Source organism: Phaseolus vulgaris, chromosome 3 (genome assembly GCF_051622355.1).
Source record: "Phaseolus vulgaris cultivar YP4 chromosome 3, ASM5162235v1, whole genome shotgun sequence".
NCBI classification, from domain to species: domain Eukaryota; kingdom Viridiplantae; phylum Streptophyta; class Magnoliopsida; order Fabales; family Fabaceae; genus Phaseolus; species Phaseolus vulgaris.
This window is the reverse complement of record NC_143500.1, coordinates 34,135,555-34,207,643: the sequence shown is the minus strand read 5'-3', so window position 1 is coordinate 34,207,643 and position 72,089 is coordinate 34,135,555. Positions and strand designations below refer to the sequence as shown.

Below are 72,089 nucleotides of genomic sequence, written 5' to 3'. Positions count from 1 at the left end.
TTTAAGTCTAAGACAATGCACGAGTCTTCTGAAAGTAAAGTCAAGTGTTTGAATACGTGGGTCAATATAAGTCTGACATGAGAAATGTGAATAATGAATTATAAGAGACACTTGATGATTTTGTGAAAATGTATGAAAATTTATGATTTTATGTTTGTTAATTGATGTTAAAATTATATAGATTTTTTTTAATAGCTAGCTTACTCTATTTTTTGTTGTGTTTTGTTTTTTTATTTATTTATGATGATCGTGTATTTACACGAAAACAAATGAGATTACGGGTGTTAATAATTCATGTATATATTAGTTTTTAGATATTACAATATATGTTTGTGATGGAAGATAAGTCACCTATTATGACATATTTTATGATAATTTTTCAATAAATATATTTTTTTACATATTTTATGACAATTTTTTTTTTTTAAAGAAAAAACTTCACAAGATAAGAAATGTGTCAATGGAGTTTTTGACAGAAAAAAAATCATCTTTAGAACTGTAATGTCAAAAATTCAATTTAAAATAATTAGTAACATGTGATGAATTTGTTATCTGCTGCAAACTTTTCATCACAAAGTACATCACAATATCATAAAAACTCATGTTTAAGCAAGTGTGTTTGTGCTTCAAGCAAAATAATTATTTTCAACACTTAAATAAGCACTTGACTGGTAAAAAAAAATAATATTTATGACAGAATTTTACAATAAAATTTTTGTATCAGAGTTTTATGAGGGAAAACTCAATATTAACGATGAAAACAAATTGAGAATATAATTGATACAAATTTAAGAACTCATAAAAGAATCAGAATTACCATTTTTAAAAATAATATCAAATTAGAAAACAAATCATTAAAATGTTTAAGTTTCAACTTTTCACATCCAAAACATAAATCGCACAATTTTTAATGTTATTTCTAAAAAAATAATTACTATGTATACTTTTTTTTACTTACTAAAACATCCTTTTATAAAACTAATATAAAACCTTTATTTTACTCTTCTTTTTTTGTTAACTATAATACTAATGAAGAGGAATGGTCTAATAAAGCTCACTTGTAAAATTAGTGATGGAATAACATCAAAGATTAAGAGTAATAATTCGCTAACATTTATTAAAATTCAAGGGTAATACTTAAAATTGTGAAAGACCATAAGAGTGATGATTAAGTAACATTTAACCTTGATATTAATGATTAGTCAAGACTTATATTTCAAGGATCTAATGAAAATATTATGTTATTTTGTTAATTTCAGATCTAACAAATGATTATTGATGAATTAGAATCACATGAATTTATGATTTTTTTGAACAAGTAGAGTTCCTCCAAATAAAGAATGGTCTTAACTTAATTAAAATATCTTACACAAAGATTGAGATTTAAAATAACAAGAAAAATTCTCGCTATTAGTGGAGACACTGATATATGTCAAAAAAAAATATTAAGCTTTAAATTTCCATACTTTTTCTCTAGCATACATTAGTTAAAAAAGAATGTTTTACGAAATTTATAAACATCAATTCAAATGGAACATTATCTAAAAAAATTAATGACATTTCTATAAATAATGTGAATGTATAGACGATGATTGTGGGAAGAAACATCGTCTATACACAAGAGAGGAAATAGACGACGATTATATAAGGAACCATCGCTTATTTTAAGATACATAAGCGATACTTATAGGAAGACTTATCATCTATTATTGAGTTTGACAACATAGACAACAATTTGAGTGAACATTTGTCGTCTATGGATTTTTTTAAAGCGTCTAAAAAATATTTTTACGATAGTGAAAATTAACATTAAAAAAATTATCAACAAAAGGAATAAATAAATAAATATGAACTACTTAAGAGATGATCCAACTCATATAACTCCTCTAGAGATAGACCCTCTAAACTTGCTAGAACTTACAAGCTCAAAACCAACACAGATAAAAAAAAACCAGCATCATCAAACTAATAAATTATCAAAAAAATTTGATGATAAGCAAACAAGTCAATGGATCAAGATATCAATAAAAAAAGAAAAATAAGCAAAAACAAAATCAAGTTGAGAGTGATTAAGAATTCATTAATAAGTTGAAGTTATTATATAAATTAGTATTTTAGGAATTGTTTTCTAAATAACAATATCTCTCTCTAAATAATTTGGAAGAGATGTTGATAGTACGAGGATGTGTGTCGCTGATATTAATAATAATTTATAAAGTATATATTTTATACAAACAGATTTTCAATTTTATTATATACCTATTTAATTCATATTTTACTCTTGCGACATTATTTCAAGTTTTTAGTTATAATATTAATTAGACTGAATTTATTTAAACTATTATTTCGGGAAAAAAAAATATTATTGAATAACTGGAAATTTTGGCTTCAAATATTATTTCGATTTTTCTTATTCTTTAGGCAACAAAGTCCAGTAATATCATAACGTATTATTTACAATATTATTTAATTGCATGATATAATACTGCATATAAAATAAAATACTACAAAATTCAAAAAAGTGTATTATAATTTAAATAATAAATTTAAAATTTAAAAATATATTTTTTAATGATAATATAATATTGGTTTTGATTATTTTATTTTTTATTGAATAATATTATTTTAATAATAATAATATTAGTTATTTTTATAAAAAACGTCACTTATTTATCATAGTAGTCTTAACAAAATAATAAAAGCAAAAATTTTCTAGTTTTTTTTATCATAAAATAGGATAATTCTAAAATCATTTTAATATTTTTCTCTAAATATTAAAAAATTCACTGAAATGTTTGTATCATTCTGTAAATGAAAATATCAATTTGTAAATGTTCTTACATGGATTATTTTAAGATAACAACAATCAGTTCTCTTTCATATTCTTAATTATTGTTCACCATACTTCACGAGTTTTCAATGTTTAGGTTTACTTCAACTTAGACTCATGATCTCACGACTTCAGGAATGAGAAGGATGTGTACATGCAAATGCTTTCCGATAATTAAGTTAGTTTTAATATTAAATGTATTATAAATTATCTTACCAACTTGTTCATAAGGTTTCCTATTTATACGGTTAGATATTGGATGTTTTTGGTGTTATTGGGTCTATTGTTTATAGTATTTAGCAAAATCTCCTTGCATCTCCATATTTTCTCCTTCTCCATACCTTCTCCTTGTACTTTATTACCGGACAAAATCATTATTAGACTTAATTACAGGAATATAATCACTATTAATGAGTCTATAATTAGACTTAATTATAGGAATATAATCACTATTAATAGGTCTATAATTAGTCTTAATTACAGATGTTATGGGAGAAAAAGAATCTGTACGGTTCTGTACGGTTCTAATGCTATGGTTATATATATATGTATCATTGCTATAGATGAGAGAAGGATTGAATAAAACAGAGAATATTCTTTCATGGTATCAGAGCACAAAACTCTGATACCCGACAAACACAAAGCAAAGGCAACGGTGCACAACCATGGCAGATGCACCAGAAAAGAATAATGCCAACAAAGCAGAGCACGAAGGAGGAGGTGCTAAGAAGACCTACTCGTCATATGATCTCAACGCGAGTGACAATCCCGGAAACATAATCACGCAAGTCCAATTGCGCGGAGAAAATTACGACGAATGGGCAAGAGCAGTAAAGATCTCGCTTCGTGCCCGGAGAAAATGGGGCTTCATTGATGGAACACATATCCAACCAGAGGATGAGGCACCCGACCTTGAAGATTGGTGGACCGTGCAGTCCATGATTGTATCTTGGATTCTAAACACCATTGAACCAAGCTTACGATCCACAGTAGCATATGCTGAGACTGCACATAACTTGTGGGAAGACATTAAAGAAAGATTATCGGTCGTGAATGGACCTAGAATTCAACAACTAAGGTCGGACTTGTCAAGATGCAAGCAGGAGGGAATGGTGGTGGCAACTTACTTTGGAAAATTGAAGGTCCTTTGGGATTAGCTTGCTAACAGTGACAAAATTCCATCTTGTACGTGTGGTGGATGCAAGTGTGGGATTGGTGCTCAGTTGGAAAAACGAAGGGAGGAGGAGAAGGTTCATCAACTCCTTATGAGGTTGGATGACGCAAGCTACGGGACAGTAAGATCAAACATTCTGGCCTCAGATCCATTGTCGTCTCTGAACCGCGTATATGCTATGTTGGTACAAGAAGAAAGTGTGAGAATGATGGCCAAATCAACGGAAGAAAGGGGGTTGGTCGTTGGTCTCGCGATGCAGGCCAACTACAAAGAAAAAGGGCGTGGAGATATGGTAGAAAAATTAATGACGTGCAGTCATTGCGGTAAAAATGGTCATGACATGAAGGGATGCTTCCAATTGATCGGATATCCCGAATGGTGGGGTGACAGACCAAAAAGTGAAGGCAAATGGAACGGCAGGGGACGCCAAGGGATGCGAAACAAAGGTAACCCGACACGTGCAAATGTGGCACACGCTAGTGGAAGCAACAGTCAAGCCAACAATGACGACAAGAAACTTGAGATGGCAGGTCTGACCAATGAACAATGGAAGGTACTGGTTGATATGATCAGCAAACAAAAATCAAATGAATCAGAGAAAATGACTGGTAAGAGCATTTGGGATTTGTGGATTATTGACAGTGGGGCATCAAACCATATGACCGGGTCACTGGAAAATTTGAGTGAAAAGGAAACTATACAAAGGTGCCCCGTAGGGTTACCCGATGGTGAACGTGTTCTAGCTTGCGAACAGGGAACAGTGACTCTTGAAGAAGGACTTGAATTGAAAAATGTCCTTTATGTTCCCAAATTAAAATGCAATTTACTTTCAGTACCTCAATTGACGGATGAAGAAAATTGTGTTGTAACATTCACTGATAAATTGTGTATTATACAGGATCGCACTTCGAGGACGCTGATTGGAGCAGGTGAACGGAAAGATGGGCTTTATTGGTATCGTGGGGTACGGAAGACTCAAGCATGTCATGTCAAGATGGAAAATCAACTAGCACTTTGGCACCAAAGATTAGGACATCCGTCATTTCAGATTGTGCAAATGCTTCCTGATATAAGTGGGAAATGTACTCGTGATGAGTTGAATACAGTTTGTGAAAAATCGAAACAAACGAGAGATAAGTTTTTCTTAAGTGCGCATCAAGCTTTGAATATTTTTGATTTAATTCATTGTGACTTATGGGGTCCTTATAAAACTCCTTCATCCTGTGGTGCTTCATATTTTTTGACAATTGTGGATGATTATTCACGGGCAGTTTGGATCTATTTGTTAAAAGAAAAAACAGAGGTATCAGTGACTTTGAAAAAAAATTTCACACTCGTTGAGAGGCAATACAACAAATGTGTTAAAATGGTTCGCTCTGACAATGGAACCGAATTCATGTGTCTAAAACACTATTTCATTCAACAAGGTATCCTTCACCAAACTTCCTGTGTCAGGACCCCGCAACAAAATGGACGCGTCGAACGCAAGCATCGGCATATTCTGAATGTTGCTCGGTCATTACGGTTTCAAGGCAATCTTCCCATTAAATTTTGGGGGGAATGCGTTTTGACTGCAGGCTACTTAATCAATCTCACACCATCCTCCATTCTAAAAGGAAAAACCCCTTATGAAGTGATCCATGGATGTGTACCCAGCCACGCGCACTTACGAGTATTTGGTTCATTATGTTATGCTCATAATCAAAATAGACAGCGGGATAAATTTGATAGTCGTAGCCGAAAATGTGTGTTTGTCGGGTATCCATATGGCCAAAAAGGATGGAAATTATTTGATTTGGAAACAGAAACTTTCTTTGTCTCTCGTGATGTACATTTTTTCGAAAATAAATTTCCATATTTTGAAGCCAAAAAGATGGACACTGCACCACCATTGCAAAACCCAATTATTGCCAACTCTTTAGAAACTGGAACGGACCCACATTTTCTTCATGAAGTTGCCTCCTCAAACCTAGATGAATGCATCGTCAACCAACCCATTGCATCTCCCATCCCAGCCAAGGAGGATGTTACCCTCACAGATGACTTCGACCACACTATCAACGACTCCGATCCGTGTATAGAAGCCTCGACGCTACCCGCGGATCCACCGCCGCGTCCGATGGAGACGGCGCCGTCGGTTTCTTCACCACCGCTGACGACCGCGGTTCCCCTTGGGCGAGGGCATCGCACGAAGCTGCCTTCCGTACGGTTACGCGATTTTGTCGCAGCCACCACGATACCGTCAAGCCCCTCTGTTCCGTCACCTCCTTCAACAGAATCCTCAGGTGTTTCGTATCCTATACATGATTTTGTGAATTGTGATTCCTTTTCTAACCATCATCAAAGTTTTCTTGCCTCTTTACACACCGAGCAGGAACCCCTGTTCTTTTCTCAAGTGGTCCGAGAACCCCGGTGGCGTGATGCTATGGCACAGGAGATTCATGCTCTCGAACTCAATGACACCTGGAAACTCACCGCTCTCCCTCTTGGAAAGAAGGCACTTGGGTGTAAATGGATCTACAAAATCAAATACAACTCGGATGGAACAATTGAAAGATTCAAGGCTCGATTGGTAATTCTTGGCAATCATCAAGTGGAGGGTTTGGATTACAACGAGACGTTTTCTCCTGTCGTAAAGACGGTAACCATTCGCACAACTCTAGCAGTAGCAGCCGCAAAAGATTGGGAGCCTCATCAGATGGACGTTCACAATGCGTTTCTCCATGGTGATCTTGATGATGAGGTTTATATGAAACTCCCTCCTGGCTTCCAAGAATCTCAACCAGGGGCAGTGTGCAAGCTTCAAAAGTCTCTATATGGCCTCCGACAGGCCCCCAGGTGTTGGTTTGCTAAACTATCTTCTTCTCTCACTCGTTACGGCTTCCAACAATCCCCGAAGGATCATTCCCTGTTTACTCTCAATAATAATGACATACAGTTGGTTGTGCTAGTCTACGTTGATGATCTTGTGATTGCAGGGAATAATGGTACTGCCATCCAATGTTTTAAAGGCTACTTAAATCAATGCTTTCATATGAAAGATTTTGGCCGCCTCAAGTACTTTCTGGGGGTTGAAGTTGCTCGCTCCCTCAACGGAATCTTCCTTTTTCAGAGGAAATATGCCTTAGATATCATTACTGAAGTTGGATTGTTGGGTGCGAAGCCCGCCACTACACCATGTGAAATTGAGCTCTGCTACTGGTTCTTTTCTTTCTGACCCAGCTACTTATCGTAGACTTGTTGGGAGGTTAATTTATCTGTGTTTCACTCGACCTGACCTTGCCTACAGTGTCCAAGCTTTATCTCAATTTATGCAAAATCCACGCTCCGAGCATTGGCAAGCTGCTCTTCGTGTTGTTCGATATTTAAAGGGGCATCCTGGACAAGGAATACTCCTACCTCGAGAGAACAACTTACAACTCTTTGGGTGGTGTGATTCTGATTGGGCAAGTTGTCCACTGACACGGAAATCTCTCACCGGATGGTTTATTCAACTCGGCACTTCCCCAATCTCTTGGAAAACCCAGAAACAACAAACGGTTTCTGCCTCCTCTGCCGAGGCTGAATATCGATCAATGGCTAAGACCACCCGAGAATTAAAGTGGATTAAAGACATTCTCGCTTCTCTACATGTTCCTCATCCTGACCCAATTCGTCTTTATTGTGATAGTCAAGCAACACTTCACATTGCTAAAAACCCGGTCTTCCACGAACGCACCAAACACATTGAAGTTGACTGCCACTTTGTTCGAGATGAAATCATTCACAAGCGCCTTCTTCCATCCTATGTGCCCACACATACACAACTAGCTGACCTTTTCACCAAAGCTCTCGGTGCTAAAAAGTTTGGAGCCATCTTGGTCAAGTTGGGCATTCAAGATTTACATGCTCCAACTTGAGGGGATATTACCGGACAAAATCATTATTAGACTTAATTAGACTTAATTACAGGAATATAATCACTATTAATGAGTCTATAATTAGACTTAATTATAGGAATATAATCACTATTAATAGGTCTATAATTAGTCTTAATTACAGATGTTATGGGAGAAAAAGAATCTGTACGGTTCTGTACGGTTCTAATGCTATGGTTATATATATGTATCATTGCTATAGATGAGAGACAGATTGAATAAAACAGAGAATATTCTTTCATACTTCCATATTTTTTTTAATTCCAATGATACCCTTCTAAGTATAGTGAAAAGTGTGATGTCTTCTTTTTTTTCAAGTGGTGATGGTTGTTGTTGGTGGCTGATGGTGAATGTTACTGGTTGAGGTAAGTTTTGTCGTTTATTTTTTTTTCATTTTTTTGGAAGCAACAAAACCCAGAAAAAAAAATCAACGAGGTGCAAAAATGGAGTACAAAACTAAAAACAAATATTATCTTCGCACCGAGTAATACCTCGAATACAACGAATTTTCTCACTAACCCTCTCACACACATTCAAATAATGAAGTTGCTCCCTCAAACGTTGTGATTGGAAAAGAATGAAAGTGTTGTGGTTGAAAGGGAGATATGGAGTGCAGAGGTACAACTAGAATTATTTAAAAATGTGAGATTATATTTTATTTATAATTATTTAAAATTTTTATAATGTTAAAATCGACTTTTCAAAATTAATATGAAGCTGGAGTATGAGGTAGAGAAAGAATTTACCATAATATTTTTATTACAAGCCCAAACCTTATCAATGCAATTTATTAGTGATTAACACCAATAATCCATATTTGATTTTGACTTTATGAAACTAATCTAAACTATTTCTGGTCAACATCATGAAAACTGTTATGGTTAAGGTGTGATAAGTTGGCAAGTCAAAATCTTAAGTTTAACTTTAGGTGGATATCCAATATAAAAAAAAAAATCAAGATGTTAAACTAATTTAAATAGCATTAGTTGATTCACTTGCTACTTGAACATATGTAATTTAAATAGCGTAATGAGTAGTTCATTTAATAATTGTATAATATTTTATTATATTATATTAATATTTCTATTTTTACTATAAAAAGGGAGAAATATATTAATTTTCTAAAAATTCAAACTTATTGTATAAATTTTTATTATGACTATAAAACTAAAGAACAAATCTTTTTGAACCAGTTATGAGAAACATTTTTTTGCTAAGAAAAACGTAAACATACTGTGGACATAAATCTCTACTATCAATTTATATAATTCATAATTATATAATATATAGATTTGTGTCCCTGTATCCTACATTTTAGAGATTAGACATATCTTTGTGTCCGTGTCGTATCAGTGTTTGTGTCAATATTTATACCATCAGAAAAAAACCATAAAAGTGTTCGGTTTATAGACATATAAGAAGGATACTTCAAAAAATATATCAAAATTAAAAAAAATATATTTACATATATATGTTCGGTTTGAATCCAGTGAGCTCTGAGTAGTCTTTCTCCAAGCTCTAGTGATTCAACCTCTAGAGAATGAGGGGGATCCACCTGCATAAAATACTCTGACGTTCAAGTTAATAAGAGCATAAATTTATGTGTATATAGTGAATATAGTGCTAAAATTTGAGTTGAGAGTACTCCTTGTGAATGGTCATGTATTTATAAGCCTTCATGGGCTTGGATATCTGACTTTGGTTTCTCCTGGTTTTAATGTGGCATGTTAGAGTATCATTTCATAAAATCTGAATATCATATATATAAATCAGAGTATTATGTAATATAATCAAATCATTTTATGTAATATAATAAGGGGTATTGAACAAGTAAATTAGAACATTTATGTAATACAATCAGGGATATTGTGCAGGTAAAATCATGTTAATTATGCATTTATAAGACTGTTTCCCACAATATTTACTAAATTAATATATTACACTAACATAATTATGTGGGGTTCTATAATCCAAAAACTCATGGTGATCTAGGCCTTGGGCCACCTGGCAGGTCGGGCCAATCGGTGTATGACTGGCTAAATCTGGGACGGTACACAACCCTTCAGCCTTGAGCCGAGCGAGCGAGGCGAAAAGGCTTGTTAAAAACATTTGCAGCTAACTCTGATCTACCTTTGGCGAGGGTGTAGATTCGGTCGGACAGTTTGGCTGAATCTGAGTTGCTTCGAAGTTAATGCTGATCGCATACTCCCTAAATCCGATGTAGATTTAGAGGCAACTGGTTTTTGTTCCAAGTTGCTTTTGATCAGACTGCTCGAATTCGAGTATTGTTCCATCCTGTTCCACAAAAAAACACAAATTTTGTATGAATTGGACCAACCCCAGGTTCTTCACCCGAGTGAGGTTTTTAAATTGGACTGATTGTTGTCGGCACCCCCTAGGCTCTTCACCTGACTGAGTGAGAATTTTTAAATTGGATCGATAATTGTCAGCACCCTTCAGGCTCTTCACCTGAGTGAGGATTTTTAAATTGGACTGACCGTTGTTGGCACTCCAGGCTCTTCACCTGAGTGAGGATTTTTAAATTGGACCGATCATCGTCGACACCCCTTAGGCTCTTCACCTGAGTGAGGATTTTTAAATTGGACCGATCATCGTCGACTCCCCTTAGACTCTTCACCTGAGTGAGGATTCTTTTTAAATTTGATCGATCGTTTTCAGCACCCCTCTTCACCTAAGTGAGGATTTTTAAATTGGACCGATCGTTGTCGACACCCCCCAAGCTCTTCACCTGAGTGGGGATTTTTAAATTCGACTGATCGTTGTTGACAGTCACATTTTTTAAACTGATCGTTGTCGGCACCCCACGCTCTTCACCTGAGTGAGGATTTTTAAATTGGATCGATCGTTGTCGGAACCCCAGACTCTTCACCTGAGTGAGGTTTTTTAAATTGGACCGATCGTTGTAGCACCCTAGGCTCTTCACCTAAGTGAGGATTTTTAAATTGGATTGATCGTGGTCGGCACCCCAGACTCTTCACCCGAGTGAGGATTTTTAAATTGGTTTGGACCGAGGTCGTGCTCCTACAAATTTGAAACTTGTACACCATGTAGTATACTGAATAAACAATCTTAATTTCAATCAACATCAATTTCAAATAAATCAAATTGTACCAAATACAAATCAACAAAAAATTCACAAATATTTAATTAATATTTATATTGTTTCAATCAACATAATAAGTAAAATAGGACACTTATAAATCATTGTCACAATAATATTCATTAATGACATAAACTCATAACAATTATTTATTTCTTTGATATTTTGTGACATGAATGTGAAACATCATCATCTTTATATTTTGTTGTTTTATAAAATTAAAGTATCTTTTATTTTTTTCACCTAAAAATAGTAATGATTTATTTTACCAAAATATCTAATTCTTTCTCATGTATTGAATTACTAATCATATTAAAAATCATATCCACATTGAAATTGACTTTTCTAATATTTTTCCTTAATTATCTTTTAAACATAGATTAAAATGTTGAAATAATATTTTATTTTTATAAAATATATAATGGGAGGAAAGTAAATAATAATTTGATAGTGCATGAATATAATATACATAGAATGAATTTAAGACATAATAAAAATGCATACGTCTTTGTAATTTTTTTTTTTTTCTAAATGGATTTTTTATACTTTAAAATATACGATTTTCATTGATATAAAAAAAAATTAAAAAAATATTATTTTATTTAATTAGTTTAACATTATGTGTCTTCACTTTTTTTAAACATTTCATGAATTACATCAAGATGTCATTTACTATTGTCTGAATCTAGAGAATTTAGCAGAGAAAAATACTTTTCATTGATAATTGCAGCTTGTGGGTTATGACTCACCTTTTCAGTTTTCTTGTAATAATGAGAAAGTTACTTACCGTTGACAATTAATTGAAATTATTGGGAGGTTACTTACCGTTCACAATTAATTGTTTTTATTATTATTGTCTCCTAGAACCATTATATATAGTAGTTTCCTTCCAGCAATGTAACACACAACAAATAGCAACATACACTTGCTTTCTCTCTCTTTTCATATACTCTCTATTTCTTCTCTTGGGTGTAAGTGTTTAAACCCATATAGAGAGCATTTGTTTTGGGGCTATTTATCTATTAGCCTTAGAGTAATTCATTGTACTCCCTATGCCATTATAGTGGAAGTTTTGACTCTCTTGTCTATGGTTTTTTACCTCTATTTTAAAGGGGTTTTCCACCTAAAAAATTCTGGTATCTCTCATTTGTCCTGTTACTTTAAGTTCTCATAATCATAATCTTTGGTTGAAAGTATCATGCTTCCACACACGATATGATATCCCTACACAACTTCCTTTTTTTTTCAAAATTAATAGTTAAAAATTGTAATAAAAATTATATCTTATTAAAAGTAAAATCAATATTAAAATAATTATTCTAAGTAAGTTGGTAGTAAGAACAGTTTTACCTGCTCCACGGTAGACGTCAAATGTTCTCGCAATCAGATGTGGTGATTAATACTCTTTCTTCCTCCAACTCACTAAAGTGCCTTTTAAGAACAAACTCGTGACGAAAAGCCGACCTTCAAAACGAACAATCCCTCAAATGCAACAATTGACTCTAATGATATTATCTCTCGAACTTGAAATCAGAACCATAAAAATATATATATATATATATATATATATATATATATATATATATATAATTAAAGACAACGAAAAGTCCTTCAGCGTGTGTTTGCTTCCCACGGAAGATTTCCGCAAGCAAAAATATTAAAAAAAAATACAAAAATCAATTAAAAAAAAGTGATGAAAAAAAATCGATTTTCCTTCTTCATATAATTGCGAACATTTGCAAAGAAAATAAAAGGTTATATAATAAAATATATGTATATATGTATTCGTTACAGTGTATCACATCATTATTACTGGAACACATAAATGAATACATATTTCATTATATACATACGATTATAAATATTATATTAAATATATATTATATTTTTATATTATTAATTTATTAATATTAATATTTATATTATAATAAAATAAATAAAATTCATTATGTAATATAATATATAATAATAATTATTATTATTATTATTATTAAAATAATCAAAAATATTAAAAACATATAAAACCATAATTAAAATAAATTTATTAAATAACAACTATAATAAATAATTAATTATAAATAATAAATAAAATTAAATAATAATAATAATAAAATTTAAATTGTTAATTAATTATAAAAAATGTATTTTTATTTAGTTAAAATTAATTTATAAATAAATAAATTATTATTATTATATTTATATATTATTTTATAATTTTTTAAATTTATTATATCTACCAAATCATTCACAAATTTTTATAATTTTTTTTACTTCCACTTTATTTATCTTAATCTAAACCACCTTCATTTTCCTTATATATATTTTTTAAAATTTACTATATTAAATTTATTTCCTAATCCAAAGAAAGTATCAATGCCAACAAAGCTCCACCACTGTTCTAAAGTATATTTATAACTAAAGCAATTAATTTCCTACTTCGATATTTTTGGAAGTAAAATATATTATAAGTAAAAAAATTATACTTGCTTATGAATTTTACATAGCCAAATGCATACCGATTGCTTTTAAGTACTTATAGTATAACATAAAAAAAGGTAATGAAAGAGAGAGCGAGAGTAATTTGGTCTTATGAGTGGTTCTAATTATATCAAGTATAGATAAAGTTAAACAAATTAATTATTGAATTTCATTTCATAAATTTTATCATCTTTTTAAAGTTAATTTTTGTTTATATTTTCTCTAAGATTTTGGACTCATTGTTCGAGTTTTCCAAGATTTGAGTTTGTCCTAGTGTTAGCACAAAAGAAAAGATAAGTTATTAATCCGATCTTATTTAGAGTAAGTTTCTCTTTGTTTCTTTTCTTGATATGATTTTTTGTTGAGTTGTTTTCATGCTTAGGGTATATTCTCATGGATAAAGATGAATATCTGATGGTCTAGAGTCGTGGTGATATATTTAATTTGATGATCAGAGTGTTTTTGTGAGCAAATTTGAGCTTCTTGTGTTAAAATGAGAATAATTGGGTTTTGGCTTAGAGTAGTTGAATTTTCTTGGTAGGGAAACTACCTTAGAAGACCTACTTGATGATTTTGATATAAAGTTTATTTCGTTTGTGAAGGTTTCAATAGAATAGTGTTATGTTGCATGATTACGCTTGAACTTATTTGGTTGCATGTGAGTTTAAAGTCCTTTGGTTGGATGCTAGTCTAACTTCTTTGGCGCATGTAAGTACATAGTTCATTTGATGCACATTGATTCTCTATTTTTTAATTGGCATGTTGAGTCAAACGTTTCTTTAGTTGTGTGAAGTTTGATGATTTTCAACTGTATGTCGGGTTGTGCATTTCTCAATTACACATTAAGTTTGATGTTCTTAAACTACATGATGAGTCAAAAGTTTTTGCACTGTATGTTGAATTATAATTCTTTCTTATTTGTTTAATCAGAGTCTTCATTCTACTTAAAAAGTCTTGAAGTTAATTTCTTTGTTGTAACATCCCTATATTTTTCCATATCTAATAAACAAAATCTACATATCAAAATAAATATATAAACACAATACAAATATGTTTACAACACTTTTATATAGTATTTTAAAATATATCCCTTTTCATATGACTTTAAATATTTACATAAAATTAAAACAAATATTTAAAAAAAATAAACATTTTTATTATCCAGCTTCTCTATGAGGAGTTCTATCACTTGTAACATCATCCACTCCCATGTAAATACACAATCATCACAAATTAAAGAAAACAACCACAAAATAAAGCAAAAGGTAAGCTAGCCATTTTTAAAACTTTTAATATAATTATAACTTTAAATATCCGCATAAAGCCATCAATTTTCATGCATTTCCACGTAACTATCAAGTGTTTATCCACATTCAAAGTTCATATTTCTCATGTCAAACTTCTACTGACTCACAGCACATAGACATTTGACTCTACTTTCGGAAGACTCGTGCATTAACTTAGACTCAGAGATATGCACCTCTCATACTATCTCACTGTGAAATCCACACAGCTATGCGCATAAAAAATCTCAATATCATCTATCTCCTAGTATGACAGGGTTAACTCATATAACAGGTCAAGTTAGTTATCTTTCAAACAACTTACCCATTCATATGAACCTCATTCGACTGTCACCACCTGAATAACTTCATCTATATGATTTCATTATCTCAGGAGAGTCAGGATATCTCCTTCTAGACGAATCCCTAGTTATGCACATCCTAAAAAAATCTTACCACGATATTTTCTTTCCTGAAAATACTATGTTTTGATTAAGATTCATATTCCACATCTCACAATATCCAAAATCACACAATTAAATCATACCAAAACTTATAATTTCAAACCATACAAAAATTCATCCATTAATCACATAAATATCTAATCAAAGGATTTTTCAATTAATTATACATAATTTATTTTTTTTTTACATAATTTATAAGTAAAACTACAGAATAGAAATAAACTAACCTTTTTAAACCAAAGATAAAAAAATTCAGTTCTAGGTGTTTTTTTTACATAGAGTCTAACTTAAGCGAAAATCATCTTGCTTGAGCGAGAAAGAGTATCGCTAAAGTGAAAAGTCTCTTGCTTGAGCGATATTGAACCCAAGAACACCCAAAATTTCATCTCAGGTCTTGCCTGGACGAGATTTCTTCTCACTTAAGTGAAAACGGACTCGAGAGCACCTCATCTTTTCATTTTGTTCTCGTTTGAGCAAGAATTATCTCGTATGAGCGGATAATTCTCGCCTGAGCGAGATATGTAGTAAAATATGCAAAAACCTATTCTGAACTAATAAAATTTCATTCAACTTATAATTTTATAAATCTACACATTCAATTGACAGTTCGCCCTCATATATGCACTCTAAATCAATAATCATCTAAAACCAAACAATCAATTCTCTTCAAACATCACATTTTATGTAATTCAACAAATTATTCAAACTCAATTCAACTAATTTATATTACCATTCTAACACTTTCAATTCTCAATCACAAACACTTTCAATAATATATTCACTTTAAAATCAATATATAATATTTAAATTAACCATTTCAGTCAATATATTAATTTACTCTTAAAAAAAATCCTGCAAGCAAAATTGGAATTGGTGACCACGTCACCTTCACATCCAGATCTTTTAACTTAGGGCTATTGAAAAGAATAAGACTAGCTTCCCTTACTTGAACTTGAGCAAATGCTCACTAAGAGCTTCAAACCTACTAAAAACTCAAGGGTAGCTTAACCTGCACCACAGAGTCTATAAAAAATCTAATTGTATCACTAGGACGTTGAGCTAACAGATACTACTTCTGAAGAAAAAATCATCACGTGCAAGCTTAAATTAAAGGCAAACCTAACCAGATCAAAACTAACTCAAGAAAAATGAGCCAAAAATGAACTTTCTTTATCTAAGTTTTTGATCGGGCAATCTTGTAGAGTTCATTGTCAGGAGTCCAATGAAGAACTTTGATTGTCAAACTGATAAGCAAGAAGGTCAAAATCTTAGAAAGAATGCAGAGGAAAGGAAAAATGACTTTTAAGAGAGATGATGGTTCTTTTAAAATGAAACCTGAATAACTGAATTTCAATTTATATAGTCTTCTCACTTTAATAATAAAATATTCAGGTGTCATTTTAAATTGTACCACTTCTACTCTAAGACTAATTTTCTCGATCCTTGCAATTGTATTTAGGGAGGAATAATCTTATGAAACTAGAGAGGGGATTCGATTCAAAGTTCAAGAGATAAATATTTTATTTTCTAGAAGGATCTATGTGCTAGTGCAAAAGGTTCGTCTAAGTTGCCAAGTGAGACTATCCATTGAGACACTCTAGTGAAGGTTTCATTTGATACCATTGCTCAACAAAAGCAAACACACCCAAACGAATGTTTGTCTAAGTTGTTAAGTTAAAGTATTGCCTAAGTTGCTAAGTTAGAGTATTGTCTAAGTCACTCTAGTGAGTACTTCGTCTTATACCTTCACTTGTGAAAGTAGTTGTGTTTAAGTGGAAGAATAATCTAGGTCACTCTAATGAGTGCTTATTTGATATCATCGCTCAATGAAAGCAGATACGTTAAGCGAAATATCATTTGAGTCACTCCAGTGAATTTATCATCTGATACCCTTATCTATCAGAACTATTTTTGTTTAAGTTAAAGTATTGTCTGATGTTATAATATAGCAAAATCACATGTAGAACACGAGAGAATAAAATATGAACTAATATTTCAAAAATGATATAACATAATTAAATACATAAATAATGTTAACAATTATTTATCATAAATCAAACCAAACATAACATTGAATAAAGATAACTTCTTCAAGAATATCAATATTAAGGGTGGATATAAAAACTAACACATCTAAATACCTCTCGAAAAATCCAACAATATATTTAGCTTCTTACAACCTTGAATGACAAAGTAATTTTTACCAATGAACATCTCATTTTAGTTCGTACATCACATCTCAACCATATTGGTAACTAGTGACTATGCAAAACATCACATTATTATCACATATTCATATACACAACGTATCATTACATTATAAGAAAATCATTAAATAAAAACTAATTTTAGAGACTAAAAATAATTAATCACTATATTGACTAAATTAGATACGATTTTAGAGATTAATTTTTTTTTGGTATCTAAAGTAGTTTTTATTATTAATAAAATTTATAAATTATTTTCTAAATTGATATCTAATTAGCTACCCAATTAACTAATTTGATACTAATTTATAAACTAGTTTATTAATTTAAAAACTAATTTATATATCAATATTGTTCTAGTCTATAAAATAATATATAATTTAGTAAATATAACAACTAATTATTTTTGTTTTTATAATTGATTTTTATTTAATGATTTTTTTAGTAGTGTTAATCGAATTTCATGCTTCATAACCTATCATCATTAAAACATATCATATATGACATCAATAATAAAATAACATCTTTAAATAACAATCAATAATAAAATAACATCTTTAAATATCTTCATATGTTATGTAAATATGCAAATATAATTTATCAAATTAAAAAATATCAATTTCATAATATAAATGTAGTTTGAGTGATACAATTCTCACTTAAGTAAAATTTAACCAAAAAAGAAGAATTAGTTTCTATAAGAATCTCTTGCTTGAACAAGAATCTTTAGTCTGAGCAATAATCCCTAGCTTTAGTGAAAATGCATCATAGAAAAGTTTGTTCTCTTTTATTCTTTCTCGAAGTTTCGCTTAAACGATAGTTATCTCTTAAAAAAAACACTAAAAAAATATTGTCTTTTTTATTTATTTTTCTTGAGTAGTAAAATGCCAAAAATAAAATTAGGTAACAACTAAAAAATCAACAAAAACATATTCTAACAATTCAAACAATATGAGGAAGTTGAAAACCTTATTTAACTTTACAATATTAATTTAAAACTCATATATCACTATATTAATTCAAAATTACTACTTCAAATCAAAAGACAACATAACTTTCTCATAATCTAAATTAATCAAATTGTATATAATTCAAGTCACTTACCACTAATTAATATATATATATATATATATATATATTATTTATTTATTTATTTTTTAAATCAAAAATCAAAAGTTTTCATATCCTTGCATTATTTCATACAACTAACAAATTTGTACATTTGGGACCAATGCTATTTTTTCTCATATACATCACTCATCAATCCAAAATTCAACTCAACTTTAAAAGTTAGGGGAGTCATAACTTCCTCTCAAAATATCTGATTAATCAAATGTATAATTACAAATCTTGTTTAACATAAATTTCAAAAATTAATTTATTTAACTTTAATTTTACATACGGCAACAAAAACCTCCTGCATGCAACTAAAATAAAATAAAAATGAAGAAAACTTAATATTTAAGAAAGAAGATAACAGATTACTCTAATTAAAATTTTAATAATGAATAAGAACTGATTCACACTCTATCATCATATTATTGGCACTCTCTGATACAATCATTCAGTGGAAAAACGAACTGAAAATTTAAAGATTTGATTTGTGATTAGGCCTTGCAGCCTGGGATAGGAAAGTGTGGAATGAGTTCATTAATATAGTCTGCTTGTTTAGGTTGTTTCCATAAGTGTTATACGAAATATTACGGGTTAACTCGTTGATAATTTTGGGTTAACTCGTTCATCTGTATAAATAAATAAAAAATTAAATCATAATTCACTAATCTATTATTACAGTGTTATCTTTATTTTATTTTAAAAATTAAATTTAATATAAAAAATAAATATTTTATTTTAATCATCTAAAGGAATTAATATTAAAAATGAAAGTGAATTTAGTTTTAAGTAAAGTCTTATATTTAAAATTTATTAATAAAAAAAATAATATAAAATACTTTGTATCAAAACTTTTATAAGATACTCTAATATATTTAGATACATATATATAGAAAAAATAGATGTAAAATAAAACTTTAATTATTTTTAATCAAATATTCTAACAGAATTTATATTTTTATCTTAATTAGATTAATTGAAACAGGAATAAATTTTTAATTTTTCAACAACCAAAATATGTTTTTATATAATAAAATTTTATTTTTTTATGCAGATTGTTCCCCAAGCCCACAAGCTACCTTTTTATGTGAGACGTGTCAGTGAAAGGAGGCTGCACTCTTTGCACAGGACGAACCAACCCAACCCATATTTTACAAGTCAAATGCGGAATGGGCCTATACAAGGTGGAGTAGCCCGCATTACCATCCTTATTTGTGGTTATCAAAGAGAAAATGTATTTAGTTATAAAATATTATTTTACTCTATCAAATAATATTTACTTACTTTGAAATCAAATATAAAAAAATAATAATTTATTTTTATATGAATTAAAAAATCAGTTAATAAAATATAGATTTAATAAAAAATCAAAATATTATGAATGTTGTCCTTTTTATTTTATTAATCTTAAAAGGTAGTACTTTTTTTTACCATTTTAAATTATTAATAAACACACGCATTTAAATTTTAGCATAAAACAAAATAAGATGTCACTATTTTCAACTTTACCGTATTTCCTCTCATTTTTCATAGTATGTTTAGTATGAACAATCGTGATTTCATGAGAAAATTCATGGTAAGACAAATTCATAATGTCTATATACACACAAATGTAGAATATTTATATAATAGGAGACTTAGATAATACTTTTATTTATATAATGGGAGACTTTGATAATTTTTGAAAAAAATAGAATAATTATATTAACATTTTTTATGAGCTTTAGTTGAAAAAATTTACATCGATTAAAAAAATTATATGTTATAATTAAATGTAAATTCTACTGATTCTATAAAATTGAATTAAATTTAAGTTTATTTTTTAATAATTTATAAAATTATATTTTTTTATAGTGTAACACTTTTTAAATCTTGAAAAGTTAATATAATGTGTAGAAGTGTTGATATAATATCTTTTAAGATAATTAAAGAAATTAAGGGGAATAGAAAATGAGATAATAAGAGAAAATTGATTGATTTTAATGTGAGTGGAGTATATAGTCAAAGAATTATTGGGCGGTGATTGAAATGCATTCCCAAAAGAATGAGATTGACGGAAGTGGAAAGTAATAGTCGAAGAAAATAAGATGTATAATCTAATGATAAAATTAAAGGAATTTAGAAAATTGAATTCGTTTTATTTATTTTTGTTTCTAAAGGGATGAAAGTTTATACTGAAACCCCTTGCTAGGGACGGTAAAGGAACCCTTCTTTGTTTGGGTCATCAATTTCACTGGACCATGCTCCATACATAATCAGAATAATTATATTAATAATTAAATAAAAAATTAAGGAATCAATTAAGATAGATATTTTAATTATAAAAAATAAAAAATGATTCAAGATAATTTTAAAAAGTAAAACCAAACACAGCCCTTTAAATAAAACAGCAGAAACAAAGTAAATAACGCCACTTCATTGCACTCCCCAGCATATTCGAGACCAAATACGAATCCAAACACAGCATAACCAGCACCAATCACAAAAAAGAAAAATATTGCGTAATTTTATTTTAAATTCACCAAATATACTAACAACATTCTTTTATTATTATTACTTAAAATCGATTGGAAACAATCAATTTTGGCGAGATTCTCTCTACATTTAATAATTATCTATTCAATAAAATTGAAATAAAAATTAGTGAAGAAGAATGTTATTATTAGGGTTTATCAATTTTTATAGTGTGACGGCAGTATATTGTGGTTGTGGATATAATTTCTTTTACTAATTACTTACCTATAAAATTTAAGGTGATTATTTGAATATAGAAATCTTTATGGAAGCAAATAGTGAGAGTAATAAAGTAAAATACAAGCTCTTAAAAAAAGTGATTATTATTATTATTTGTGAGTGACATTAGAGAGAGAAGGAGTATTAGAGGAGGGAGAGGGCGCATTTCAGCAGGAACAACTGAGATTGCAGAAACTCAGCATCGTGTTGGAGAGAGAGTGAGAGAGAGAGAGAGAGAGAGAGAGAGAGAGAGAAAGAGAAAGAGAGAGACGGAAATGCATTTTGTGAACACTGGAGCTTCTCTTCAATCTCAATCTCAATCTCAATAATAACAACTATATTTAACAGTAATAATCCCTTTGGAACCAAAACGACGCGTCACTTGAGTTTGATGTGTATGCGTGTTTCGTCGTTTCTACTCGGTGCTGTTGTTGTTATTGTTGTTGATTAGCCTCACTCGTTCGTTCGTTCTTTCGTTCGCGACCACACATAACCGTTGGATTTCGTTGATGGCTTCGACCACCACCTCCTCCCTCTGCACGTGGCTCGTCGCGGCTTGCATGTCAGTCACGTGCGACGCCGACCGCACCAGAACCCCTCAAGCAATGTTCCGCTCCTCCAAGAAGTCCCGCACTTCCCAATTCTCTCTTTCTGGATCCGCTCATTCTGGTATTTCCTTCTATTCAAATCTCGTCTTTAGATTTTCTCGCGATTTCTCAGATTCTCGATTCTCACCTCAATCTTTAACGTTGAATCTGGCTCTGCTTTCGTGAACTCAACCCTGTCTTGTTAATTTATTTATTTTTATTGTTTGGTGGAGTTTGTGTTTTCATTTTGGATCTTTGTTTTTGTTTTTTAATTAAGTGGGGCTGTTGGCTTATTTGATTCCGGTTGAATTTTCGAAGGGTGTCTGGTACCTGCTATGTTGCTTGAGGGAAATTATTTGGTTAGGTTAGCACTGGATACTCGCGCGTCACTTCACTAATTTGCCTCCAGTGTTTATCGTACGGGCACGGGTGAAAACCATTCCCAAATTTTCTTTACTTATTGATTAATTAATCAATCTTGTAATTATGGTTTTTTGTTGTCATTGCAATATCATGGAGATTGTTCATCGTGTCTTTGTGTGTGTGTACGGAGCATTACTTTAAATATGAAAAGGCAGTTATGGTTTTTCTTCTTTTTTTCTTTTTTCCTGAAATACCAGTTGCGGTGAAGTGTTCATGTGCCAAAAGTTGAAAGTATCGCCCCATGTATGGGCACCTCTTTGGCGTAGTTTTTCTTTGGGCACTTTCCATACATATATGAGTGAAAAAATTGTGACGTGTTTAATTAATGCCTTTATAATATTAGTTGTGGTATGTTAAAACACGAGGGGACAATGAACGAGTCTTTGTTCCTATGGTATGGATGGAAAATAGATGTGGGAGAAACTGCATGGCAAATGGTTTGGCACCTTGTTCTTTTGTATTTTAAACTTTCTCGAGTTTGGACATGTTTATGTCTATGCTGATTCATATAGGGATGGGCTGGTTCAGCCATCTCTTTTATTATTATTATTATAATTATTAATATTTAAAAATTCTAAACACCGGATGGAAATTTAGGCCTGCTTCTATATCATGATGTTTAATAACATTTTTGTAATACAGTTCACTTAAAACTTGAAGAGGTTTTAGTCTTTGCTGGTGGTTGTATTTCCTGCCTAACATTCATATGCACCTTTAGGATTAAGGTTTCTTTACAATTAGAAGATACAATTTTTCAAGTGGTAGGCATCTACTTTCTTGAATGGTAGGCATGTGCTGGTGATTTTGAACTTTGAAGTTGTGGTGATGTAGATAGAAGGAATCCAAATTTTGAGCATTATTTTATGTCCCATGATTCATATGTCATCTTATAATTGTTGAGTGGTGACCTATGCAATTGGAATTGTGAATTTCAAGGTAAAACAATGGCTGTAGCTTTACAACCTACCCAAGAGGTCACGACAATAAAAAAACCTCCTACGAAGCAAAGGCGAGTAGTTGTGACAGGATTGGGAGTGGTTACACCACTTGGGCATGATCCAGATACCTTCTACAATAATTTGCTCAATGGTGTTAGTGGCATAAGCGAGATTGAAACATTTGATTGTGCAGAATATCCAACTGTAGGTTACATTTTACTCAAATTGTATTTTCTGTTGGTTGCTGCTGTAGATTTTGTTCTCAAATATTATCTGTTTGCAGAGGATTGCTGGTGAAATCAAGTCTTTCTCAACTGATGGCTGGGTAGCACCAAAGCTTTCAAAGAGAATGGATAAATTTATGCTCTATATGCTGACAGCTGGCAAAAAAGCCTTGGTTGATGCTGGAATTACTGAAGATTTAATGGATGAGTTAAATAAAGAAAAGTGTGGAGTTCTGATTGGCTCGGCAATGGGTGGCATGAAGGTTGAGATTCAATACCTGATAATAATTTACTTTTGTGACATTCACTAGTATGATTTTTATGTAGAAGCATCATAACATCTTTAACATATTGTGACCCCTGCTGGTGTTGTGTATTAAACAGGTTTTCAATGATGCCATTGAAGCTTTACGAATCTCGTATAAGAAGATGAATCCTTTTTGTGTACCTTTTGCAACAACAAATATGGGTTCTGCCATGCTTGCTATGGATCTGGTCTGTTTAAAAGATCTTTGGACACAGTGTCTTGACTTTTTTTGTCACCAGCTTGTTCTTTTTTATGTCCACATTGTCTGAAGCTTTCAAGGAATGATTTATTTTATGGATTGCAGGGATGGATGGGCCCTAATTATTCTATTTCTACTGCTTGTGCTACAAGTAACTTCTGTATATTGAATGCAGCAAACCATATCATTAGGGGTGAAGCTGTAAGTATTTTGCTATTTTAGATTTCCCATATTTTCCCTTACTGTTTCTTTGTTGGACAAAAAAATTGGTTTAATGATGTTCTCATTATGTCAAAAGGTGTTAACAAATTTAGTAAATATGAAATTTGTCTGCAGGATGTGATGCTTTGTGGTGGCTCAGATGCTGCGATTATACCAATTGGTATTATTTTGTCACTCTTTCTTTCATGGCTTGTGTGGAATTATCTTGCCATGAACACTATTAATCCAGCAATCATTGGTGCAGGTTTGGGAGGCTTTGTGGCCTGCAGAGCACTCTCACAAAGGAATACCGATCCTACCAAAGCTTCACGCCCTTGGGACATTGTAATATTATAACTTTACTAAAACTGTTGTAAATTGCAATGATTCATGAGTTCATCAACCGAACCTTGGATTTTTCAAAATAAAATAAAATGATTAGATTGTGTTCGGCAGCTAAGAAGCACTGACACTTGGCTGAGCTGTTTCAAAGCTTTGTTAGAAACAGCATGGACACTCTAAATTCTTTTAGTTGCACTTTTTTCTTTTATTGTTAAACTTTTATAACAATACAATTGAAATATCATAATAATTTGATAGAGTTTAACATTGTATTATTGTCTATAATGACTTGTTTATTTGAAAACATGAATCATCTTTCGCAAGTTAAGATTTCTAATTTTTGCTATATTATAGCTGTATTATGCCTGATTTTTATTAATGGTCATATTTGTGCTTTCTAGTTCAGCACATGATTTATTTAAGGGAATCACCATTTCGAATATGCTAAAATGATGAGATCAGACAGCCTTTCTACATAATGAGGATTCATTACCCTCTATATTTTTTACCAGCCTACTTTTTTCCAATTATGATATGTAGAGACTGGGTGAATAGCCTTTGCTTTTTTAATAAATTGCAGTGCTTGCAGTTTTGGTTTAAGTGCTTAAGCTTTCCTTCTTGATGTGCGCTTTTGTTACTAACCATCCACTTGTGGTTATGATATTACAGAACCGCGATGGATTTGTCATGGGAGAAGGGGCTGGAGTTTTGCTCTTAGAAGAACTGGAGCATGCTAAGGTACTACTAATTGGATATAATAATTTGAGTACAAAAAATCTATTCCTTATATTAGGATTTACCTTTATACTTCTGTTCCTTTCAACAGTATAAGAACTCTTGATGCATCAGTTCTATCTTTTGTTAGGACTGTTCTTCAAACTTGTCATTACCACTTCCTACAACTAATTCTCTCCCAATCTTTATTTGACGTGTATATTATCACAAAATTAAATGCATACATCACCTTTGGCAATACATATACGTAACTTTTTGTGTATAATTTTTTATTTTACATTGCAGAAAAGAGGTGCAAACATATATGCTGAATTCCTTGGTGGAAGTTTCACCTGTGATGCATATCATGTGACTGAGCCACGTCCTGATGGTAAAATGTTAAATGCTAAAAGCTCTTTGTATTCATATAATATTGGGACAAAACTTTGAAGTAAGACATGCTCACACATGTGTTTTCAAAAAGAGTTCACACAATTTAGATTTTTGTTGATGTTTTCCTCTTGGTTGAAATATTCTTGCTTAACTGTTGTGAGTTATTTTATGATTTAGGCTAGCTTTTATTGATTCATGCTATGTTTCAGCACTTTCACTCGTATGAATGCTAAACTGCTAATTCTGAAGCATTTCAGTTGAATTATTTAAACACTCAAATAGATGCCTAAGCTGCTAATTCTGAAGCATTTCAGTTTGAATGTTTAAAATTAGTGCTTTAAAATTCTCAGTGTGATTGAAACGGTCAATAATCTGTCTTCCTATCATCCCCAAACATTGGAATGTAATTACTCTCTTTTATCATGACAATACCAGAATAGTGAAAGATGAAATATATCCTGCTTCATTTTCTTTATGGTTCTGGAGTTAGATTTAACTTTTTAGGTTCATGTTGATATAGCTTTTTAATATTATGAATTTTTCTTCGAAAAAATGATCCACTTGTGTCCCTGCAGATCATTCGAGAGTTACGATTGCACTTAACGTTTTATTTGTTCCATCTTAAACAGGGGCTGGTGTTATACTTTGCATTGAAAAGGCATTAGCTCAGTCTGGAATATCAAAAGAGGATGTGAATTACATAAATGCACATGCCACATCCACACCAGCTGGAGATCTTAAAGAGTATCAAGCTCTAATACATTGTTTTGGTCAAAACCCTGAGGTAAATTTCGCTTTGGTTTGATAACCCATTTGGTACACTTACACTTTTAATCTGTTTTAGTCCATATAATTTTGTACTATAGGGACGAAAATGAATTGGGTAGAGACTACAACATGTAAAAATGTAAGGTTTGAGCAAGTATACGGACCAAAATAGTTATTGAACATTTCTCTTTACATGATATTATTGCTATTGTTCTCATTCTAGCCAATTAAAAGGTAATTATGGTTTCCTTTTTTCAAAATTGTCTTTATTAATGCTGTTATTTATCATAATACAGTTAAAAGTGAATTCTACAAAATCCATGATTGGTCATCTACTAGGGGCAGCTGGTGGTGTGGAAGCTGTAGCCACAGTACAGGTTAAAACTCGTAATCACTTGTGTAGTAGCTAAATTTTCAACACTAAATATATTTCAAAGCTTTATTTTTGCTCAATGCAGGCAATTAAGAGAGGGTGGGTTCATCCCAATATCAACCTAGAAAACCCAGATAAAGGAGTGGTAAGTGTTACCTATTGCAACAACCCTTTTACTTAAAATTGTGTTGCCACGTTATTTATAACACAATTATCTAATTTGGTCAAATGAAAAACAAAGGATGCTAGAGTGCTTGTTGGCTCAAAGAAAGAGAGACTGGATATCAAGGCAGCCTTATCAAATTCATTTGGTTTTGGGGGTCACAATTCTTCGATCATATTTGCACCCTTCAAGTGAAACAGATTTCATAGGGAACTACTTTCTTATTATTAGGTAAGGTTTATATCTCAGTTATAAAAGGATCTGTCTGTCTCTCTCTCTCTCTCTCTGCTGCAGAGTTAAGTTTGTTTTTTGTGTGGTTGCAGTTACTGAGTACCCAGACAGTTATTGCATACTAACTCCTGCGTTTGGTTGGGTGAGAATATATGCGGTGTGGATTACTTGGTTGGAGGGGAAATCGTTGAGAAAAAATGTTTGTTGTTGGGATGGGTTTGTGTGCCTAAAGAATATGAGAGTTGATAGATTATCCGGTGCTCCTGGTCTGGTCTGGTGGAAGAGAGTGAGTGAGTCGCGGTTAGAGTAGGAGTTGACCCACTTTTGATGTAACCGTTTAACAACCTTTTTTATGGGATACACTCTTCTTTTGTTTCATTCCCATGTACAAACAAATACACCATCATGCCATTCCTCCGTTTTCTCATTTATTTGTTACTTAATCTTTATAATTTTTCAAAATATCAATTACAATTCAAATCAAATCAAAATATTCAAGATACTATTATTTATATTTTGTACAAATTCAAAACATTAATACCATACAAATACGTTGGTTGTAGAGATTAATTATTGACAAGATTGGTGGGTAATCCGTGCAGTAACATTGGAACTGCAGTCGATGAATTAAAAGTTATATATATATAATATTCGTTTTTAACCAGTTTATATAGCTGTGTTGCTTATTTTTATTATGAACTTGTATTGTTATGAATAATTTTATTTACTATGAAATTACATTGTTTACACTTTATTTGTTATTTTGCAATTTCTTCATCCATTTATATGATCCTTTTCATAAATTTCTTTTTTCTGTAAACCTCCTTTAGTAACCGAATGAGTTTTTTCTTTCTAAAATACCTAAATTAATTATTATATTTTTACTAAAAAAATAATAAATACTAAGTTATTAACATAAAGTTTATCTTTTATTTAAAATTATAAATACTTTAGGTGTATCAAAGTCCACTCCCACCTACTTTATAGTAAGATGATGCAAACAAACTGTTAACAAAGATTTAAACAAGTAAAAAATATCCTATGAGCAACTAATCATATTTTATTTTTTTTAATGACGAACTTAAGTGATGAGATTCTTTTAAACAAAATTTTATCGCTTAAACGAAGAATTTTAGTTTTAGAAATCTTAATTTAGTCTTTACTTTACTTAAAAAAGAGAAGAACTTTACTTGAAAATATTATTCAACTAACTTGTTATAAGGAATATATTTAACACCTGATATAAACTCAATCGTTCTTAAGATGAATTTTCACTTATTCCTTAAGTAAGTAAACTTCTATCCATATATGCACTAATACTTCAAAATTTATTAGTTAATACTATCTTCTCATCATCTAAGTAACTTGGTATAATTTTACATACTATAAATTAACACTCAAATTATCTACTAATCTTATATGCATATACCATACAATTATTGTTTTGTACATTTCAAACAAATATCAACTTTACTCTAAAAAATCCTTTAGAATTTGGGGAGAAGAAAACCAAATCACTTAAGAAACCTCTTATATTACTTTAACGAATTTTACCTTAAATATCAACAATTTAATAAACTTAAATCAAATAAACCTAACATGCATTAACAATACCTAAAAGGAGGAAATCATAATTTTAATTGAAGAGATAAAGTATAACTTACCTCAAAGAAAATCCTACATAGAACTTGTACATTGTTCTTAACTAGTTTGAATTTCTCAAGGCTTCCCAAAGAATGGAAGAGAAGGTTGAATTTAAGACAATTGAGAAGTTGGAATAATAATAATAATAATAATTTGATCATTAATAAATGATACCTACTTTAGATTCATTATATTTATTCTTGAGTGGTATTTTGGTAGATGGGTCTTAATTACTAATCTCATTATCTTATTATTTAATTGATGGCGTAACTACTCCATTAGTGATTTTAATGTTACCTGGTCATGAAATAGTACCTAATAGTGTAATTGTTGTGTTGAGATGCTCAATTGTTACCGTGGGAGATTGAAGACAGAACATGGTTGAAGGGTATAGATTAAAGGGAAGTCTCTCTTAACACTATTTGTACCCCTTTCTCTAACTTAACTCTTTTATTCTTTGTTATTATTTCCTTGCTTTCAATACAACAATCTTATTTATTATTTACACCACTCATATAAACACACGTTTTTATCATGGAATATTTAAGTTTAATCAATATTCTTTGAATTAATCCATGCACGTTTTCATTGGACAAAATAATACAAATAAAGGATAGAGGTTCAAAGTGTTATCTCTAACTTTATATTCTTAATATTTCTCTGCAAACACATCCACTATAAAAAGTCCTTATTGAAATAACTCCAGAATTTGAATACCGACAAGATTCCATTTGATATTGCTCCCACTAGAATAGTTCACTACATTTGGCATTGTTTGTTGAAAGAAAATAAATATTGAAAGTATGCAATAGAAACAAAAATTTCACCATCAACTTATATATTATAATTTATAATAGAAGAATAGTTTATGCATACCTTAGTATTTTTTATGTACAAACCATAGATATTCCATCTTTAGAAAAAAATAAATAGAAGAGCAATTTTTCTGAAACAATCATAATATTGATAATCATTTTTAAAAAAATTTACTCTATAACTTCTAATATTACTATTTTAATTATGTTTATATTATTTAATATAAATTTATTTTTTATTATATTTTTTTAAAACTGCCATATACAATTTAATTATCAAAGCATAACTCCTAATACTATTATTAATTATTTAATTTATAAATTTATCTTTTATTATATATATTTTTTTTAAACTAACACATCGTATACAACTATTTGAATTTTCAAAGTATAATTTTTCTTTCTGAAATGGTTAGAGTCTAGGAATAATATACCTAATTTCAAATAGATTCCTATATATATTCATTTCACACAGATTCCCATAACTATTCATTTCACTTTTTTTAACTGAATAGTATCAATAGAATGAAAAACACATTTAGCGCTTTCTGAAAGAACAATGACATGGGAACCAAAAAAGATTAATGTGTTTCTTTAACGCTTTATTGATTATTTTGAAGAAATTTAATTTAATTTTGCAAGTAACAATTGCTTTTACTTAAATTTTTAAATTGACATTTTTCATTATTTATAAAATTTTATTAAGAAACTAAACTTAACGTAAAAAATATTTAGTTCTTGGTGGTTCAGTCGCTGACTTGGGCGTCGGAGCGTGATCGGCCGCAGCGGCGCCGTTTCGTCTTTTGCAGGTTCTTGAGGTGGATCGCGGTGAAGGACGGAGGCTAACACGGAGCAGAAGTCGATCCAAGTTTGACGAGGCAGGGCTCCAGCGTTTCGGTCAACAGGCAGAATCATCAGGCGCTGTGTAAAACATGTTCCCATCCACAGCGTGAGTTCTTGGAGATTTCTGCGGTTTCTGTGTGGTTGTGTGCTGGTGCAACCATTCTCCGCCGTTCGTTTGGGTTTGTTCAGTGTCGGGAGGTTTTCCACCGTTCGTTTGAGCTTTCGTTCGGTTTTCTTGTTGTACGCACGCGTTTAGATTGCTTCTTTACAACTGCAAGAACGAGAGTACGCTGAGAGAGAACTTGTCACGGTTCCTTAGAGTTCTTGAGTTTTTCTCTTAAGTAATTGGTGGTTCAGTCGCTGACTTGAGCGTCGGAGCGTGATCGGCCGCAGCGATGCCATTTCGTCTTTTGCAAGTTCTTGAGGTGGATCACAGTGAAGGACGGAGGCTAACACGACGCAGAAGTCGATCCAAGTTTGACGAGGCAGGGCTCCAGCGTTTCGGTCAACAGACTAAACTTAGCTTTCAAATCATACAAAATCATATAAATTTTCTCAATTTAGACTAAACTTAGCTTTCAAAATTTTAAAGTGATTTGTTATATTAAATCCATTATAAGCATTATTGAATTTAGCTAGAAGATTTATTTTTTGTATACATGTATTACACATCCTTGCCAGCTAGATGAATCATAAATTTGATAACATAATTTCATTAGACTAGAAGCAATCGAGTACTTGTAATGCAACCTATTGTAAAAGTACAAAATATAACAACTTGTGAAATAAGAGATAAAAAAAATTATTCTTATGTTGTAAAACAACTTCAGAACACTAGAATTTGTTTCACAAAGAAAACAGCAACCCCATAGCCAAAGCCTGCTTCTATTTCTCTCATAAAATAAAGAATGAAAACAAAACAACATTCCTTTTAAGTTAAGTGATATATAATATACAGCAGAGGGAGCTTCAAAATTGGCATAATGCGAATGCATTACGATTATCAAGTATACCTGCAAATCAACCTACGCTCGTGCGGCCTTTTTATTTCCCTTGCTGCCTTTGTTATGAGTCTTTTTTCGCTTCAAATTCTGTAGGGAGAGTACACCAGAGGCACTTTTGCCTTCAAGTTTCTTGGTCATCTTTACAACACTAGCCATACCTTTTCTTGCGGTGGCCCGCTGCTGTGGACGCCGACTCATCATTTTCCGATCGAGTGGCCAATAGGCATACGGCTCAAGTTTATCTTTTTTCTGAACATCTCCACCTGCCTTTTTACTACCATATTCCTTCCCTGTGTAGGCCCAACCAGAATCTGATGTTTTTCTCCGCTTCTGGCCTTTAGTTCCAGACTTGGCAGACAAGTGACTATCAGGCTCACTCCTAGAATCATAATCATCATCCGCACGTTTTTTCTTCCTCCATTCCCCTTCCTCACGGATAATCAGCCGTCCTTCTGAATCTACCTCCATCTCATCATCATCTAACCTAGACTTTCTTTTCAGATGGTCTGACGTTTTAAGAGCTGACCTTGTTTTCTGCCGATCAAGCAAATCGAGTGGCTCATCATCAGATTCGTCAGATAAATGCTCCGGCAAATTCTTCTTCAGCCTGATTTTGGACCAAGATACAGATAACTGTCGGTCATAATTCATTTTCAGATAAAATGCTTCTGGCTAAGGATAGCTTCTATAATACTTATCTTCAGATGGTTGAGTAGAGATGGCAAAAAAATTGAGCCTAAGGGAAAAATCTACCTTGAAAACTAAACCGGTACCTTTAACAGATCCAATGAGTAGAGATTAATTTTTGTCTAAACTTGTGCTTTGCAGTGCAACTTATATGAATTCTTTCTTTGATTTGTACTAATATTTTGTTATGCAATTTTATTTGGATTATACTTTCAGATCAAAATTTTATTTGAGTTTATACACAAGAGAATTACCTTTAAATACTCTTATTTAAATTTTTTAAAAATTACTAGTGGGAATTCATGGATATTTTTTACGTGGGTATCCTAGTTAGGAGTCATAGGTAAGACATCTCAAAATATTCTTACCCAATTTATGAACTATCTATAGATACAAAAAAAAACTAAATAATTGGAAAACTGAATATAAATCCAAGAATAAGGTCCCTTTTGATAATAACGAAACTCAAATGAAACAGCAAGGCATTAGAAGAATGAACCAGTTAAAAGTTACAGCTTACCTAAATGAAGATGCTGATGATTTGGGATGTAAGGAAGCTTTGCCACCTCTAGAACTCAAATGTTCTGCTTCGCTATGGCCACTATCCCCATCAAAATCTGAAAAAATCTTTGTATGATTCCACATGCTTTGCCTGAAAAGTAATTAAATTATTGGTTTTGACGCAAATTTAGACATGGCTTGCAATTTAAACATAGCACAAAATTCACTATCAGAAAAGTAGACATACAACAGCTTCAACTAAAACTCAAGTATTAACAAAATTCATTTAACGAGTACATATTTTAGAGGTACCAAAAGTATGTCATTCTAAAATGGATGTGCGTCTTATAAAGACGATTGATGAATTCTACACTATAGCACTGCAATAGTGAGAGAATCTCAGCCCTAAGCTGCTACCATTGTGCCAGAAAGGTGCGACTGAACGAGGGTTGAAATCTCTGTTTACCCCACATAATACAGTAGTGTTGAAGGTTTATTCTGCTGGACAATCTTGCAGTTCAACGCCTAGGTCTCAAACAGAAACCACACACTCCAGAGTTTTCCAGTGCCATCCTCACGTTTCCAGAATTGCTGGCATGGTCTCTAGCACTTTTTTTGCGACTTGTTTGTTTGTCTCACTGTTTTCGGCTTACTGACACTTTACTGCCCTTTTATTTTCTTATGGCAGATGTTATCTCTCCTACATGTCTTTCATCTATGGCCTTCATAAATTTAGGTATTTTTATTTTGAAAATTTATATATGTACAGTATAAATTACATAATTTACCATCCTACTTACTGGTTTAGGGGGAGCTGAACTGCACAACTATTTGGGATTAAATAACCATGCAAAAGGATTTGTATATATATGTATATAAGCAAGGGATTTGATATTCGGTATGGGATTTAAATTGTCATCTTTCTAATAATGCAAATAAATACATGATTGTTACCTGGATGTGGTTGCTTTTGAAAAATGAGATTTAGTTTCTTCAGATTTAACACTTCGATTTCTCTCTTTTCGCTCCTTGATCTGTTAAAAAAAAAAATCAAATTCCAGGAAAACTTCTATCATAAATTATTGCCAGAATGACATTCAACAGACCTTGCGTATATTGGAAAGAAGTTTAATATGCTCTTCAGGCATGACAGCTTTCACAGCCTCCAGCCCACACTTCGAGACGAGCATCCCCAAAAGAAGTTTAATCTGAAAACAATTGGAATATCTCAGTTTACAATATGGACTAGCAGCTTCAATTGTTAAAGAGCAGTAATCCAAAACAAAACAAAAGTGGTATCTAGAAAAGATCAAGTGAGACGCAAAACAACCTTTGCCTTGAAATGATTTTTTGAGTTGTCTTGCCACTTCAACAAACCTTCCACCATGCTTTTCAAGTGAGTTTGCAACCCTTCAGCTTGTGATCTGGCTACTAATACCTTTAAAAAACCAAGATTGGCCTACAGAATGATGAGACAGAGCACATTCAATTATTGGCTCTGGGAAATAACATAGGCAGCAGTGCATTTGACTTACTAATTAGACAAGGAAACAAACCTTGATTATCTCTCTATTATTACTCCGCAATAGAGAGAGAGTGCCTGGGAGCAATTTCAAAGCACTTAAAACGAGATCAGAGAACTCATAAGCCAAACGAGCTAAACCTTTGGCTGCGGCACTTATCATATGTGGAGTTTCCCCAGCAAAGTGTCCAGCAACCTGAGCTCACAAAAGCATAAAATTAAATTACTCTACGTGGAAAAAACATATAGATCGTGCAGTATTGAACAATTGAGTTCAAGATGTTATAAAGTCGGGCCAAATAAAAGAAGTGGAGTTATATTCATTGTTTTATATCAATTAACCAAAGAAAATAAAAAAACAACTTTAAATTGGATATTTACCATCTGAAAAAAATTATTCAAGTTTTCTCTATTCCCGCCTCGCTCCTCATCCCCAAATGCATGGGCAATTTCAACAAGAATCTCATAAGCCCTGTTCCTGGTTTTCTTATTGACCTGCAAGGGTACTCCTTGAAATTCAGTAAAAAACCTCAAGAAGCTAGGCTATAGTGAACAAAAGTAGTGTCCATGGCAAGCATCTTGTGATTCTTTTGTGCACACAATAATGCACACAACAGTTAAAATCGCTACAAAATCATGAGTGACTGCTTATTTCCCATCAGACACAACGAATTGTACCCCATAATAAAGTAGATGTGATATATTGTATGAGTATGTATAGGTAGTCAAGACCATAAAATGGAGCACATACATTTATATCATTTAATATAATCCAGAGTAATAAAATAGTATATGCAAATAAACCAAACGCCAAATATATGTGAAAAATTTACAAAAGCCCAAGAAATTGAAAAAAAAAGCCTTCCAGACTGGTTCCAGAAAGTACATGGATAGTCTAGAAATGTGCCAGTTCCAGAAATAACTCAGCAGATGACTCTTCAAATTGAATCTTATTCATCCAAACATATAATAGCTTCCAGCATGGAAACTAAAATGGTACAACTAAAAACTTTCCACAATTAATATATGACACTACCTCTTTAAGAGCAAGTATAATTTCAGTAAGGAAAATGTCTCGCCAGTGCTCCAGGTTATCCTACAGGTAGTACATAACTTCAGATTATTTCTACTCATACAAGAGTACATGTCAAAAGTCTACGAAAAAAACAGAAGCAATAGCCCAGCATTGAATACCTTTGACTTTGAGACATGAACAACTAAGAAATAAAGGCAATCAAGTCTATGTCGTTTGGCAGAAAAATGACATGGAAGAATTTCAACCATAGTTCCAAGCAGCTCCTCAAACTTTGATGAAACAAAACTATCTGAGTTCTGTTAAGAATGATTCAAAAAGAAAACTGTAAGCAGAAATATTTAACAACATGAAACTGGCTCTGCAGTAAAATCATCAACTTCTAAAATTAATTTGTGGGGCCCCAAGAAACTCTACATTAATGACATCTTTGACAATCCCTTCAACTTAAATATTAGAGTTAAGACAATTAATAAAACCCAATCAACTATATATTCTGACAATATGCAAATACATGATAATAACAGTTATGGAAGCATTTGAGCAAGAAAGTAGTACCAAGAATATTGAAACGATAACATTACACTAAAATGCAATTAATTTGAAACTTCCGCTGACTGGAAAATAAAATAAAATGAAGTAGAAAAATACCTTAAGAATGATTGAAAGTACTTTGTATGCCTTTTTCTGCATAACACCTTCAACATCCTGCAAACAATAATCAATATAATCATCCATTCCAGCTGGAAAAGGGTAATTGAAAAATTCCTAACAGCACTTTATATCACAGTCGTACCCGCAATGCTGGCTTTATTGCTTCAAATAATAGAGCAATATCTTCAGCATCTAAACCAGGCAACAGTGAAACTGCCAAATCAAGAAGCTGTGCCCTGGGATAAAAAAAATGCAGAAACCCAAGAAATAAAATAATTTGAGTAAAATGGACATATGACAAATAAAATGTACAACATTCTTTAAAATCACAAGCCAAGGTGGAAGGAATAGATGATTATAAAGCACCTTAAAATTGATGGAGACAAATTGTTTGATGCATCATCAATCTGCATAGAATGAGAATTTGTGGAACTTCGTACTTTGCTGGCCTTTTGAGTGTATTTATAAAGCTTCACCATTTTTTCCTTGAATAAATTCCGTACGTCTGCTTTATCTGCTATAGAAGCAACGTCACCAATTGTACACTGTACATGAAGCAAGACCATCACTATTAACTTCTTGTACATGTTAAATGTAAAAGGAGGAGAATCAATTCAAATCTGAACTCTTGAGAAATGAAGATGCCACAAAAACTAGTCTGTTCTTGGAAAGGATACAGTATACCATGGAAAGTTCATTTTTTCCTGAACTTAACTATATATGACAACATTCTACGTTTTATTTTTATTTTTTTTCAGAAGAGGGGGAATTCCAGAATAATATTTTATTGGAAATGCTGCCTCATTCATCAAATACAACACTTAGACTCCAAAGTAGCTATCTTTCAATTTAAAAAGGACTAAGATATGAAAATGGCAACCCACACAATAAAATATTGAAAGAATAAATTAAATTCTAATAATCACAATCACTTTTTCTAATTAGAGCACTTACATTAATTACCGGAGGTTTCAGTAAATTACACAAGGGAATGAAGTGCATGTTTTTCAAATAATTAAGGGGATTAGTGTAATGTATAAGGTGGTGTCAGTGCAATGTTTTCAAACAATAAAAAGAGGTGATTGCACAGGTAAAAAAAACAAGGAGAGTTTGTGTAATATAATATCACAAAAATTGAGTGGCTAGTGTAATTAACTTTCTTAATTAAGATCCGTGAGCCTTAGTTGTCCCAAGATTCTTCAGTTAATCTATCTATGCAATATCTCCGTAAAACAAATAAAATTACAAGCTTTATTATTATTTTATTAGGTATTGATTTTTACTATCTTCATTACATTCACAATGAAAAACTGAAAGTTGAGAAAGCACTTCTATAGCTTTAAGTTTTTGCCATGGAGAACTAGCTACTAATATAACTTCATAAATTCTACAAGCCCTCGTGATCACTATTCAGTTGCTAGTTGAAGATGCATATAAATAAAAGAAAAGAAAAGAGTGCACATGTCCACATATATATACTTAAACCATTACTTAATCTTAGTGCCTAGTCACACGATTATTTCTTTCACAATTATCTACATAAACTGTCTGCATCTTTGCTACTCCAATATACTGGCTGGCACCGGGCAATAAGTGTCTCAGCCAATTTATAGATAATAAGTAAATCTAATGAATATTATAGCAAAATCTGTACCAAATATGGAATTACAATGAAGCTTAAAACATATCCTGTGGATAATAAATAATGAATATCAATGACACAACTATGCAATAAAAATCACGAAAAATAAATAAATAGAGAATACCAACATATACAGAACAGCAATCTCTAATTATATATTGTGTTGGGCAATGTATATGTTCTATTCAACTACAATAAATTGCAGAACTATTCCAAAAAATGTAAATTTTAGTACCTGCAAACAACCACCATTATTTTATTAGGTATTGATTTTTACTATCTTCATTACATTTACAATGAAAAACTGAAAGTTGAGAAAGCACTTCTATAGCTTTAAGTTTTTGCCATGGAGAACTAGCTACTAATATAACTTCATAAATTCTACAAGCCCTCGTGATCACTATTCAGTTGCTAGTTGAAGATGCATATAAATAAAAGAAAAGAAAAGAGTGCACATGTCCACATATATATACTTAAACCATTACTTAATCTTAGTGCCTAGTCACACGATTATTTCTTTCACAATTATCTACATAAACTGTCTGCATCTTTGCTACTCCAATATACTGGCTGGCACCGGGCAATAAGTGTCTCAGCCAATTTATAGATAATAAGTAAATCTAATGAATATTATAGCAAAATCTGTACCAAATATGGAATTACAATGAAGCTTAAAACATATCCTGTGGATAATAAATAATGAATATCAATGACACAACTATGCAATAAAAATCACGAAAAATAAATAAATAGAGAATACCAACATATACAGAACAGCAATCTCTAATTATATATTGTGTTGGGCAATGTATATGTTCTATTCAACTACAATAAATTGCAGAACTATTCCAAAAAATGTAAATTTTAGTACCTGCAAACAACCACCATCATCTTTTGGAGATTTAAGGAATACTTCTGATAAATCTTTTAACCAATTCTTTGCAGATGATTTCAGCACATATAAATTGTCTCTTGCAACCTGTGGTGAATAATGATTTTGTTCTTTGGTCATATCCTCACCAATATAACCCTTGTGTTCAATATTGTTTTGCTGAATCAGAAGTCGCAAACTAGTGCATATTATTCCACGAATATCAGGTTCTTCTTTCAGCTTACTACGCAAATGTTTCTCCAGATTCATAAAACTTTTAGCAGTGTCTGAAGGGTAATTGCAAAATGAAGGCAGCAAAGACCACAAAGAGTACGCAATTGCCTCTGCATTCCTTGATGACACCATCAATCCTTGCTTCTCAAACTGCAAAATGCATAAATAAGTTAACATTGTGATATAATATGATACTGCATCTTTTTAAAAAAATGTTTTATACCTTTTGAGCCTTCTCCCTTACACGCTTAATCATGGCCAGAATTTCTTCAGTAAAATAATTTAAAGGTGCACCAACTATATAGTGTTTTAGAATTGGAAAAAGCCAGACATTTGCGACAGATAAATCTTCAGCTTCCAAATTCAGAGGTACAAGGGACAACAGAGTTTCAGGTCCCATTGCTACTAGAGCTGCTCCAAAGCATTCGTGCAGCTGCACATCATAAAATGTACTAAATATAAGTAATTATTATAGCAGATAAAAAAAAAAAAAAAAAAACAGACAAGTTACACATCCCCAAATAAGATCCAACTTAATAATATTTATTAAGGAACCATGAAAAAGTAACACACAAAACTTCTTCAAAAATTATTGAACATCAAAAAAAAAAATTCAAGTGTACAGCTTTGAACAACTACATTGTTATCGATTAAAAACATACATCATGCATCAACAGCATTAAATGCTCCAATAGATTACATTTAGAAAGGGATAAAGACAGATTTGTCACCTAGAATAACAGGGTTCACAAACACTACCTAATTGCTTTCGATTCTTCAAAATCATCATAATATAATTCAAAATACATGCAACATTTTACTGGCCAGATGATGAGAGAAACTGATCTAAATTGGAACATACACTCTGGGGATTGGAAAATGGAACAAGTTGAGGCTCATTGCATAAAATTGTAAGTTCTATATTAACATGGCTAAAAAAAGAAACGAAGATAAACAAGATGACACCTGTTTCCTAAATGGAAAATCTTCATCCGGAAGCTTCTGCACATCTTCCATGTTCTTTAGTATCCCTCTCATAAAATAAGGAGAAAAATTTCCTGTATTGAACACAATCTCAGATATTAACACTGAGCTGCCCATACCAAGCTTCTCTTTAACAGATAATATTACAAAGAGAATGAGAGTAAGAAGCTAATAAAGAAACCATGAAGACCAACAGTAGTTTACATAATTTAATCAAACTGCAAAAAATAATGCATGTAATGTAACTAATGACCGAGAAAAAATTAATAGTTAAAAAATCAAATATAGTGTATTTGGATTAGCTATGAAAAAGATATTATATTTATAATCAATTGTTGTTACAATATGTTATAAAAATAAGTTTTTTTGTTTGGAAATGTTATGTAAAAGAGATTATAAGATAATCTATTTCAATAAAATAAAAATGTCTAATAAAATTCATTCTTCATAGTTAAGTTAAAAAAAAGGTATGAAATTATTTGTCAGAACTGGTTTTGCATTTGAAATAATTAATTGTTAGAAATAAAATAGGAAAACAAAAAGTTTGCCAGAAAATCAGCTATTGGATTTTAATCATAAGCTTCAGGATTTTGCATACAATAAAATAGTTTTTCCTTTTAGCCCCCCAAAATAATATCATTCCAATACGCACCGAGTTTCTGAAACATAGCAGAAACAACTTGAAATACTCTATCCCAGACAGCAGTGTAGTGATAATCAAGCAAGCACTCGACAGTTGCACAAATTTTTTCAATGATGGTTGGTGCTGATTTCCTTGATTTTTTGCTTTCACTAAAACTGATCTGGTCCACTCCCTGTTTAATTAAGCTTTCATCAATACAAGAAATTATCAAGCTCTTGAGTGCATCAGTGGCTGCATATATAGCCTCTTCATGTTCAGATGCCAAAATATCTGCATTGTTAAAATTAATAAGTACACAACAATATCATAATTGCCTTTTGACAACATCTGGAAAATTCAAAAAACACAGCAGAATTCACATCTTACCTTTAAGAGTGTTAAAGACAATGGGAAGCTTAACAACACATATTTGTCGGTTAAGAGAATAAACTTTATTCATTCCAGCATCAAGCAAGCGGGCAGTAAATGTTAATCTGTCTCCAGACATCTTATTGGATTCCATAGAACGGGCCAATGTGTTTAACAACTCAAGTAGCGCTTCAGGGGAAACTTCTGACAATGGATAATGACAGAGAAAACTCAGACCATCTGTAATGCGTCTTGTGACTAGGGGTTGATGCAGATCCAAGAGATATTTGAAGTAATTAAGAATGCTGGTCTTAGATTTCCGTGACAAAAAAGGAAGACATTCTTTCAAGGCATCGAGAATATATAGAATCTGCTGAGCTTCCTTAGTTCCTTCACCAGTATTTGTATTTGCTCCACCAACAAGCAATATAAACCTTTCAAGTAAGCTTGTGACTCCCTCACTTGCAGATGCCAATAGCGAAGAATTTTGAAAGTTTAACAAGACATCACGATGACACAGATGACTTTGCTTTCTGACCTGTGGACAGATTTAGTAAGCACACAGCATTCAAGCATGTTTCACAATATCGCAAACATTCTACTTCCTTAGTCAGCACCCAAAGAAGTCATATAGAAAACCAATCAAAAGTAATGTGACCATCCTACTAAATATTCAACCTTGTTAGACACCCACTGTTACTCAGTATTTGACTCCACCCCCCTTTTCAATTTATGTGTTCTGATTGTATTGTATTTATTATACTACAGAAAGTGATTGATTCATCCAGGAGGTAAGTTTTTTTCCACTAACAGACCCTGTGTTCTCTACTTAATAGCATCGTTTAGCTCCTCCTTTCTTATTTTGCATTATAAAATATTTCTTGTTGTGGCTATTAGGTGCAGAGCAATTTGTAGTGAAGCTTGTATCAGAAAAAAATGAAGGCAAAAGGCTACTGAAGAGGCACGGCTAGTGCTTCCTTAGAGAGCACGAAATTAAACAGATTCATGCGGTCTCTGTAAACCAAGCAGTAAAGCCAGAGCAGCAAAAACAGCAAGAATCCAACCAATCAAATTCTGCTTCCTAGAGCATATTTTCCTGTTGTAATAATAGTTATAAGAGTAAGAGAGGAAGACATGGTGCTGCTGACAAAGGACATTTGGTTGTGGATTATTCAATGTACTGTTATCAACACTCAAATTTATAATTGTACTACAATTTTAGTTTTAAAAATTTCTAGCTCTCTGTGAATTATCTTAAGATGATATGTGACCCTCTTTAGGAGGGAAATTTTGGATCTAGTTTACTTCGTCAGGTGAAGCCCGATAGGTAGAAACTTCCAAATCATAAACCATATACTTTTTTATGTTCTTTTCTGTATGTACCTGGAAGTCTGAACCTACAGTCTAATATAAATCACCCAGGTCCTATTGCCACAAGTTAATGCGACTTTAACTTTTAGGGTGTTCTTCTAACCCGTAAAATACGAATCTAATATTATTCCGCCACAGATCAGCCATTATAAAAATCACCACAACCTACTTTTCTTTTGTCATCACTCAATAGCCCTCAATCACCACAGGCATCTCACTAGACAAAACCTGTTTTCCTTATGTTTATACTCTATATTTAATTCAGCTCTGAAACTTACTGAAAAGAATGGCATGATCACGAATATCACCCATAAATCCAATGGAAAGAAGATACATAAAGAAAAGAGAAATAAGTATTAGTTGAATTAACATTTATATGATTTGAACATGGATGAGCGAAGACAGCTATTCCGGAGCTGGAATTAACTGGAACGATAATGTATTAGAAAGTGATCAGATACATTAAACTATAATCCTAGATCTTTTTTTAAGAACATGTTGCTGCTATTGCTTTGGAAACATTCCACTAATAATTTTCACCCTTCAAACATAAAGTGCAAAGAAAGTAATCGTATGCCTAATTAAAAATAATTTCAGAAGCAAATCCTGAATCTCACAAGCATTTATCTTAACTAATTAAGATTCATGTTATGAGTCCAAAAACCTTGACAGGAATCCCTATGTAAGATACTCCAGAGTCAGGTTTAGAATTGACAGTGAATAAGTACCTTAGGTCGTGAATCCGTAAGGAATCCTAACAAGACATTGAATAAGGGAGACACATCAGACCAGTCGACGCTTTCCTTAGCTATCAACAAATGCGAGAGGCTTTTCAATCCGGAAACAATCGCGCTCTCCGACGCCGACGGAGATCGGAGAACTCGCAGAAGGCTCTCCGGCTGTGGCTGTCCCTGCAGACTCTCCTTCTTCAACAGCGCGCGGGGGACCCTGGGGACGGCAAGCGAGAGAATGGTGAGAAGCGCGTCGATGATGTGGTTGGAGGGATTGGATTCCGACGTGAATTTGTCGAGGGAAAGACGTGCAGCACAGAAGTAGGCGTACGGAGTGGAGGGTTTGTTGTTGTCTTTGAGCTCCTGCGACATGGCGCCGATGACAGCGCAGAGGTGCTGGTGGCTTTCCTCTGTGGAGTTGCCGAAGCGAGAGATGATTGAATTGCACAAATCATCGTTGCTTTCGTCTATGCCAAATGCAGGTTCTTCAATTTCAATGCCTTCCATGGTGGTTGAGGTGATAAAACCCTAGAATGCTAGCTCCCAAGGTTTATTATCTCGAGAGTTCACTGTATTGTTAACTTAACAACTCTTATTGCTACGCGGGAAATATTGGGCCTATAGGCCCAGTTCACTACATGGACTCTAGTTTCTTTTAAGCCAAATTCTTCCTGCACCACTATAAATTCTTCTTGCACTCCCATATTTGTGAAAATATCTAAATTGTCTATTTTAAATTTTACAATTTGAAATATAAAATTTTGTATAGAATAAAAATATATTTTTTTCTTTGACAATGTAGGTAAGAGGTTGTTGTCGTAGTGATGTTGAACATGTGAAGGGTTGTGTTGTGACGGTGGTGTTTGGGGGCTGTAAATAGGAGTTGGAGTTGTTACGGTAAAAATTAAAAGTGGGGTGTTAAATGGAGAAAATAAAGAATAGGGTAAAATTGTAGTTTCGTTGGAGATTCTAGGAGTAAGCTTGGAGGTACATTAAGAAATTGTCATCTTTTAATTGTATTTTTATATTTATTTTATTTTATTTTATTATTATTATTATGCCTTTTAAAGATATCACATTGTCTTTCTGAAATTACTTAAAACGAAAACTAATAATAATAAGATATATAAATTAACATGTGATAATAATATCGTATTAAAAAATTCGCTAGAGACGTAAATAATATTTTTCACTTAAAAATATTTATTACTTATTTGTATGTATTATTGTTATAATGTTTTACTAGTTTTTATAAAAATAATTATTATATTAAAATAATAAGCTTTGTAAATATAGAAATTTAAAGTGGCAATATACGTGTGAATTTAAAACTAAATCATAATAATAATATCAAAATTATTAATTATAAAAAAATAAAGAATGAAGTACATCTATACCTATATAAATGGGATTCCCCACTTTAACTGCTATAAATTTTTTTCTTATATTATCCTTTCTTAATATTTTCTTTTATTAATTTATTTTGATTATTTGGATATTTTATAATTTTAGAAGTTAATAAAGTAGTTTTTTAATTTTAAAATTTTAATTTATTTGTTCTGACAGGAAAGTTGAGAGATTGATACGTTTATTAGAGAAAAGTGAAGAGAGAAGGGTGAAATGTGAATTTATGGATAGTTACTTTTTTTAGGCAAAAGAGTGATATATAAGAAAATGGGGAGAGAAAATGAATATAAAAACATTAAAAAGTGTTGTCTGGTGCTATTTGATATTCTTTCAAGAGAGTCCCAAGTGCGCACCAACAAATTCAAGAGGAAGAACTGAAACCTAACAATGAGTCAAAAAGCAAAGTGAGTGAAGATGGGAGAGGAAGAAATCAAGAAGTTTCAAGTTGTGATGCACCACTGCGTGAGCAAACGCCTTCAGTGTGACCCTTCCAACGTCTAAATGCAAGCACACATAGTCTTCCTTGGTTGTCACTACCGTCGTGCCTTTCAATTTTGAGATTCTGAAACTGTGTATAGTTGTTCCTCTTTACATTTCATCAGTGCCACTTTACCATGTCTTCCATCTCCTCAATGCTTCAAAAACCCTAATTTTGAGATTTTGGAATTGTGTATTGCTAATTATCTTCATATTTCATCTCTTTTATTTATCTTATTTTGCTTTTCCTATTTCTTTAATATATACATTTATTTATTTCTCAATAGTAATAGAGATGTTTAGTTTATTTTATAAATTAATAACTTCAATTTCTTTACTAATTAAGAATCACATTGTTAAAATATTAAGTTCTTCAATAATATTACATTCAATTTATTGTGATAAAAAAAATATAATTATTTAACTATTTTAAACATATTTAATTAAAAATAAATATGAGTAATAAAAGATTAACACAAATAGTAATATATTATTTAATTTGATTAAATTTTGTATTTAATATTTTATTTTGGTTATCTATACCCTATACCTATATATATATAGAGGAGATTCCTCATTATAACTGTTTTTTTGTTGTATAAATTTATTTTCATATTTTATCTTTATATCAATATTTCATTTTATTATGTTATATTGGTTATTTCGTCATTTTATTATTACTTAAATTTAAAACTTAAAAAAATAGTTAATATTAAATTTGAAAGGTGCATTACATTTATTATTCCTAATTACTCTTCACTATTGTAGCAGTTTTAACAATTATTTAAGAAACAATTTTAATGATTTTCCACCGCACATAAATGACTTACCCTACTTCCCAATTTCTCTCTCTTTCCTTCTCACATACCTACTTTTCACATTTTTTTTTACTATACTTTCCACATTTTGTGAAAAACTGATATATTATAAAAAAATAAAAAATTAATAAGAAAATTGAGAAAATTGGAGAGAGAAATAAAGATTAGGAATAAATTGATAGTATGTTTTTCATGTCTTATTAATAGTTATAAATTTTCAATTTTTATTTGTAATATGTGAGCTTTTAACAATCTTATGAAATCAGTTTAAAAAATTATTTTATAATGTTATCATTTGTATTTAAAATTGATCAATTTCATATTTTGGATATTTTTTTCTTCTTAAATTTTATAATAAAAAAATATCACATAAGTTCCTTTGCAGATAAATTAATATTGTTAACAAATATGAGATTTACTTAAAATTAATATATCAATACCCTTCTATGTTTATCTTATTATTTATTAACTTACTTTTCTTTACTTTAATTAGTTTTATCAAAAAATAGTGTTAAAAAGTTATATAATTTTATTTTAAAAAATTATTTACAATTTTAAAATTGTCTAATTAAAAGTAAATATAAATATTTAATTTTTATAATTTTTTAAATATTTATTATTTTTCCAAATTTTAATAGATTACATAACAAACACAAATTTAAAGACCAAATGTTAGAAATAGAAAAGAGAAATAAATACACGAAAAAAAACTTAATTACTTTTTTTAACATTTTGCATGAATTTAAAATAAATACATATATTTCTTATTTTTTTACTGACACTTCAAATTTTCTTTTGATCAGGAATGAAACTGACACCTCAAGTAATAACAATCATTTGTCATCACATGAAAAAAAATACAAAAAAATATGGAAGGAGTAGACCAAAACTCATATGTTAACAAAAATGATACATAGGTAAATTATACCTATTATAAGAACAAACTAAATAATCATCCATATTATAATAATTTTGTATTTAATTATATTTGGTATAAGTTGTAAACCTTTCAATACTTAGTGTGTAAATACTAGGACAAATCTATACCTTTTTTAAGATCATTTGTTACATTCCTAAAACTAAAAACATATATTAAACACACTTGAAATATAAAGAATAGACTACAAACCTTGGAAAATTCTTTCAAGAATAAAACCTATGGCAAGATTTTCTAAAATTCCTCTATATAGTAAAAATGTCATTCAAAATACCATCAGTAGTATTCACGCTCAATAATACATAAAGCTAAAGCTCAATTTCCACAAATATAACTAACTTTTAATACCTATTTTGTTTGTTTTTTTATCTTGTAAACGAATTGACATTGGCTAACTATTCAAATTTTGTGTATGTTGATATTGCTAGAGATATTGAACTTGAATTCAGTAGTTGAATATTTAATGATCTTACCAGTTAAAAATTATATTTAGAATTTGAAAACTAATAATCAAATATTTTCTTTTTTATTATTCAGTGTCGCTACACTACAAGAAAATCATCAAATAGAAACCAATATTTAGAGACCAAAATAATTAGTTGCAATAGTAACTAAATTATAGACTATTTTAGAAATTAAAAAAAAATAGTTTCTAAATTAGTTTCTATTATTGTGAAATAGTTTTTAAATTGGTATCTAATTAGCCACCAAGGTTTTAACTACCAATTGTTTAGATTCTAAATTTGGTAACACAAACCTTAGTTGCTAATTAGATACCAATTTAGAAACCATTTAACAATAATAGAAACTAATTTAGAAACTAAAAATTTATTTAGTCCCTAAAATGGTTTCTAATTTAGTCACTATGGCAACTAATTATTTTTTGTCTCTAAAATTAGTTTCTATTTCATGATTTTCTTGTAGTGTTATAACATAAGTTAAAAAACTTATAGATATACATCAGTGTAACAAAAGTCACAATTTCTTTTATTCATTATTATTATTATTATTATTTTAAATTCATATAATAAACTTGAGTATAGGATTGAAGTTGACACGACACTCTTTTTGTGTGCCAATACAAACCAATGCGTACTTACAAGAAAAGTTATTTTTCGATGTTACGAGGTTGCTTCTGGGCTAAAAATTAATTTTTACAAATCTAAACTAGCAGCCATGAATATTGAAAGAAACACCTTTGAATGTTATGCTAAGGCTCTAAATTGTGCAAAAATGGTAATATCATTCAAGTATTTGGGTATGGAAGTTGGAGGCAACCCAAGAAAGGAACAATTTTTGGAACCAATCCCGAATAAGTTGAAAACTCGGTTAAGTGCATGGAAAGGGAGGTTTTTATCTATGGCATGAAAAATTTACCTTATTAAATCGGTATTCACAACTATACCTCTTTTTTATTTATCATTCTATAAAGCTCCCGAAGTCGTATACAAAAGGATTATTAGTATCCAAAGGAAATTCCTCTAGGGACGGAGGAAGGAAAGTATAGCAATAGCATGGGTAAATTGGCAACAAATATACAAACCAAGGGAGGAGGGGGGATTAGGGATAAATGACGTACGCAATTTTAATTATGCTATTCTGGCTAAATGGAAGTGGCGTCTTTTGGGGAAGATAGGGGGAAGTGGAAAGAAGTCCTAAACTCTAAGTATGGTTTTGATAGTGAGCAAACACACACTCCTACAAAACATAAATCTAGGTGGTGGAAAGACTTACTAAAGGTGTGTGCGGTGATGAAGATATGACAGGATGGTTTCAGAAAGCAATCGGGTGGAAAATAGGAATGGGAGACAAAGCAAGATTTTGGGAAGACACATGGTGTAGTAATAACAATCTTAGGTCAGTTTATCCTAGGTTATACTCGATGTCGCTAGATCAAGGGTTAAAAGTGCGAGAAGTTGGCGAGTGGGGTGGTTCGGAGTGGCATTGGAATTTAAGGTGGAGGCGTAATGGATTTGAATGGGAAACAACTTTACAAGAAAAATTGATGACATTTATGTTGTGTGTTAAGTTAAATAGAAATGAGAAGGATAAGTTGGTGTGGGAGGGTGATGATTTCTCGGTCAAGGTTGCATACGATTATATCATAAAAAGTAATCGAAGTAGTAATTATGTGAATTCAGTCTTTAATCAACTGTGGATGGCTAAAGCCTATCCGAATGTGCTAACTACAGCTTGGGGAGTCTTACTGAATAGATAAGAGAGAATTTATCAAGAAGGGGTGTATTAACAAACACGTTATTGTGTGCCCTATGTCAGAACGGGGTAGAATCATCCCAACATCTATTCTTGAAATGTAAGGCAACACATAAGGTATGGAACGGTTGTTACAAATGGACAAGAGTCCATTTTATGCAACACAATGAACTGATTCATTTTAGATCACATCAATGCTAAACAAAATCTTGTGTGAAAAGGAGTATGGGCGGTCATAGTTTGGAGCATATGGGAACAAAGAAACAAAATAGTATTTAAGCAGGGAAAAGTTGATGTCGAGGAAATCTTGGCACAAATCAAATCTTGGTTATGGCTAAAGTACAAAAGTCCTTTATGTATTCCCTCCCAAATTGGATTATGAACCCAAACCTGTGCATAAAAAGTTGTTCTTAAAAAGGATGGGGGTCGAGAGTGAGCAATAGAGTAGGATGTTGTTGGGGTGGGTGTTATTCTACGAGGGTAGGGACAACTAAGAACGTATACAAGAAAAATATGTATGTTGTCTCTAGTGTAAGGAGTGGTTTAAAGTTTTAGATTAAGAATATATAGGATGAAAGTATTATTTTAGGTTGTGCAGAGATGAACAAAAGTCAATGATGTATTTGTTATGTGTGTTGTTATCTATGATGTGTTATTTTAGTCGTAACAATGTGACACAGTCTTAGTTAAAGACTAGGAAAGGATATTCATATGTGCAGGTTGTGAAGGATTGAAAGGCTGAGAACCTGAAGTGATGATGGAGGATGCAAGGAACTATGAGGTAGAGTGAAGAAATGGATAACTTTGAGTGAGCCATGGACTATAGCATCAAGGGTTATGTAGAAGGGACAAATGCCTCAGGTTGGAACGAGGTTTGGTGCCTTGATGCATACCCAATGCTGGTTGTGGGAATTCAACAGCTCTGAAATGTTTATGCTTCATGGGACAATGTTGTAGCTAGCTATTTTACAGCAAGTTTGTGAGGTCTTTGTGGTACTGGTTTATGCAGGCTTTATATACAATGTTGGTGTCTGCTAGGCCAAATAACTGCCCTATATGTGTGGGGGCTAGTTAGATTGTTGGGTTGTTTACTCTCGTGGTTCTACCTTAGAAGCCTATGGCCAATGTTGTGCTTTTTATTTCAAACCTGGAGTAGTAGGAGCGGAAATTCAGTGATATAAGGATTGGAACCACTACTTGTAAGACTTGAATTAATAAAGTGCAGATTTGGTAACAACACTTAAAAGAAGCAGTGTAGGTGTTGATAGAACTAGAGCTATTTGACAGGTGCAAGAGGCTTATCATGCTATTCCAGTTTTTGCTATGCAGATTTTTAGTGTTGGTGTGCTTGTAGCAAACTTCAAACCTTTTGTTTTGTTGGTAGCTAATGCAGAAAAAGTGGGTGTAGCTTAAGCATATCTCTTGTTGTGATATAATTATAGTCTTTTAGTTTTAGCTAGCTAATAGACTTTGATGGTGGAACATGTAAAAAGGTTATGACACCCCTAAAGTATCTCATTTATCTTCACCCATTTATTCTTTGTTGATTAAAAGAAAATATGAAGTTGACTTTTCTTGAACGAGTTGAAGATGATCTCAAAAAGTCTACCATATTAGAAATAAGATTTTATTTTGTCTACACCTTATCTAATCAAGCTCAAATTTTCAACAAAAACACTAAATCAAGAATATTTTTTTAAAGCTAAAACAAAAAATATTTTCCTAAATATCTAATGAAATTTTTTCAATAAATACCTTTGTTCTTTTTTATTAGTTGCAGCAAAACGTAAACTTCATCATTTAACCTAATCTCTAGGCATGCCAACAACTAATCAAACCTGGATAAATGAATTGGCCAACTTCCTACTAATTTAGTAGTGCAGATTGGTCAAAATCACATACCTTAATGAATCTAATATTTATTTTTCCATTCTGATATAGTCGAGTTTTAAAAAATGAAATAAGATGAAACAGCCACACGTAAATTGTCATAAGGTCCTTGGCATAAGAAATTTATACTAAGGAGATCAACTTATTCACGTCTTTGGAATCACCAGTTGGCAAAAAAAAAAAAGGAAAACTGATGAATAATATCGTGTTGACACAGTGTGATTTTTGAACACTTGCACGGTGCAAATATCATACTGACACATCTCTCTCTTTTTGTGTTATTTCCTCTTTCTAGGTGTGTCTTTATCTATATAAAATGTACTGTGTAATAAAAAAATGATAGTTGAACCCATATTGGTCAATAAGACTACACATGAATTTCTATTAAATATTCTCTCATGCATGACTCAGCACTTACGAGTATAGTCCATAGTGTGTCATGTGCAGACATTTATTAAGAGACACAAGTCACGTGACTAAACTTTCATAGATTTACCTACAAGAAAAAATAAAATAAAATAAAAAATGATAAGGCATGAGTCTGCATATGAGTCGCTGTATGTACTCAGCAAAGTTGCTTAAATACGTCTAAAAAAAGAAGGAAATGTATATGTGTGGATACTAAATTGCAAACAAATTATAAATACTATCTTATCACAGTTTAAATTGTTGATTTTAATAATTAAAAAATATTTAAATTAATAAATTTTACATTAACTATTTTCATTCTCATCCTCATCCTCATCTACCGAAGTCAAAGATAATCTTCACATAAACTTGCACAACAAAAGATCCATTATTATAACAAGCATTTTAAACTAGCTTTAATTATTTTTCAAACTGTGTTCGTCCCTATCCAACAAAACACTGTTTTTTTTTTTACATTCATTTGTATAAAGACGTTTTACATTAAACAATGCTTTTGAGTGAAATTCACTTAATTCACATTATGTGCGAGCTGGATATAAACAAATTGTATTAAAGACATTATAAACAAAATATAGAAATTCGCACAAGTTGCAAGTTATGTGAATATGTATGTTACATGTTGATGAGCTTCATATTTAGTATTCTAAAATTGTGATGATGTGAACTCATTTTGATAAGTTTGGCTTGTAAAAATATATTAAATATTATTTCAACATGATTTCTATGGTGTATTGATGAATTGAAGGATAATTCCATATATAAATTACTTTTAAATTGAATTCTTTGAACAAAATGGTTAAGAAGTTAGAGCTTGCTTTAATTTACTTTCTCCTGTACTTTTTTAGTCATTTCCTACTATCTTTTAACTCGTATACTGATTGATTGAAAATTAATCAACACTCTTTAGTATGACGCGCTTCTCAAAATACAACCATTTATTAATCTTTTTATTACAATAGTAATATAAAAAGTTTAATTTTTTATTTATTATTATTAGATTAATAAAAGGAATTATTAAATGGTTATATTTTAGAAAGAGATGTTGCGAATGAAAGTTGCAAGCTTGAGCAGGTTAGAAAACACTAAACCGAAGTAGTGTAATTAATTTAAAGAAAATTAAAATTATTACACATTTTTTATTAATAAAGAAACGGAGTCTAGTAATCTTATATTAGTAGTAGTAGTATGATTCAAACGTTGGTTTACACTTACACACATGGCGTAGAAAAAAAAAACCAATACAGAAAACTTATACTGCAAAGAGATCCTCACTATTTATACTATAGTGTGTGTGGGTTTGGAAGAAAAAACGCTAAAACGTGATTCTACCTTCTATCATCTTTCCAAACACACTCTTAAGATATTCACACTTGAGAACCGAGATGAACGGACAGGATCAGTTTCCGGAATTGGAGCGAGACTTCCCTGTGACGCTATCAGCGAGACGATTGATGAGGTAAAGCGCGTTGCTGGTGAGCATGGCGACGTCGGTGACTCTTTGCTTGAGCTCCAACTTGACATTCCCGGTGGTGGCGGCAGCGTTAAAGCCGGAGATGCAGGTATCGCCGTTGGTGAGGGCGGTGCTGGTCCAGGTCTGGACGTTGCTCATCTGCCACTGGAAGGTTCCGTCGCGGAGATGCTGCAACTCGTTCAGCGTCTTGCTCAACTCACTCACCGAGTCGGATATCTGCTGCACGCAGTCACTCACCGCAATTCGCTGCCTCGGTCCGAAACCCTGCGACGCGGCCTTTAGCGTCCCGAGGTAGGCGGAGAGAGCGCGCGTACGGACCAGGCTCGCCCTGACGGCGGCCTGGGCCAGGTCGAGGGGTTTGGCGGTGGGGTTGGAAAAGTTGGAGAGGGTTTGGAAGCAGAGAACGGGGTACCTGGCCTGCGCGCACGATGAACGAAGTGGATTTGGTGGTGGCCTTACCGCGGCGGCGCGTGGTGGAGAGAACAGGAGGAGGAAGACCGTGAAGGCGATAGTGGAAATTGGCTGCGTTTGCATGTTTGTTATTTATGAAAAAAAAAAGGTGAAGGATGAGAAGGAGAGTGTTACTGTGAAAGTTGATATCCAAGGTGGTATTTATAGGGCAAACTCGAGTCACGGACACTATGTTTGAAGGAGTTGCTTGCTTATACTTTCAAACTCGATAAAATAAATATATCCATTTAACAAATAAATAAATAAATATTTTAATTATATTTATTTTATTTTTTAATTTAAAATATTTAGTATTTAAGGTGGGAAACAATTATTTTTCTTAAAAAAAATAATCCTTTTACATTTGAAAAAATTCATTCCTACCTAACGATTTACTATAACTAGCAAAAAAAAACCTAATACACTTCACATTTTTCTCTTTTACTCAACTTTCACGATGATAGAAAATTAACATACATAAATAATTTTGGATAAGTTAAAATTGAGAATCAAAAAATAATAAATAAAGAAAAATGATGAATTGATTAAACAATTTTGTTTTTCTTCTCCGATTTGAGTCTCTCTTATTCTTCAAGTTTTTTCTCTTCAATTAGTAGTTTTGAGATCAAAGGATGTGATAATGTTCAAGTTAAGGTTAGGATTGACTTGATGGTAGATACAAAAGAATAATGAGTTTTTCAAAGAATATAGTTGCTTGAAATAAAGTGAAGAGAGAGATTGAAAATAGAGGTTATTTTATTTTATATGTGATATTTGGTGTGAAAACGTGAGAATGAATATGCTCTCACTTTCTTCCTATTGTTACAATAAGGAATTAGGAAGGGAAGAGTGGGAGAGTCACTTTACATATAAAAATTGTACATTAATATTAATTTAAAAAATTTAAAAAAAAATTATTTTTTAAGTAATTCATATAAAATGTAACACCCCATAATTTACATATAACTATTACAATACCGGTTCTACATATTTCTATACAAGCTTACAGTTTTTTCAAAATATTCCTAATACATGATTAAGACATATATAAATACAAATATTTACAATATAAGTTTCAAAATCAACGCCTTAAAACTCTTCTGATCCTCAGACACCTGTAAGATCATCTGCTCGTGTACGTAGTACAGTCATCGCAGTTCAAACACAGCAAGAAAAGCAAGGGTAAGCTAGTGAAAATAGAATTTTATAATATACGCAATTAAATCAAAAGAGAAAACCAAGTTACATGATCAATTTCTCAAATTATACAATCTTCTTCAAATCCCAACATTAAAACATTCACATAGATCTCACATGGATCTACACATCCAAGATATTCAACAAACAACGTCTTCCGGAAGACCCGTATTAAGTAAGTCCTACCAGAGACTAACACCTGATCCAAAGATTACCAGCGAATCCAACAGAAAGGATCAGGGTAAGTTCAATACAACTCAAGTCGTGCATCTCATATGTCACGGTGTGCATGAACTCCCCCATTAGCTTCTCACCACCTGATATCTTAGTCTATGTGACTTAGATCATCAGTGATGCTCGGAGATCTCTGTTACCATATAGGCATCAATACTTAATACACAACAAACATCAGTCCATACATTATCCCAAATGTATGAATTCAATTCCATACCATTCCGTCATACAATATCATTCAAAAATTGATCCACAATATTCAAAAGTCTATTTGACATGAAAAAAATAACACTTTAATACTAAATCATCAAAATATAATATTTTTACAAATTTAAATAATATACAAACAAACAACCCAATATATAAACACACAACATTCCTGTAAGAGAAAATTGAATATTGGGACCACGTCCATTCCGCATTCAGATCTTCTATCCTAGGGTGCTATTAAAAAATAAATTTAGCTTCCCTTACCTCAATTGCTTGCTTTCCAAGCAACTTTTAGAATTTTATCCCCCACCGTTTGGATAAGCTTCAAGATTTACGGGCCTAATGTAAATTATCCAAACAGAACAAAATTTCAGTATATAATAGAATAAGTTGAGAGGATTAAACTTCTCAACTGATCTCACCAAGATTGATGACTAAATCCTAAGGAAAAACAGAGAACAAAGGATATTTAGAGTAAAAATGAACTTACTCTGTTTGAAAATCTGATCGGGTAGAAATGTTCCTGAACTCCTCAGCTACAGCGTGGTATGATCAGATTCTAAAATAGATGAAGATTGGGAGAGAAATTAAGAGAGAGGGAGAGAAGAGAATTGGAGAGAGAGAGAAATGGAGATAAGGAAGAAAAAAAATAAGAAAGAAACTGTGCGTGGGGGGGGGGGGGGGGGGTCTCTGTTTCTGCTTTTTTTTTAAAAAGAAAAGGTGTTGTTACATTATCTCCAACTACAAAAATTTTCGTCCTCGAAAATGAACTTACCAATAAAGATACTAGGGTATGATGCTCGTATCTCCTCTTCAATTTTCCAAGTGGAGTCTCCATAGATGAGATCCCACAATACTTTCGCCATGGGAATACTTCTTCCACAAAGGTTTCACTTGTGAATCTAAAATTCTGATTGGTTTCACTTCAAATGACAGATTTTATTTCACTTGGACGGAATCAGACTCTAGAAATGTTCCTGAACTCCTCAACTACAGTGCGGTATGATCAGATTCTAAAATAGAAAAAGAAGAAGAAAGAAATTGTGCGTGGGGGGGGGGGGGGGGGGGGGGGGGGGGCGTCTCTGTTTATGTTTTTTTTTTAAAAGAAAAGGTGTTGTTACATAAAATGACAAAATATTTCATTGTACTAATAAAATGAAAGATATTAAATAAGAGTAGAATCAGAAAAAAAATTTGTTTACACCAAAAAACGGTTATAATGAATAATTCCTTTTATATATAGGTATAAATAATATATACTAAAATTTTAGATTAAAAAATAAAACAAACATGATTAAAATATTATTATTTTAAATGGTTTTATATTATTTTTTAGTATCAAAGTATCACAAAAACACAGATATTCAACCATTATTTTTTTAGGCATTATGTAAAATGTGTTTACTTTTATATACAAAATAAATTTCAACATTTTAAATTAATTATACTTTATTTTTTAATGAAAAAAATTGTATTTAAATGTAAAAATTGTATTGTACAATTATAATAAGTATTTTAAATTCTTGTATAATTATTTTAACTAAAAATATATTAATAAATCATTATAACATTAAACATTGTAGATGAAAAATAATTTGCAAAGAACCTAATAATTTTGACGGAAAATTATCAGAATGATACTGAATATTAAAAATATTTGATTGAAATAACTATTAAGTGAAGACTTTACTCTTTGTGTTAAGTTAATTTATAATATGTAAATAAAGTATATATAACATTGTTTTATCGTCAAGAGATTTTTTTTGAGAAAGAATTACCCTAATCTTTTTTCACTTGTGCCAATTCATATTGAAATATAATATTAAAAAAATTTACTTTATATTTATTTTTGATCACATTACTCAAATCAATTTATATCAGCCTCTTATATTATACAAAATATCATACAAATGTGATTTCTTTGTTATTTTTACAATCAATATACTATTTGAAGATGTCACAAATTAATTATTTTAAAAGCGATTTGGTAAATAAATTTATGTTATACTAAATTAATTATAAAGAATTTTATACATTATTAATGAAAATAATGTTTGTTATTATTAATTAATTAAGGTAAGTTTAATACATTTTTTTAAATGGTAAAATTTATTGAGAATAAATGTGACGATTTTGTAAGTTTGAATTAACTTAAATTTCACTTCTTAATATGATATTGGAGTCTTATAAGGTTTATCCTATAAAAAGTTTATTCTATTGAAAGTTTGTTTGACTTATAAGGTCATCCGAATCGTTATCGAACAATCCATTATATAGTCATACACACGAGTTGGTTAGTCTCGATGTGAGGGAGTGTATTGGATATACCACATCAGCTATAAATAAAAATATTTCATAGTATATAAGTGGGTAAACCTTACCTTATAAACTAAGTCCACTTTTTAAAATGATATCAAAGTCACTTAGATCATATCCTAACGAGAGTTTTTGCTGAATTTATCAAGTCACACGCTTTCGGACCATTAAATATATATATATACAGTCCAGGTTATATCGGTTAAATGATTGATCCGATTGAGTATAAACTCTACTTAAGGTAATCGAGTAAAGAATTAATGAGTTTTGACTCGGTATTATCCTGATAAGGGAGTGAGTATCTTACTCTTATTTTTTCCCCTATAATTATGTTAATATATCATGTATTTTTATTTACTTGTTACAAAAAATATTTTAATTGGTGAATATATTTTAGTCATATGATTTTTATTTCTTATGAATTCATAATTTGATGAATTTTTGTTATTATTCAAATTTGTTGTTATATTATTATGATAAAAAAAAATTCAATTAGAAAAACTTTATAAAATAAATGAAGGACGGTATACAATACATACTACATTAATAAATATGTTTTCAATAACTTGATCGTGCTAATACTATCAACATATTAAACCTCCTTTATTTGTGACGTCGAAACAACAACCATAAGCTAAATTTATAAAGTAATTAATATGCTCTATATTTAAAATTCAATTACATCATAAAAAATTGTCATTATGTTATAACAAAAAAAAACTTTACAACCAAGCATTATCATTGCTTCTGTTAGTATCACTCTTCTTTAGCCAAATGTAAATTGTTAACATAAACAAAAAGATTCACACGTATAGTGTGATTTATTGAATTAACATTTGATGTATTGATATATCAACAATCCATATTAATAAAATCATTTATTAGTATATTATATGACATCATTAACACAGACACTCAATACTTACATTCGAGAACTAATTATACCGATAAAAATGATAATCAAATAAGTAGTGTGAACAAAATCATTGTCAATAAGTGTTTTCTCCATATACACCTAACAAGGACAGATAATACAAAAAAACAGATTTATTGCTTAATTGTCGTGTATAATTTATCTTTCTGATAAAATATAATTTTATCCCTTAATGTGTTGATTAGTTATATTTTTCTAACAAAAGTATCGCCACATAAGAGTTAAATATCACATTAAATCGATTCGGGATTCAATTTTTTAACATATATATGTTGGATAGAACATTTTCCTATTTAATTGCTTTATTTTATAGAGATTCTGGAGAAGAACTTGATTGCCACTTTACCAAACAAATTAACTCTCTTTAAAAAAAAGCTTATCAATTATATGCAAGCGATCAATGTCAAGCTTTTATTTTACGTAAGTGATAAATTTCCTCTTATATACGTAAATATTCATCTTAAGTTTGAAATCAGTGAGATAATAATGTTTAATAAGTATCAAAATAAAGATAAAGATAAAACATAACACACTAGTTATCAGTTGAATAATAGAGATATGAAATCCAAGTTGGGACTTATTTAAGAAAACGAAACGTGGAGACATATTTCAACTTGCATGGTTTTTTTAACAGGAGGCATATACGTGCAACTAACATTTAATTATAAAGATTGTGGAATAAAGTATTGCTTCCTCGTATGAAGCATTTAAAAAACAAAAACTTAGAAAGAGTGTCACGTGGGTGCTGTTATTTCAACATGACTTTAAATCAATGCCCAATTTTTTTTTTATGAAATCCGATGAAAATAATTTTGTTCTTATAATATATATCTTGCTTTTTCAGTTACAAAAATAAATGAAAATATGGATTTTATATTTTAAAGGTATTAAACTTATTAAAAAAAATTATTTTAATATGAATTTAAGAGGATAGATAAAAAATATTAGAAACATATACCATTATTCGTTAGTATTTTATTTAATAAAAAAGAAAGTTATCATTTGCTTGCTTTCATTGACATTTTTTGCCTAAACAAATGGAAGTCAACGATTTTTGAGTCTCACGAGATAAATGCAGTGAGCCAGCTAGAAGACAGTCCAGATACCAAGTGGCAGAAAGTCAACAGAGATTTAGTACATTTCCTTTTTTTATTAAGATTAATCTTTTTTCCTTATATTTCTTAAATATTGGGAGATTTGTTACATGTTAAAAAATCACACTAACTTTCACATAGATTGTGTTTCTCACATAGTGTTTGAAATGAGAAGGAGATGCGGTGAAGATTTAAAAAAATAAATTTAAATTAATTTAAAAGGATAATATAAAGAAAATAAGGTTGTTTATATTGAAGTATGTGAATAATATGATAATTGTAAAAAATTTTATTTTTTAAAATATTTGAATAATAAATATTATATATTTTTGTGTAGATTTTAGTTAATTAAAAATTTGTGTATTATTTCTTACTATTATTAAATAATTATTTTAAGAAAAAATAAAGTTAGTTAACCTTGTCCGAACATGGAAACGAATATGGAAGAGGTTATAAAAATAATTTTTTATGTTATAATAGAAATTTTAATATTAAAAATTGTAAAAAATATTTAAAAAATATTATTAATCAAATATCTCAGTAAAAAAATATAAATGATCTAATTATAAGATATCTGGATTTTTTATTTTTTTATTTTGAATTAGAAAGAATTTGTAAAAGAAAGCAATTTTTTTATTATGGGTAGAGAAAATCTTCCATAAAATCAGAGTATATAGTTTGGGAGTTGGAACATTATTAAAACATTTAGTTTAATATTTATAAATTTATTAGTGGGATTGCACTGTGGTGAATCCTCCTAAAAAAAATAGTTTTAATGAAAAAAGGTTAATAATAAATATAATATTTGTCACTATTAATATATTATTTGTGACTATTATTTTCCATGTAATTAATAATATATTATTTGTGACAATTTTTTTTCTTGTCACTAATATTGTTTATAATAGTGACAAAACTAAAAAAAAATCACAATAGATATATTAAAAAATTAATAAAAGGTAAATTTAACATTTCCACATATCACTTTAGAATTACTATGAAATTTGTGTCAATAATAATATGTTATAAATTTATTCTTACGTGTATAATACAAAATCTAAACATATATAAAAATTATAAAATTTATATTATTTTATATTTGAATTTATGATCTTCCTTTTTAGAAGTAAACATTATTTTTATTTTGTGATAATGTAATTAATAGTGATATATAAAATTGTCACTATTTGTATATTAGTTGTGAGTATATTTTAATTTGTCACTATTTTTATATTAGTTGTGAGTATATTTTAATTTGTCACTATTTGTATATTAGTTGCAACTATCTTTAATTTGTCACAATTGTTTTATTAAAAATGACAAAATATGCATGCCATAAAATAATATAAATTATTAAATTTATATTATTTTATATTTGAATTTATGATGTTTCTTTTTATAAATAAACATTATTTTTATTTTTTATTATGTAATTAATAGTGATATATATAAAATTTGTCACTATTTGTATATTAGTTGTGAGTATATTTTAATTTGTCACTATTTATATATATATATATATTAGTTGCAACTATCTTTAATTTGTCATAATTGTTTTATTAAAAATAACAAAATATGCATGTCACAAATAATTATTCATTAATATAAAATATCATATGATAAATTTATTTTTCTTTAGATAAGAATATAATTAATATTTTTTTTAATGCTTATAAAGTAATAAGGATGATATAATATTAATTTTCATTATTATTATTATATCACTAGTACTTGTTAATTTTTTTTTCTATTTTAAAATTTGAACATCATCTTTTATTCAAGAAACAACTTTCCCTTTATTGTGTCACTTTACAATTCCAATACTTATTTTAATACATTTATCTATTTATTCATATCTTAATACATTTTATTATAATATTAGTTAATAATATGTTTACTTCAAATTTAAATTTAGCATATAAAATTTTAACCACCTAACTATTCTTTCTTTCTTTTTATTTCTCTTTCTCTCTTTCTATATATTATTTATATAAGTAAATAATAGTTATGTAGATAGATATATGAAAATAAATAGATAGATATGATTCATAAGAATAAACATAATTAATAACAAAATTTGTTTTAGAAAATGATCTAAATCAACAATTTGCATCTAACTTTTATCTAATCTCATACCTTTCAAGACTTTGTGTAAATAGTGTATAGTGAAAACTAAGTTACCTTACACCTCTGTAGTTAGTTTATTTTTAGTGTTTATTCATGGGTCTCTACTGTAATAGGTCAAATCTATCAAATTAATTGATTTCTAGTATGATTCACTAATTTATAGGGAGATATGTTGGTATACTGGTATATTTGGATAAAATCTTTAGTGAAACAATATCTTTTACTAAATCAATGTTACCTGATTTATCGACGTCTCACTCGCATTTGGTGGAGCATAGTGATAACTTGTGACGAGCTTCCATAACTATCATTGTTGCCATTCACAGTGTTTTAAATGTGTTTTGACACGTTTGGTTGGTCACCGAGACCCCGAGTGACTGACTCGTCCGGTATTGACCGATACACTAACAATTTGAGTACTTATACAACTAATGTATTAAAGTGAAAATGAAAACATATAAATAGAATTCATGAAATTATAGAATAAATAATTAAAAATACATAATTCATCAATTTCTTTTCAATTTAACACTCTTTTTATTTGATTATGTTCTTCTTTTTCTTCATACTTTATAAATAATATAGACTTATACTATTTATTAAATTTTATCTCTTTTTAAAAATAAAATTTATCCTTATCTTTAATATATTTTATATTGTTAATTTGTTTAGAAAAACATGTTATAAAGTTTGTTATTAAAGTCATACTATATAATATGATTATATTTATTAATTTATTATTAACAAGATAATATGATTATATATAATTATAAAATATCATTGATTAAGTATAATTTTTATTATTATATATAAATACATAAATATAGAAAATAAGGAATCAATCTCTATTTGTAGATTTTTTTGTTATATGTTAAAATATTCAAAGATAAGTTTAGAAATGATACTTCAATCAGTTATAACTTATAACTATATCAGTTATAATGTATATTGTACATATCTGAATTGTTTGGATTCTAAGAAAATAATATATCTCTAAATAAGAAGTTAGTATTTAGACTTATTATAAGAAAAATACAATTATTCTCTTTAGGAATTAGGTTTATCAAATTATTAATGTTGTTTTACAAAAATATATACTAAACATTGTCTTTAACATCGTAATATATAATTATTTAATTATAATTATTACTTTATTATGGATAAAATAATATATTTAAATAAATAAATACTAAAATGTGAATATAACTATATTTAAGTTAATATATAATAACACCTATTTTTAAATAAAATAAGATAATTAAGTATTACTTTATAAAAAAAATATAAAAAAAGTAACCTTATTTATTAAAATAAAAATTATAAATTTATTTAAAAATATATAAATATATAAATGTTATTAAAAGTATAAGAAAAATAAATATTTATTTTAAAATTATAAAAGTTTGAATAACATTTAACATGATTTATAATGAGATAATTAAATTTCTTTTAAATTAAATTATAAAAAAGGCATGTTTTTTTAAATAAAATTGAAAAATAACTGATGTTATTTTGGGCTTTTTAGATGGATCCAACACATATGTAACCCTAGAATTAAATTTCTTCTCAATATTACTCAAAGACTTATATTTGTGGATATCTAAAATTGAAGCAGTTATCTTCGTGCTCTCTGAAGTTGTAGGAAGAGGATCCTATTCTCAGTTTTTTTTTTGTTTTCATGATTTATTGGTAAGTCCAGACTTAATTGGTTTCTTAAGACCTTTTTTTTTGCTTCCCTTTGATAGAAGACACTCAAGGCACTATCACATTTTCCTTTCTTTTCATCCTAGATTCCTCAATCTTTCACGGCACTGTCACATCTCTAGGTAGAGTGAACTGCGTTTTGCAACCGCAGACGCTTTTTACGACGAAAGTGGAGGAGCATTGAGGGATTTCTTGCACGAGGGTTTTCGGAAGTGGAGGAGGATCTTGTTGGAGGAAGGAAGGTTGCGATGTTTGGGAGTTTGTTATTATTCTTTCATTCTTTGTTGCAGATAATATTTACAAGTCCAAAATTTAATTGGTGAAAGTTGTATCAATACATACAAATCAATATTGCCTCCTATTATTTGATTTTTTAGCAATTTTTACATCTTTGTTTTATTCTTTATTATTACTATGTAAGTTGAAATTCTTTCTTTCTACAAGTGAAATGTAATGGATTCAGTTATTTGTGTTCCTATGCTCTCTATGCAATTTCGTTTCTTATTTGTTATGTTTTTTTTCTCAAGTCCGCAAGAACATCATCACCAGGAAATTTTTTTATCACTGTTATTCGGGCTTCTCTTAATACTGATAATGATTCAATTGACACATTTAAAATGTTAAAATTGGGCCAAAATGATTTTATTGCTTACTTTCAATACTTATTTCCAAAATCTTTACTTTGTTTAATCTCCTCCTCATTTAACAATTGAAATGTTCCATTAAGTTGTATTAATAATTAAAATCAATTAATAAAATAGTAATAAATTAAAATCAATTAATAATAATTAATAATTAAAATCAATTAATAATTAAAATCAATTAATAATAATTAATAATTAAAATCAATTATTAATAATTAATAATTAAAATAAATTAAAATAAATTAATAAATAATTAGTATATTGACATTAAAATGATATTAATTATTAATTATAAATTATTGACAACTAATTTATTTTTATTCTCTTATACATTTGTGATAACTTGTTATTGTCACCATTACAAAAAGATATGACAATTAATTTATTGTGATATTTTTTGGTTGTCACTATTACATTGAATTATTAGTGATAAATATTACTCTCATGATAAGTATTACTCTCACAAGTTTAGTTTTAGTGACATTTAAAATTATTGTCACAAGTATGATAGTGACAAGAGCACTAGTGACAATGTAATTATTGTCACAAGATATTAATAGTGACATATTTATAAGTTGTGATTATTGTCACAAAATATTAATAGTGACATATTTATAAGTTTTAGTGATGAATGTTTATATCACTAAAACTAATTTTTCTTGTAGTCTGCAAAGTTAAATATATATAAAAAAATAAAATTCCACCATTCGAGGCTTATATGATGTACACGATTCATTGTATAAGGGTTGAACCATCTATAAAGAGGCTCGTATTTATTAATTTATTATTGTCGATCAAAAGAATGATGTACACGATTCATCAAAGGTAGCATACGAAACAAATGAAACAATAATCGATTACATGCAATCCACTATCCAATTAAAACATCAACGTAATCAATAACTGATAAGCTATAATCAACTATCACTTAAATAAAAAGTATCGTAATCGATTATGTCCAAAAAATATGTAAAGTATAATCAATTATCAACTTAAAAAAGTCATAAAATTGATTAATTTTTAATCATAGTCGATTTTTCTTTGCAAAAAATAAAGATAAGGGAGTAAAATTACTTTTGTCACGTTGACTTTCTCCTCATTTCTTCATATTTCAACGAGGTACCCATTTGAAACATTCCGCGTTTTTCTTTCCTTACATAGACATGAATCTAAACACAAAACACACCTTCAAATCCATATTTATCTACAGTACATCACCAAAAATAAACGCAACAATAATGTTCATAGAAGAAAGAGTGATTATTTGAATGTAAAGCTATTTTTCCAACCTAATGTTTTAGTTTTACTACTATTTTGTATAAAACATGCCTTCAAGTTTAGAGTTGACCTTCAAGTGAATTGTGATTCCAACAAAAACTTTAGTTTGATAAAAATGTCGTGTGAGAGAGTCACAATTTTGATTAATGTAATTTTTTAATTAACTTTTTTTTTGTTTAAATTAAATTTGTTAGGACATAACACAAGTGTTTTTGGACTTACAAACTTTTTTGTTAAGTTTTTTTAATGTATAATGGTATTTGTGATTTTACTGAATTATTTGAATTTATAAATATTTTTTTAAGGATTGGATAAAAAATATATGGAATATATTATTTAAAATATTGAATTTGTTTGTTTTAGGTATTTATATTTTTGTTTTAATGTTACGATTTTGTAAGTGTACTGGTAGGCACCGGACGAACGCACGTGGCCGACCGGCCTTATACACTAAATGGAAACGAACGCACGTGGCCGACCGGCCTTATACACTAAATGGAAACGAACGCACGTGGCCGACCGGCCTTATACACTAAATGGAAACGAACGCACGTGGCCGACCGGCCTTATACACTAAATGGAAACGAACGCACGTGGCCGACCGGCCGTATACACAATAAATGTAAGGGCATTTATGTGACAAGCTAAGGTGGTTAAGATACACCTCCGAAGAATAAGGAATATGCGTTTAGAGAAGATATGTTCCCCGGGTATTCCGGAGCACGACTGACAAGACATATCCATAACCACCCTGAGCCCAAGGGATAGAAAGCCCATTAGGCAATCCTATAAATACTGTGCTCAAGCCAGAGAAAGGTACGTTTTCATTCACTTACGAAACTGCGCTTAGAATCTCATACTTACTTGAGCGTCGGAGTGCCTTCGCAGGTACCCTCCCCCGCCCGACCGAAGTTGATAGCACGAAGTGACGACCGACCAAACGAGACAGCAAGAAAGGACAATCGACCAGAGGAGAAGAAGATCAACACGTCAGCAATTACACCACGTCAACCGACCGTGCCTGGGCCCCATCTCTCCACTCAGGTACAATTGGCGCCCACCGTGGGGCCGAGGCAAATCTTCAATTTTTGAAGCTATAATGGTTGCGACAAGAAACAACAACGACGCTATGGCAGAACAGATGACTATGATTCAAATCCTCCAAGCTCAGATGGAGGAACTGCGACAAAAGGGGATGGAAGACCATCGTCAACATGAAGAAGATAGACGCCGCCAAGAAGAAGAAATCGCCTTATTAAGAGAGCAGAATGCACGACTCCAACAACAGGTCGATAATCCCGAACGAGAAGGCCAATCCCATATGGCCGACCGAACCGCCTCTCGCATACCTACACCTGCCAATACCAATCCTGCTTCCAGAGCTGAAACAGTCGAAAGAAAGTCAAGGAAAAGGGGTCATCCTTTTACAGACGAAATTATCACCACTCCACTTCCTGACAAATGGAGAGGCCTCGTCATTAAACTCTATGACGGCTCGACCGACCCGGACGAACACTTAAATGTCTACAAGACGCAAATGACTTTGTATACCACAGATAACAATGTGTGGTGTAAAGTATTTCCCACGTCGCTCCAGGGAGAACCTCTTACCTGGTTCACAGAGCTGCCTCCAAACTCCATTAACGATTTTGACACCCTAGCCGCAAAATTCTCCACTCAATATGCCACTAGCCGACCGCATCACATGTCCTCCATGTCTCTCCTAGCGGTACAACAAGAAAAAGGTGAATCTCTTAGAACCTTTCTAGATAGGTTCAACAAAGCATGCATGAACATCTGAGGGCTCAAACAAGAGGTTGCATTGCACCATTTGGTCTCGGCCATCCGACCGAGCCGTTTCACTGAAAGTCTCATCAAGAAACCACCTCAAGACATGGAGGACCTTCGAACTCGAGCAACCAAATTCATGCAAATCGAAGAACACATTGATTACCATCAACGGTTCAAAGCTGTCGGATTCGGAGCCCTTAAAGACCAAACCCAAAGTAAAGAAAGAGAAGTCGAAACCGAACGAACCGTCCGAACCACTCTGAGGTCCGACCGGAATAGGGGAGGCCGAATCCCCAGGTTTAACAGTTACACCCCTTTAACTGTGCCGAGGGGACGAGCCCTAGATGAAGCACTACAAACGGACCTAATCCCGACATTGAAACAGTATCAAACACCACCGAATGCAGATACTGCTAAGCGTTGTCAATACCATCAGAATTTCGGTCACACGACCGAAGGATGTCAAGCTTTGAAGGATAAAATTGAAGAACTCATCCAAGCTGGCCATTTACGGCAGTTCGTCAAGAGGACAAGGAGTTCAAGATCCCCACCACGGAATACTGACCGTCCTTCCCGTGGTGTCGACCGGTCGTACCGTAACGATTACAAACGCCACACTGACCGTAGCCAGACTTCGCGAAAACGCAGCGAAAGCCCCGTTCGGCGTACACGCCCCCGTAGCACAAGTCCCGACCGAAACGCTCGACCTCGCCAACGAGTCCGCGAAGTCATCAACATGATTGCTGGACCCGTTAACTTGGGCGAACCGAACCACGAAACAAATTATATAGCTGGAGGATTTGCCTGTGGCGGGTGCTCAAATTCCGCCCGAAAGAAACATCTTCATGACATCCAGTCCGCTCATGCTACCACGAGGAGGCGTCCACATATACCTCCGATTACTTTCACTGACGAAGACTTTACAGCCATAGATCCAGCCCAGGACGACCCCATGGTCATCACTGTAGAAATTGACAAGTTCGCAATTGCCAAGACTTTGGTAGATCAGGGTAGCTCGGTCGACATATTGTATTGGGACATTTTCAAGAAAATGCGCATCCCAGAAGCACATATTCAGCCCTATAACGAACAAATTGTAGGGTTCTCAGGTGAACGGGTCGATACTAAGGGGTACATAGACTTGTACACAACCTTTGGTGAGGAAGACGGCCTCCATAAAACAATAAACGTACGATACCTCCTGGTTAACGCACAAACTTCCTACAACATCCTGCTCGGTCGTCCGTCCATTAACAGATTAAAAGCCATTGTGTCCACTCCACACTTAGCCATGAAATTCCCCTCGGCTAACAACGACATTGCAACCATCCATGTCGATCAAAAAACCGCTAGGGAATGCTATGTAGCAAGTTTGAAAAGTGAGCCAACTCGACGACTCTATACAACCAATACGGACGACCGAGTCCCGCAAAAACGAGGACGTTCCCCCACACGGCGTTCCGGACGACACATGTCCCGTCGTCAAATGATAGCCCTTGTTGACCTCGACCCTCGCATGGACGATCCCCGTATGGAAGCAGGAGAAGACTTGCATCCATTCCCGCTTCGCGATGATCGCCACACTACGCACATCGGTACTTCGCTGAAACCGGACGACCGAATGGCCATCGGGACGACACTTGTTAAAAATTCCGATCTTTTCGCCTGGACGGCCGCTGATATGCCTGGCGTAGACCCACAGGTTATCACTCACCGATTATCACTGTATAGAGAAGCTAAACCAATAGCTCAAAAGAAAAGACATATAGGCGAGGAACGACGTCAAGCCGCACGTGAGGAAGCCGACAAATTGTTACAGGCTGGATTCATTCGGCAGGCCCATTAGACCACATGGCTAGCCAACGTGGTTATGGTGAAGAAAGCGAACGGAAAATGGCGTATGTGTGTTGACTACACAGACCTCAATAAAGCTTGCCCAAAAGACTCGTATCCTCTGCCTACCATTGATCGTCTCGTCGACGGTGCAGCCGGACATCACATCCTCAGCTTCCTTGATGCCTACTCTGGCTATAATCAAATCCAAATGCACCCGGCCGACCGGAAGAAGACGGCCTTCATGACTGATTCCGGCAATTTCTACTATGAAGTAATGCCCTTCGGACTCAAAAATGCCGGAGCCACTTATCAAAGACTAATGGACCACGTATTCCACGACATGATTGGTAGGAATGTTGAAGTCTATGTCGATGACATCGTCGTCAAGTCCGACTCATGCAAACAACATATTGCCGACCTAAAAGAAGTTTTTCAGGCCCTCCGCCAACACCAGATGCGACTCAATCCGGACAAGTGTGCGTTCGGCGTCGAAGGGGGGAAGTTCTTAGGTTTTATGCTAACTCATAGAGGCATAGAAGCTAACCCCGAGAAGTGCAAAGCTATCTCCGAAATGCGAAGTCCCAACTCCATTCAAGAAATTCAGAGACTTATCGGCCGACTCACCGCACTATCCAGATTTGTTCCTAAACTCGCCGAACGAACGAGGCCAATCGTCCGACTACTGAAAAAAGCATTCCGCTTCGAGTGGTCGACCGAATGTGAGGAAATTTTCCTCGATTTGAAAACTTTTTTATCAACCCCGCCGGTCATCCAGAAACCGGACGCACGAGAACCCATCATAGTCTACCTCGCCGTTTCACACGAAGCCGTCAGCTCAGTCTTAGTGCAAGAAATTAATTTTGAAGAACGGCCGGTTTACTTCGTCAGCCGCGCCCTTCATGGCGCCGAAATCCGATACCAGACGATCGAAAAGGTAGCCATGGCCCTCATCATTACCGCCCGACGAATGCGTATGTATTTTCAGAATCATCGGATTATTGTTCGGACAAATTACCCTATTGTAAAGATCCTCACTAAACCAGATTTAGCCGGACGAATGATCGGTTGGACGATCGAACTATCCGAATTCCATATTCAGTACCAACCACGCGGAGCGATCAAGTCGCAAGCTCTCGCCGACTTCGCAGCTGAACTCACTACTTCTTCAGCCGAGACCGAACATTCATCATGGATCTTATATGTTGATGGCTCCTCGAACGAGAGGTCGTGCGGCGCTGGAGTTGTTTTGGAAGGCCCCGGCGAGATTGTCATCGAGCAAGCCCTCAAATTCGACTTCAAAGCTTCAAACAATCAGGCCGAATATGAAGCCATATTAGCCGGTCTACGTCTCGCTCAAGAATTAGAAATCACTAAGTTAATTTGCAAAAGTGATTCCCGGCTTGTCATCGGTCAGCTTAACGACGAATATGAAGTCCGAGAAAGCTTTTTACAGCGATACTATCACTTAGTCAAACAGTCGATGAGCACCTTTTCTGAAATTTCTATGCAGCACGTTCGACGCGATCAAAATACCCGCGCGGACGCCTTGTCCCGGTTAGCAACCACGAAGTGTAAAGGAATGCATCGGTCGGTCATCCATGTTACGCTTGCACGCCCAAGCATCGACCTACAGCAATGCCTGACGACCGACACGGAATCTACTTGGATTACCCCAATCAAGCAATATTTACTCGACGGCACATGTAGTCCTCTCGGCGAAAAAACCATGAAGCTGCAGGCCGCCCGTTTTGTCTTAATCGGCGACGACCTTTATCGCCGAGGTTATACCCAACCACTCCTTAAATGTTTGACACCAGACCAAGCTTCCTATGTCATCCAAGAGTTGCACGAAGGAATTTGCGGAACTCACTCCGGCGCACGGACAATGGCTGCCAAAGTATTCCGGGCTGGATACTACTGGCCGACCGTCCAGGGTGACTGCACCAATTTCGTACAAAAATGTCTTAAATGCCAAGAGTTTGGCACTTTGTCCCATCAAAAGCCTGAGGAACTCCATTTTATGTTATCACCTTGGCCGTTCGTCCAATGGGGTATGGACATCATTGGTCCTTTCGCCCCCGGTAAAGGCCAGTGTAAATTCTTACTAGTCGGCATTGATTACTTCACCAAGTGGATCGAAGCCGAGCCCCTGACTGCAATCACCGCCCGCAATGTTCAAAATTTCGTATGGAAAAATATCGTTTGCCGCTTCGGGCTTCCACAAATCATCATCACCGATAACGGTCGGCAATTCACCGACCGAACGTTAGCTGAATTTTACGAGAAGCTCCACATCAAACACATCGCTAGTTCAGTCGAACATCCGCAAACAAAGGGACAGGCAGAAGCTGGAAACAAAGTTATTTTGAACGAACTGAAGAAACGTCTCGGCCCAGCAAAGGGCAACTGGACTGACGAACTCTTAGAAGTATTATGGGCATATCGCTGTACTCCTCAGACGACTACACAAGAAACGCCGTACAGCCTAACGTATGGCACCGAAGCTATGATCCCCGTCGAGATTGGCGAACCCTCTCTCCGCCGGCAAACCCTTGATCTTGATCTAAACAAGGAAAGCCTCTCGGTCGGTCTCGATCTCATCAACGAACTCCGGGACAAGTGTAGAATTAGAGAAGAAGCATGCAAAATTCGGGCGGCCAGACGATACAACTCCAAAGTTAAACCAAGATTGTTCCACAAAGGCGACTTAGTATGGCGAATGCGGAGCAGCGCACGGAAGGAAGGAGGCAAGTTCTCCAACAATTGGGAAGGACCTTTCCGCATAGCTGATACGGCAGCCGGTGGAGCCTATTATTTAGAATATTTATCTGGGAAGGAAATACTGAGAACGTGGAATGCCACACATCTCAAATTTTATTACAGTTGAACTCTTTCCTCGCTCAGTCGGTTTTTCCCTAAGGAGGGTTTACGACCGGGAAGGTTTTAACGAGGCACTAAAGTAAAATCCAAATCTCCTAGTCCTTTACTCAATTCATATCTCGTTCGGTTTCATAGGTATTTAACGAAATCAGAATTTATCGGATTTATATATGCCTCGTTCGGCATCAGAATTATTACTTTTTACGTAGTCAGAATTTTATATGCCTCGTTCGGCATCAGAATTATTACTTTAACGTAATAATAATTATTTATGCCTCGTTCGGCATCAGAATTTATCGGATTTATATATGCCTCGTTCGGCATCTGAATTATTACAACGTAATCAGAATTATTTATGTCACGTTCGGCATCAGAATTATTTACTCAATCTGATGCCTCGTTCGGCATCTGAATTATTACCTCAACGTAATCAGAATTATTTATGCCACGTTCGGCATCAGAATTATTTACTCAATCTTATGCCACGTTCGGCATCAGAATTATTACTTTTTACGTAGTCAGAATTTTATATGCCTCGTTCGGCATCAGAATTATTACTTTAACGTAATAATAATTATTTATGCCTCGTTCGGCATCAGAATTTATCGGATTTATATATGCCTCGTTCGGCATCTGAATTATTACAACGTAATCAGAATTATTTATGTCACGTTCGGCATCAGAATTATTTACTCAATCTGATGCCTCGTTCGGCATCTGAATTATTACCTCAACGTAATCAGAATTATTTATGCCACGTTCGGCATCAGAATTATTTACTCAATCTTATGCCTCGTTCGACATCTGAATTATTACCTTAACGTAATCAGAATTATTATGCCACGTTCGGCATCCGAATTATTTACTCAATCTTATGCCTCGTTCGGCATCTGAATTATTACCTTAACGTAATCAGACTTTTTTATGCCACGTTCGGCATCAGAATTATTCACTTATTTATGCCTCGTTCGGCATCAGAATTATTCACTTATTTATGCCTCGTTCGGCATCAGAATTATTCACTTATTTATGCCTCGTTCG

The 72,089-nt window shown here is 32.0% G+C and overlaps 3 protein-coding genes across 3 annotated transcripts; 1 reads left to right on the top strand and 2 right to left on the bottom strand.

Moving 5' to 3' along the window:
- Nucleotides 1-21,146: 21,146 nt before the first annotated feature.
- Nucleotides 21,147-27,610, top strand: FAB1 (fatty acid biosynthesis 1). The gene is made up of 14 exons (XM_068607626.2): nt 21,147-21,989; nt 23,267-23,472; nt 23,552-23,755; nt 23,877-23,987; nt 24,104-24,199; nt 24,335-24,380; nt 24,465-24,544; nt 25,211-25,279; nt 25,562-25,646; nt 26,278-26,432; nt 26,713-26,793; nt 26,875-26,934; nt 27,031-27,183; nt 27,276-27,610. The coding sequence occupies exons 1-13, from the start codon at nt 21,830-21,832 to the stop codon at nt 27,145-27,147; spliced, it is 1,470 nt and encodes a 489-aa protein (XP_068463727.1). The 5' UTR covers nt 21,147-21,829; the 3' UTR covers nt 27,148-27,183; nt 27,276-27,610.
- A 3,662-nt stretch (nt 27,611-31,272) lies between these two features.
- LOC137807148 (ARM repeat superfamily protein) lies at nt 31,273-43,268 on the bottom strand. The gene is made up of 18 exons (XM_068607625.2): nt 42,708-43,268; nt 40,627-41,146; nt 40,270-40,530; nt 39,600-39,691; nt 38,857-39,066; nt 38,400-38,783; nt 36,253-36,431; nt 36,029-36,122; nt 35,884-35,940; nt 35,394-35,531; nt 35,236-35,295; nt 34,581-34,694; nt 34,234-34,395; nt 34,008-34,136; nt 33,784-33,885; nt 33,632-33,711; nt 32,697-32,828; nt 31,273-32,096 (listed from the first exon to the last, which is right to left on the bottom strand). The coding sequence occupies exons 1-18, from the start codon at nt 43,215-43,217 to the stop codon at nt 31,511-31,513; spliced, it is 3,810 nt and encodes a 1,269-aa protein (XP_068463726.2). The 5' UTR covers nt 43,218-43,268; the 3' UTR covers nt 31,273-31,510.
- An 8,686-nt stretch (nt 43,269-51,954) lies between these two features.
- Nucleotides 51,955-52,929, bottom strand: LOC137805871 (pectinesterase inhibitor 3). The gene has a single exon (XM_068605766.2). It carries the CDS (start codon nt 52,885-52,887, stop codon nt 52,279-52,281), a length of 609 nt encoding a protein of 202 aa, XP_068461867.1. The 5' UTR covers nt 52,888-52,929; the 3' UTR covers nt 51,955-52,278.
- Between the last annotated feature and the right edge of the window lie 19,160 nt (nt 52,930-72,089).

Excerpts from the sequence above, each read along its gene's own strand:
- FAB1 (XM_068607626.2), top strand. The coding sequence starts at position 21,830 with ATGGCTTCGACCACCACCTCCTCCCTCTGCACGTGGCTCGTCGCGGCT. Across the intron at positions 23,473-23,551 it reads ATTGTGCAGAATATCCAACT|AGGATTGCTGGTGAAATCAA; the intron begins GTAGGTTACATT and ends ATCTGTTTGCAG. Across the intron at positions 26,433-26,712 it reads GTTTTGGTCAAAACCCTGAG|TTAAAAGTGAATTCTACAAA; the intron begins GTAAATTTCGCT and ends ATCATAATACAG.
- LOC137807148 (XM_068607625.2), bottom strand. The coding sequence starts at position 43,217 with ATGGAAGGCATTGAAATTGAAGAACCTGCATTTGGCATAGACGAAAGC. Across the intron at positions 40,531-40,626 it reads TGTCTTTAACACTCTTAAAG|ATATTTTGGCATCTGAACAT; the intron begins GTAAGATGTGAA and ends TTAACAATGCAG. Across the intron at positions 36,123-36,252 it reads TTGTCTCCATCAATTTTAAG|GGCACAGCTTCTTGATTTGG; the intron begins GTGCTTTATAAT and ends TTTTTATCCCAG.
- LOC137805871 (XM_068605766.2), bottom strand. The coding sequence starts at position 52,887 with ATGCAAACGCAGCCAATTTCCACTATCGCCTTCACGGTCTTCCTCCTC.